Source organism: Natator depressus, chromosome 19 (genome assembly GCF_965152275.1).
Source record: "Natator depressus isolate rNatDep1 chromosome 19, rNatDep2.hap1, whole genome shotgun sequence".
NCBI lineage: Eukaryota > Metazoa > Chordata > Testudines > Cheloniidae > Natator > Natator depressus.
Genome location: NC_134252.1, coordinates 10,186,516 through 10,255,859, shown reverse-complemented (window position 1 = coordinate 10,255,859; position 69,344 = coordinate 10,186,516). Strand labels below are relative to the sequence as shown.

Sequence of the window (69,344 nt, the reverse complement as noted above, 5' to 3'; positions counted from 1 at the left end):
CACCACATCCTTCCCCTTCAGCCGGAAGCTCACCTTGAATGGGATGGCCAGCTGGACAGGACAGAGAGAGAGAGAGAGAAAGGGGGATCAGAGAGATCTCTCACTTCCCCTTGTGTTACTGCTCCAAGACTTTCTACCTTGAGTTCATCTGAGCTACATGGTATATGCCAGAGTAGGACATGCTCTTTGTGCATTAAATATATGGATTCTGTGGGGGCTGAAGCAGACATTTGGCAAGATGATGCCTGACAGGTCTCAAGTGGGTTGCACAGGATGAGCAAACTATGAGTGCTGTCTCACTTCAACAAGGTCAAGATTGAGGCAGAATGACAAAAGGGCCTCAAAGCATCTTGTCTACTAAGCTCTCTCCTTCTATGGGTGTGCTACAGCTGAACACTGTTACTATTATCTTCTTGGACAACCAGAATACAAAGCATATCATTGAGCTAGCTGACCTTGTTACTCATCAACAGCTCCACAGTTCATAGCAGTGCCTGCCCTCAAGTTTCAAGGCTAGAATTCCTCACATCCCCAATCAAAGGCAGCACTTACATCCAGTTCAGAAAGGGTCTGTGTCCACCTATAGTTTGGAAGGTCAGCCCCATTCCCAGAGTTTGGTTTAAGTTTTCCTTTATCCTTCTCATCTTCTTCTTCGTCATCAGTCTCCTAAACAGACAATTTAAGCATCAGTAAAGAGGTTTTCTAGCCTGCATATACATTTCACTAGTAAGAATGGCTCTTTAAATTCATATGGGATTTTCCAGTTAATTATGTTTTTTGATGCCCAAGGCACTCCACATAGATCCAGTCTGGAATTAGAGGGCAGAGATTTCCTTTTAAAGCATCAGATTTTTAAAAAATTAGGGAATGTCTTTGAGAATCTGTTGCACTCTCCAAATGGGCAGGGAGTAGAGATGGCAGAAGCACTGAAGACCTCCAGCGCACGCTCTCACAGAAAGCGGACGCTCCGCACTGTTCAAATGGCATACTCCTCCACATACCGAGAGGCCACCTCAATGTTGTTCAGATGCACACTTCCTCCTCCCCAGAACTGAGAAAGTCTCTGGGAACACATTACCTGTTTGCTGGGCTCTGGAGATTCCGTTTGATTCTCACAGGGTTTCACTGAGACATCTTTGGGCTCATCTTGTTTTCGCTCTTTTTTCTGTTTTAAAAAAAACCCCAAACCCCCAGACTGATTATCTGATGTCTGTGAAACTCTGACAAGTAAAATGTACTAATACAGCACTAGGTGGCCCCATTTCCTTCTATAGATAAAGCTGCAGACCTGTGCATGACTCAGAACTACAGGAAACTTGGGGGGGTTTCCAGCTCTACTGCACCACATAACAGGAAAGCCCCACTCTCCGAGAGGCAGTCTGGCATGGTGTCAGCCCTCCTCTGCTCCTTTCCCCAGTGTAACTGCACAGAGAGTTACTCAGAGACCGTGCCAGAGCGCTCTGTTGCAATAAGAGCACTTGCTGAGGGAACTGGGACAAAGTAACCTGTAAGAGAACCAAGGAAAAGAAAGATTGGACAGGTTTAGATTAATTTGGAAATGCAACAGCTGCTCCAGCCTGGTATTCTGGATATTTGTACAAGCACAAAGCTTCTAACTGAATTATACCAGTCACTGCTGATTGGGCTGCACACAAGCCAACAAAGAAGGCTGGCTCTAGCCCCAGACAGTCTCCTTTGAAAAGGCAGATGTGTGTGTGCACACACGTGCACCATACTGAGCTCTCACCTGGTCAATTTCCTGTTGCAACCTTTCCGCCTCTTCCTCTGTAAGCTCCTTGATCCTTGGCTCATTATCTTCCTGTTTCTTTTCTTTAGCGAGTTTGGCAGCTCGCTCTGCCTTTTCACACCGTTCTGCCTCTTGCCGGGCCTTTTTCTCCTTCCGCTCTTTCTGAGCCAGCTTGTTGTGGTGGTTGAACGTCTCTGTGATTAACTGAAAGAAAGGAGCCCAATGATGGAGGAGTTTTAAGACTTCACCATACTCCCGAACCTGGATGGCAGCAGCTGAAGGGAGACTTCACCTCCCTTATAAGTCTACTGCAGAGCAGACACGTTCCCCAAAAGCACTGACCTAGGGATATTTCCCCCTCTTTTCATTCCAGATTTGAGGTGGTGTCTGACAGAATATCTGGGAAAGTTCAAAATACTTTCCAAGTCCCTGCCCATAGGAGAAAAGTACTCCCTGAGCTGGATTCTCCATTGCCCTGTACCTTGTGTAGTGTAAAATCCTACCATTTGATTTGGCAGTGTTTAACAGCTACTTTGCAGAGGTGAAAGTGCAATGGAGATTCAGGACCCTAGTTTGTATATTCAGCTCTGTGCCAAGGATTTGTAGTCTCACCTTAAACTATTCATGTAGTCTCTGTGCCTCACTCATCTGTAAAATGAGAAGAATACTGTCCTAACTCACAGAGGACCAGGAGGCTCTGATAACTAGTGTTTGTCAATGCTTTGAGATACCCCCCGTGGAAGAAGTTATAGGAGTATAATAACTGGATCCGGATGCTTTCCAGGTGGAGTACACTGAAGACCTTTCCCATCTGAAGCATCCCCATATACTAGATGGATAATTATCCAATTTAATATTTAGATGGTAAGCTATTTAGGGTGGAGAACTTGCATTCATACTATTTTTTGTAAACACCTTGCATTGTTGGCAGAATGGGGAGGGGGGGAATAACAATGAATACTTAAAAACCTAGAAGCATCAATTTTTACCTGAAAGGTATAGTTTGTGGGAGAGAGATTTTAAAAATTTGAAAAAACCAAATTATATTGCTTGGGAACAAGTTACCATATAACCCTGCCCCAGGAGCACCCAAGAAAGGCAGAATATCAAGGTCTGTGATGTAAATGGCTGCACTGCTTGGAGGAAGAGTTGAGTAAACAGGCAGGAAGCCAGAGAAATAACCCAGCTGTTGATAATGCCAGAGGTACTGTGCAAGGCAGCATGTAGTGAAAACATAGTTCTGCTATGGAAGACACACAAGCTCTTCAGACAGGAAGGAGAACATCTGGGGAGAATGTAATGCAGGGCAGGTGGGAGCAATGCTGGGTACCCCTGGTAACCATCACAGATAGGAATCAAGAGGAGGGGAAGAAGAGATTCCTTATATCAAAGGGTATGAGTTTAATCAGAAGAAGTGCCAAGGATGTGATTGGCACTTATCAGGGTGAACTAGCCCAAAGCAGCTCAGAGATTCTGGACCTCAGCAAATTATACAACTGACTGCAAACCAGTACAGGGGGAGAAAGATACAATTATTATTAAATCTTTATGTACACAGCAGGAGTGCAGTACTCTGTTCCCTCTAAGCTGAGGGGCCACCCAGGAGTGAATCACGCACTTGATTAGCAGAGCCACGGCAGCATGTGCTCAGGTGGCCCTCCCCCCACTGCTCTGCAGTCACATTGCTCCTGCCCTCTACCTTGGAACCCCTGGACAGCTGCTCCTGGGACCCTCCTGCTTGCTGTGAGGGGGGGGGACAGAGGGGGTGCCAATATCAGGGTGTCCTGCTTCCCCTGCCTCTCCCCCCGCCAATGTACCCCATCTCCACAGAGGGGGAGGAGAACACAGGGCTCAGGAGCAGGAGAGCTGCTGTGATGAGTGAGTGCCTTAAAGAGATAACGCACGGTCCCTGACTTCCCCAGCGGCCAGCGCATGCACACTCTCTGACACATTCACCTTCCAACACATACTTGTGTTGTTGTTGGTACTTCCTGCAGTGCACATATATTCTATGTAATTTTATTCTTTCAAAGTGCTACTATTTTAGTTTCTGGACTGGTCTATGCATTTCATAATTTTATTTCTTTTATGCTTAAAATTTAATTCTTTGAGTAGTGAGTTCTAAAATGCATAATTATCCCTATGGTAATTAATATATATCTCTCTAGGCTTTTTGTTTCTACTGGTGACACAGATCTGCACATTACCTCAATATTGGTGCACATAACAAAATTTATTCCACACATGGATGGAAAAAATTAGAGGGAACACTGGCCTGTAGCATCTTCTTTGATATGATATTCAAAACACACTCCCTCTGTTGTATACATAGAAGTGGAATTGAGTCTCCAAAAAGCCAAAAGGATGGTACTACTAAAATAGCATTCTAATTCATTTGGGGAAGGGAAGTGAAAAGGAGACAGGTGTGTCACAGGGTAACACTGGCCCTTTAAGAGGGAAGAGGCCAGTGCAACTGCAACTGGTCAGTTGACCCCAAATTAGGCTTAAGAGAGGGCATCTGGGCACTTGAGGGCAGGAGATTGGGAGACTCAGAACAGGTGAATGGTGCCTGAACCTGAGAGCATGCAGCAAGGAAAAGGTGGCAGGAGTTGCTTGGAAGAGAGCTGAATTCATATAAGAACTGGAACAGAACTGCTGGTGAGAACTGATTGAAGTGGGGAATCCTAGATGAGTGGAAGGCTTGGGTAGTGGCTCCTAGGAAAAAGGGGATGATACAGCTTGGTGAGGGGAAGCCAAGCCTGGAAGAAAGAGGGTTGATGCAGAAAGTGGATCCCCTGCCAAGGGGCAGGACTTACAGGAAGGGAGGCCTGGAGGAGAGGAACACTGCAGGAGGGGGAGCTCTTAGGGCAAAGACCTGAGTGAAGGGCTGCAAGAAGACTGGTCACTCTCAGGCAGGAAGGCCTGGAGAGAGGGACTCTAGACTGGTGTAAAAAACTTGGAACAGAGTGCTGTTATTGACTTGGGTCGGTGATTTGGCAGAGCTAAACCTGAAGAGGGGAATTGGGGGGGGGGGGAACCCACTGTATCTTCATATGTTTACTGTGGAAACTGCAGAATGGCTTTATTACAAGGTTTTTGGGGAATTACTGCAATGGTGTGTACCAGTTATGCCCAGGGCAAGTTTTGTATCAGAGACAGACTACATTCCCTTCATGTGTGGATAAGAAGGAGAAACTGAGGCTGGGAGAACCTGTCAGGCCACAGCCTGTTGTGGGGGTGCTGCTTGAGGTGGAGCTGCCCTATGAAAAGATTTTCTCCAGAATCTTTCTCCCTCCACAAAAGAGGATTCAACATTATGGTTTTCCTGCCTCTACAGCTAGTCAAATTCCAAGCTATGATCCCAAAGAGCTGTGTGAAAGAGGCTCAGTGTTCTTTCCCAAACAGAGGTGGGAGAAGCATGCTATTTCTGTCCACCTAACCTACATCTCAGGAGAGTCAGGGGCTGAGATCAGGACACTGATGCATACCCAGCAGCAAGTGGCAGGGTGTTCTGCAACCATTTGACGGTGGAATTGGCTCTATTTCAAATGTTGGAAGACCCTTAAAGTTGCTTCAGCATTTGAATAGCCATGACCAGAAGCACAAAATATGTATTTGCATGTAGTATCGTTTACTGCCTGTATAGTGACTTGTCAAAGACTTGTCCTTACTGAGGAATGAATCCAAAGTGAGGATGATAATTTTAAAAACCAAACCTTCAGTCAAACACAGGAAGGTTCTTTTAAAAAAAAAAAATGGGGAGGGGTGTCAGTCATCTGAAACTATCAGGAGTGCTACTCACATTTTCTTTCTATAACTATATGCCAATCTTTGTGATCTTGAAGATTTCTAACTCGTCTCTCCCCAGACTGAGGGGGGGGAAGAAGAGTTAATCATTTGCATCAGTTTCATCCTAAAGCTTTTTCCATTTCATAGATTATGCAGCATTGACAAAACCATATGGCAGTGGTTCCCAAATCATAGAATCTCAGGGTTGGAAGGGACCTCAGGAGGTCATCTAGTCCAACCCCCTGCTCAAAGCAGGACCGATCCCCAATTAAATCATCCCAGCCAGGGCTTTGTCAAGCCTGACCTTAAAAACTTCTAAGGAAGGAGATTCTACCACCTCCCTAGGTAACACATTCCAGTGTTTCACCACCCTCTTGGTGAAAATTTTTCCTAATATCCAACCTACACCTCCCCCACTGCAACTTGAGACCATTACTCCTTGTCCTGTCCTCTTCTACCACTGAGAATAGTCTAGAACCATCCTCTCTGGAACCACCTCTCAGGTAGTTGAAAGTAGCTATCAAATCCCCCCTCATTCTTCTCTTCTGCAGACTAAACAAACCCAGTTCCCTCAGCCTCTCCTCATAAGTCATGTGTTCCAGACCCCTAATCATAGGCCAAACTCTGGCCTTCAGATCAGCAGTGGTTGGTAGAGCACTTAACTGTGGCACACAGAGAACTTGTTAAACTGCATTAAAGCACCTACAAATATATTAATTTCCCAATACTGATTTTTTTTTCTTCCATGCAAGAATGGCTGTAGTTGCTGGCCACAGATGTTATTCAATAGCCAGTAAAAGGGGATGTGATCTGTATGGAAATTAATGTTTCCATGAGATGTTACTAAGACATAGTCCACAATGTGAAGAAGTTTGGAACTCCTGCTATGTAGCTAACTACAGAAGGCATTCAGAAAGTTTGGGTACTTCATATTTGAGCACTTAGGTCTGTTGTGAGATTAAATATGAAATGTAGTACTCTGCAGTAGGGTCAGGAATGCCAGCCTGCTGAAAACTGAAGGGTCCAGTTCTCCCACACCCACACAGCAACCACCAGCCTCACACCAACACTGTCATATCCTGCAGCTCAGAGACAAAGTGGTAACTGCATATGCAGTGAGACGGACTTTGTGCTTTTTCTGAAATGAACAAACAAGGTAACCTGGGGTTATCAATCCTGCGGTGTCTGTCACAGTTAAATCAGTATGTCTGGCAGGCTTGCTTTCCAAACAAGCCTTTGGCCAGAGCATAGCCAAAAAAACCAACAACCTTTCACCACTGATGCCACTCACACAAGCAAACATGCTCAGCTGTGGATGGGGCAGTTTATTATTACCTTGTTTCCTTAGTATGTTTCAGCAGTTTCACAGAAAGTCAGGCCCACAGAGCAGTAAAAAGAATCTGATGGCAATAGGAGAGCATGTGGAGGCAGAGCGGTAACTGGAGAATATGGAGAACTCAGTCTGCCACAGAAATGAGTGTTTCCAGATAGAGCAAGCTATGCTCTATATATGTAAGAAATCAATCATGAAGATATCAGGGGAGTTACCTTCTCTGCTACTCCCTCTTCTCCTCCTATGAAGAAATCAGTTTTACGTCTGAGGAAACTGAAGAACGTGTTCACAAGCTGAAAGACAAAAGACAGTTTCAGGAGACTTGAAATAAAGATTTCAACTTCCCAAGAGAAAACAAACAAAATAACTTGGCCTGCCAGGACACCAAACTGCCACCAGATCGAGAGATGCTAGTTCCCATCAGTACTTCTCCTCTCAGTAAGGAGAGATGTTTTTTGATGTTCTGTACTGTAATCCCCAGCCAAGTCTACTTGGAGATCTGTTTAAATCTTGACATCAAACTCCCGTACCTATTTGTCAGATAAATAATTAGCATATTCTGCAAAGATATGCCTTCTGGATTCTCTACCTTCAAGAGATTTTCATGAGATTATACAATGGGCAAGGACTGAAATTCCTTTTGAAGTCACCTTCCCTTAGAAGCACCATGACTACTATAGTTACAGTGGGGGCTTCTAGAATTATAACCTTAAAACTATCTGGTGTGTGAGGGTTGTTTTTTTTTTAAAATAACTCTCAAACTTAGGTCTCTTTGCTCATGTAAAAACCCCAGTAGTTCGTTCTCTCTCTCACCCCAAGTCATTCCTCAGCTCTGAGCAATACTGTAGTAGCCATAGGAGACCTTATGTGATCAAATCTTATGTCTTTTTTTTAAGAGAGACTACAGCACACTTATTTAAATATGAAGAATTATAAACTGCAGCTATACTTGTAAGAAGTAAAGCACATGTGAATCAGTATCCTAGACTTCACTAAATAAAGAAAATTAATCTGTAAAATTTTGTAATTAACAACGGCCAACAATGCAAACTAGAACAGGAGTACTTGTGGCACCTTAGACTAACAAATTTATTAGATGGGTTTCAGAGTAGCAGCCGTGTTAGTCTGTATCCGTAAAAAGGAGCACTTTTGGCACCTTAGAGACTAACAAATTTATTAGAGCATAAGCTTTCGTGAGCTACAGCTCACTTTATCGGATGCATAGAATGGAACATACAGTTAGATATACACACAGATAAGTTGGAAGTTACCATACAAACTGTGAGAGGCTAATTAGTTAAGATGAACTATTATCAGCAGGAGGAAAAAAAACATTTGTAGTGAATCAGGATGGCCCACTTAGACAGTTGACAAGAAGGTGTGAGATACTTAACTTAAGGAAATAGATTCAATATGTGTAATGACCCAGCCACTCCCAGTCTCTATTCAAACCCAAGTTAATGGTATCTAGTTTGCATATTAATTCAAGCTCAGCACTTTCTCGCTGGAGTCTGTTTTTGAAGCTTTTCTGTTGCAAAATTGCCACCCTTACATCTTTTACTGAGTGGCAACAATGCAAACTAGGGTCTTAATACCTACTGCACTGGTTTAATAAAGCCAACCTGTTGCACAGCTGCAAGAAAAGTCTGTAGGTCTTGAAATAGTTGTTTCAATCCCTTATCACTTTTTCCTAATCTTATTAGTATCACACTAAACTTTTTTTTTTTTTTTTAAACACAGTCTGGTAAATGAGAACTATTTGTGCAAGTACTCTCATTTCCAGGCCCTAAACCAAGAAAAGTTCTTACTGTCCAAGGAAAGGATACATGGACTCAATAGAAGCAGACAAACAGATGCTCTAATATGGCACAGCTAAAGGATAGCATTGCATAATGGTCCAGATGCATGGGATGCAAAAAGGAATTGCTTCCATCGGACATCTGTAGGGCCATACAAAATTCACAGCCATGAAAAATGCATCAGGGACCATGAAATCTGGCCACCCGCTGTGAAATTTGGTCTTGTGTGCTTTTACCTTATACTATATAGATTTCACAGGGGAGACCAGAGTGTCTCAAATTGGGGGTCCTGATCCAAAAGGGAGTTGGGGAGGAGGGGTCACAAGGTTATTTGGGGGAGGGGGGGTGTCACACTACTGGTCAGCCTTCTGCACTGCCTTCAGATCTGGGCAGATGGATGGTGCTGTTAGCCGGGCGCCCAGCTCTGAAGGCGTGCCCCGCCAGCAGCAGTGCAGAAGTAAGGGTGGCAATACCATCCACCCTTACTTCTGTGCTGCTGCCTTCAAAGCTGGGTGGCCAGAGAATGGCAGTTGCTGACTGAGGGCCCAGTTCTGCAGGCAGCAGTGCAGAAGTAAGGGTGACAATACCATACTACACCATCCTTACTTCTGCGCTGCTGCTGGCGGTGGCTCTGCCTTCAGAGCTAGGCTTCCAGCCAGCAACTGCTGCTCTCCAGCTGCCCAGAAGTAAGGGTAGCAGTACCCTCCCCTCTGCAATAACCTTGCAACCCCCCAACTCCTTTACGGATCAGGACCCCTAAAATCACAACACCATGATTTAAATAGCTGAAATCCTGAAATTTACTAATTTTTAAAATCCTATGAATGTGAAATTGACCAAAATGGACCTTTAATTTGGTAGGGCCCTAGACATCTGACAAGACTAGACTACATAGGTATGTTTCAGCATGGCAATTTCTGCAAGAAATTTAAAATTTCTGGGAGATGGTAGAGGAAAGGAAAATAGTGCTCACTGAGACTAAATCCTACCCACACCTCAGCTAAAAGCTATACAATGTCAGTAGGAAGTGCTGTTGCTGCTATGGTTTCCCTGACTGATGTGGGCAGGGACTTGATCCTGAAACCCATAGTAACCTCACCATCCTATTTATCTTCCTAGGTCATTTGAAACACCATGTAACAGTCATCATAACATTTTGGGATGACTGTCAGAAACGGCTCATGTTTAAACAATTTTGCTTGTATCAGGGTTGCGACGCTAGAAGCTGGGACTGGATGACAGGATGTATCACTTAATAAATTGCCTTATTCTATTCACTCACTCTGAAGTGCCTAGCACCAGTCACTGTTACAAAATAGGATACTGTGCTAGACGAACCATAGGTCTGACTCAATATGGTTTTTCTTAGGGTCACAACTCTCCAGGGATAGGACTCAATGACATGATTGACAAACAAGTAACCTGCCATATAGATACTAATATATGTAATCATAGAATATCATGGTTGGAAGGGACCTCAGGAGGTCATCTAGTCCAACCCCCTGCTCAAAGCAGGACCAATCCCCAATTTTTGCTTCAGATCCCTAAATGGCCCCCTCAAGGATTGAACTCACAAACCTGGGTTTAGCAGGCCAATGCTCAAACCACTTAATGTAGCTGTGTTGGTCCCAGGATATTAGAGACAAAGTGGGTGAGCTAATATATTTTACTGAACTGGGATGATAATTTCCAGACCTGAAGAAGAGGTCTGTGTGGCTCCAGGGCTTTTTTCTCTCGCTAATAGAAGTTGGTCCAATAAGAAAGATTACCTCACCCACCTTGTCTCTCTAATATAGCTACTCATTCAACTTTTTATATTACATCCCTTTGCTTGTATTTTGTCTATTGAAATTGTAACATGGGTGTGGATTTTGTCTTCTTGGCTGTCTCTGAAAGCCCATACATGTCAATAGCACCATCTTAATGAGAAATACATTCAAGTTAATGTCTTCCAGCCATTACCCCAGGCACCCTGAGTCCTGGGGACTCTAGCGGAAGCAATAACAACGTGTGTAGAGGCTGTTGGCAAACAGCAACATGGCAACCTCTGGGTGACCAACAGGAGCATGCCTGCCTCTGAAACGACTACCCCAGCCGCAGACCCAGGACACAAGCACCATACGGACCCCTTCCTCTTTATTAAGAATCACCGTTTCTCTACCAGAGTCGCCAAGCACGAAGGCAGGAGGGGAAAGAACGGGCACATCAGATGGGGGGGGGGGGCAGAGGAGAACCACATGGCTTAATGCAGCCACCAGAGCACGTGCACAGGAGCTTTATTCCAGACTCATCTCCAGGGGGCTCCCAACCAGGGTGGGGTGAGCCCTGCACCCCAGCTCGCCCCGCCCCCGTTCCCATTCCACGCGGCCCCGGAACAGAGTTCGGAGCTCAGGGGGGAGGAATCGAAGGTGGGGGAGGGGCGGCCTGACGAGCGCGTCCATCCGGCCGTTACCTCCCGCACGCCGCCCTGGTGCTGCTGGGCCATGGCCAACAGCATCCCGTCGAAGCGCTCCTCCTGCTCCGCCGCATCCGCCGCGCTCGGCCCCATCATTATCCCGTCCGCCGCCGCTGCTACCGCCGCCGGTGCCTCACACAGGAACCGGAAACCCCGCCACCACTCGGCCGCTGAGCCCGCCAGCCAATCCTCGCGCCCAAATCCCCCCAATCCGCTAGTTGATTGGCTGTCGCCGCGGCCAATCCACGGAGAAGAGGCGGGAGCCTCGGCACAGGTTCTGCGCTTGGCGTTGGTTTCTATGGTTACTGACAACGTCCGGGGCCTTCCAGAAAAATCTGCGCAGGGGCCGCGTAGTCCCAAGGGGGAGGGGTCAAAGGTCAGGGGTTATAGGGGCGTGAGGGGCGTAAAAGGTCCTGGTTCTGGGGTGGGAGCCCTAGGGTGTCCGGGGGGCTCCTGTATTAGGGTCAAAGGCAGAGGCATGGTGGTAGATGCCTCTGATGGGGTCAAAGGGGAGGAGTCATGGGCCTTGGTGATCAAAAGGGAGAGGTTATGGGACTCCATGTTCCTGGGAGGGCATCGTGGGGGTTGAAGGGGGGGGGGTGGGGTGCTACCTACCAAGGGAGGGCTATGTGGGGAGGGGTACCACACTTTCTGCTCATTCCACTTGGGTAGGGACTAGAGGAGATTGTTTCCTTTCCCTCTCCTCACGGGCCCGGCGGCCTTGATGTCTGGGTTGCAAACGCTGTGAGGGAACGTTTAAACCAGGGCTTCTCAAACGCCTCCAAAGGATAGGTCAGCCTCACACGTGGAACCAAGGGCAAAGAAGCAAAACCAAGAAAGACAACTCTCTGTTGCTCGAGGGCAGCCAGATTGCTGATGACAAGCTTGCGTACTGACAGAAGGAAGTAACATGTTCCTGTCTCTAATCACAATGAAAAACACCAGGAGCAGCAAACACATGACCAAGCTGATGCATCCACTTCAATGGTCAAACAGGCTGCTGTCGATAAAGGATGGTATCACTATAGTCACTAGAGGAAATGGCTCCTAACTCTTACCATACTGCTATTAGTAACCCGGACCAATTTCATGACTGAGGCCTGGAAAGACAGATCATTCTCTTAAGCGACATCCGACGTGTCACCCTTTGTATGGACCAGTTTCTCTCTGTTTTTACCCTTTCTGGGCTACTCTGCTCGTTGCTGAGGCACCTACACAATTTAGTGATTAAATTGCTTCGGTCTTTTTGACCACAGTGTGACTGTATCAGGTTCCCCTCTTCTTGTGCACTGGAATGGGAAGGCAAAATATGGGCTCTTTTTAGACCTCTGCAAAACAGTGGGGTGGAACAAGAGATAAATGCCAGGTCCGTTTGTTCTGAGTGCAATATATCTGATCAAAACAAAGCGCCCCATTTTCACTCTGCTCTGCTTCAGAGAGATCTCGGTGCTTTCCAGTGTTAGTGGTACAAAGAGGCTACCTTGGGGAGATGTTTGTTTAATGATCTAAGAATCAGTTTTGAAATATTGGGATTCCTTGGAACTGCAGGTACTAATAATTAGGCTCCCTTCAGCCCTTTGTTCTTCAGAAGAAGTTAAATTTATTTCTATGCAGTTTGCTACATGTGGGTTTTTCAGACAAGATCTTCAAAATCCAATGGGATGATTTTCAGAGGTGGTCAGCATCTGAAGCTCCTCTTGACTTCACTGAGTGCTCAGCCCATCTGAAAATCAGGTCATAAGGCCCTTTCAAGCTGCACTTTCAGTAAGAACTGTGGATTTGTCTCACTGTCCTTAGCCAAAATCTCCGTTCCACTCACTGTTGAATACAATATGTGCTGACTATCCACTGCTGTGAGAGCCTTCAGCATGAAAGCTGCTGTAAAAATGACATCCAATAATATGCTGTAAGTGCAGTTCAAATAGAGGTTAGAAGGAGTTTGGAAATGTGGAGGTACTCCTTTGGGTGAAATTTGTGTTTGTGTTTCCTTATCTTGTTGGTTGCTCAGATTTTGGAGGGGAGAGAAAAGCTGAAATAGTAGTTGGTTAAGTAGGTTCTTATATTTTCACTCACAAATCCATTGCTATTTGATCTTTTAAATCCAGGGCTGAAAAAATTAAGCAACATGTATGTATCATATTGAAGAGAAAATATCTACGTTAGGGTTCCTTGGAGATGATGTGTAGTAATGTGGAATTCGGGATTCTTAGTGGTGATTGTGATTCAGAAGATGGAGCTCTTCCTTCTGAAGCAGTTCTGAGCTAATGCTCCAGTATGGTATTAGGAGGTCTTGTGCTGCTGGAAGTGCCATCTTTAGGAAGAAATGTAAAACTGAGGTCCTGACCATTTGTGATCACTAACAGTTCCATGGCACATTTTGCAAAGGGGGCCCAGTGTCCTGTATTTATTTATTTATTTAGAATCATAGACTATCAGGGTTGGAAGGGACCTCAGGAGGTCATCTAGTCCAACCCCCTGCTCAAAGCAGGACCGATCCCCAATTAAATCATCCCAGCCAGGGCTTTGTCAAGCCTGACCTTAAAAACTTCTAAGGAAGGAGATTCCACCACCTGCCTAGGTAACGCATTCCAGTGTTTCACCACCCTCCTAGTGAAAAAGTTTTTCCTAATATCCAACCTAAATCTCCCCCACTGCAACTTGAGACCATTACTCCTCGTTCTGTCATCTGCTACCACTGAGAACAGTCTAGAGCCATCCTCTTTGGAACCCACTTTCAGGTAGTTGAAAGCAGCTATCAAATCCCCCCTCATTCTTCTCTTCCGCAGACTAAACACCCCCAGTTCCCTCAGCCTCTCCTCATAAGTCATGTGTTCCAGTCCCCTAATCATTTTTGTTGCCCTCCGCTGGACTCTTTCCAATTTTTCCACATCCTTCTTGTAGTGTGGGGCCCAAAACTGGACACAGTACTCCAGATGAGGCCTCACCAGTGTCGAATAGAGGGGAATGATCACGTCCCTCGATCTACTGGCAGTGCCCCTACTTATACATCCCAAAATGCCATTGGCCTTCTTGGCAACAAGGGCACACTGTTGACTCATATCCAGCTTCTCGTCCACTGTAACCCCTAGGTCCTTTTCTGCAGAACTGCTGCCGAGCCATTCGGTCCCTAGTCTGTAGCGGTGCATTGGATTCTTCCGTCCTAAGTGCAGGACTCTGCACTTGTCCTTGTTGAACCTCATCAGATTTCTTTTGGCCCAATCCTCCAATTTGTCTAGGTCCCTCTGTATCCTATTCCCTACCCTCCAGCATATCTACCTCTCCTGCCAGTTTAGTGTCATCTGCAAACTTGCTGAGGGTGCAATCCACACCATCCTCCAGATCATTTATGAAGATATTGAACAAAACCGGCCCCAGGACCGACCCTTGGGGCACTCCACTTGATACCGGCTGCCAACTAGACATGGAGCCATTGATCACTACCCGTTGAGCCCGACAATCTAGCCAACTTTCTATCCACCTTATAGTGCATTCATCCAGCCCATACTTCTTTAACTTGCTGGCAAGAATACTGTGGGAGACCGTGTCAAAAGCTTTGCTAAAGTCAAGGAACAACACGTCCACTGCTTTCCCTTCATCCACAGAACCAGTTATCTGGTCATAGAAGGCAATTAGATTAGTCAGGCATGACTTGCCCTTGGTGAATCCATGCTGACTATTCCTGATCACTTTCCTCTCCTCTAAGTGCTTCAGAATTGATTCCTTGAGGACCTGCTCCATGATTTTTCCAGGGACTGAGGTGAGGCTGACTGGCCTGTAGTTCCCAGGATCCTCCTTCTTCCCTTTTTTTAAAGGTGGGCACTACGTTAGCCTTTTTCCAGTCGTCCGGGACTCCCCCTGATCGCCATGAGTTTTCAGAGATAATGGCCACTGGCTCTGCAATCACATCCGCCAACTCCTTTAGCACTCTCGGATGCAACGCATCCGGCCCCATGGACTTGTGCGCGTCCAGCTTTTCTAAATAGTCCCGAACCACTTCTTTCTCCACAGGGGGCTGGTCACCTCCTCCCCACACTGTGCTGCCCAGTGCAATAGTCTGGGAGCTGACCTTGTTCGTGAAGACAGAGGCAAAAAAAGCATTGAGTACATTAGCTTTTTCCACATCCTCTGTCACTAGGTTGCCTCCCTCATTCAGTAAGGGGCCCACACTTTCCTTGACTTTCTTCTTGTTGCTAACATACCTGAAGAAACCCTTCTTGTTACTCTTAACATCTCTTGCTAGCTGCAACTCCAGGTGTGATTTGGCCTTCCTGATTTCACTCCTGCATGCCCGAGCAATATTTTTATACTCATCCCTGGTCATTTGTCCAATCTTCCACTTGTAAGCTTCTTTTTTGTATTTTAAATCAGCAAGGATTTCACTGTTAAGCCAAGCTGGTCGCCTGCCATATTTACTATTCTTTCTACACATCGGGATGGTTTGTCCCTGTAACCTCAATAAGGATTCTTTAAAATACAGCCAGCTCTCCTGGACTCCTTTCCCCCTCATGTTATTCTTCCAGGGGATCTTGCCCATCAGTTCCCGGAGGGAGTCAAAGTCTGCTTTTCTGAAGTCCAGGGTCCGTATTCTGCTGCTTTCCTTTCTTCCTTGTGTCAGGATCCTGAACTCGACCATCTCATGGTCACTGACTCCCAGGTTCCCATCCACTTTAGCTTCCCCTACTAATTCTTCCTGGTTTGTGAGCAGCAGGTCAAGAAGAGCTCTGCCCCTAGTTGGTTCCTCCAGCACTTGCACCTGGAAATTGTCCCCTACATTTTCCAAGAACTTCCTGGATTGTCTGTGCACCGCTATATTGCTCTCCCAGCAGATATCAGGGTGATTGAAGTCTCCCATGAGAACCAGGGCGTGCGATCTAGTAACTTCTGCGAGTTGCCGGAAGAAAGCCTCGTCCACCTCATCCCCCTGGTCCAGTGGTCTATAGTAGACTCCCATCACCCTTGTTGCTCACACTTCTAAACTTAATCCAGAGACTCTCAGGTTTTTCTGCAGTTTCATACTTGAGCTCTGAGCAGTCATACTGATCTCTTACATCATTACATAAAATACCGCAATCCTAACTCAGACAAACATACTGACTTCAATGGGAATTCTGCATAATTCAAAACAGTGAATCTAACTAACTTCTCTCTGTCCAGGTTCTTATAACGTGCTCACCATCATAGTATCTGAGTCCCACTGCAGGAGAAGGTGAGAGGTTCTGCCATTAAGTTATTTCCTCCTGTGATGCTGGTAGATCAGATGCCAGCTTTTGCCAAGGCTGAAGATGTCAGCTGAGCACTGACAGATAGGTAGACAGCTGGAAGGAAACCAAACTAGCTCACCTGTATGTTAATATTATTCAAGATAGGTGTTAGACTTGTAAAGACATGTTTAGTTTCTGTAAAATGCTTGTAAATTGCTGTATGCATTAATCTTACTTGTAATGTCTGTATCCCATTCTATAATGTAATATGTCAGTTTTACTTTATAGCTGTAAAATGTTGCTCTGAATTTGTGGACCCAGGCAGGAGGAGTGGTTCCCCCGCCCATCAAGAAGGGCTATCAAAACTAAGTGGACCATTGTGAAACATCACGATACAAGGACTGGATTAATGGTCCTCTCACACCTATGAAGGTGCTATGTGCAAGGAAGCTCATCTCATCAACTTGGATTATGAAAGGAAATGTAGATAGCTGGCACAAAAATCTGTCGTCTCTTTGCTGTTTGGACTCTCAAAGGGCTGGAGCTAGGAAACTAGCAGAGATCCTCGGGGTCAACTTGGGTTAGCCCTAAAAGACATTTGGTTCTGACAGATTACTACATCTGTCACCTTTTGAAACCATAGACTGTAACTCATGTATGTATATCTGTTGCCTGCTTTAACCTGCAAATAACTCTCTTTTTTTTTCCTAGTTAATGAATCATTAATTAGTTTACTATAGGATTGGCTACAAGTGTTATCTTTAGTGTAAGATCTGAAATACAAATTGACCTGGGGTAAATGACTGGTCTCTTGGGACTGGAAACAACCTGAATCTTTTTGTGATCTTTGGTGTATGGCGACCAACTATCACTCATCCAGCTTGCCTGGGTGGCAAGATAGACTGGAGTGCCCAAGGGGACTGTCTGGGACTCCATGGTAAGATTGTTATAGTGCTTCAGGAGTTCACATTTGTTACTGAGTTGGTGAAATTTAATTATTGAACATACAACCGGTTTGGGGTGTTTGTCTGCTTTTTGACAGTCTGCCCTGAGGTTGGCACTTATGGTCGTGAACCACTCCAGACAGCATGACACCTCCCCCTCTGATCCTGCTGCTAGAGGTAGAGAGCTATAAAGCTTGCCTGGGATGCAGGACTCCTGAAAGAGCAGTCAATTTTCCTTTCTTTTGCTAAATGCTAACTCTGGTCACAGAGCATCTGATTAGGCAGGTTTGCAGCCCTTTCTCCAATGATATGCCATCTTAGATGGCTTTCTCTTCAGTTCTGCCTAATCTGATCATAATAGCTCATATGTAACCCAGACCTTCCTCTAGCTCTCTTATCCTGGTTTTAATTCCACAGTGAGATTTGTGGATTCTGGCACTGATCATATAGCAAGACATCTGGGGACAGAAGTGCTGATCTTATTTTATTCTAATTTCATGCAGAGAGTAAATCAATGAGAGCTCAAATCAACCCTTTACTACTTACAATGCTGGTCTGGTGGACAGATGCCCGTGACTCAACCTGTCTAAATGAACCTATTAACATTATGAAAATTACACCGTTTACCATTGGGAGAAGGGGGCCAGCAGTCATTATTTTCCTAAGACTTTTCATAGTTTGGTGATCTCCACTGGGCACCTCTAGTGACAAAAAGTTCCCCTCTGCCCTGCACTGGGGAAGTGGATGTCTTCTGCTCCCTTGTAAACATGTCATCTACCTCTTTCTTCACTCCATTAGGTCCCGCTCTGTATTCCCACCTAGCTTTCCCAGCTGCTTCCCTCCCACTCACTAAGGCAAGGAACTAGACAGCATGGCTCTTCCTTCCTTCATGTTCTTTAGGATTGGGCTCCAGGAGCCTGGATGGGATAGGGGTTTCAACTAAGTGACTTCTTCCTGCCCTAGAAATTCATCTGAGTCATGGCACTCAAGTTCAAGTTGCAGTGGGGGAGATTTAGGTTGGATATTAGGAAAAACTTTTTCACTAGGAGGGTGGTGAAACACTGGAATGCGTTACCTAGGGAGGTGGTGGAATCTCCTTCCTTAGAAGTTTTTAAGGTCAGGCTTGACAAAGCCCTGGCTGGGATGATTTAATTGGGGATCGGTCCTGCTTTGAGCAGGGGGTTGGACTAGATGACCTCCTGAGGTCCCTTCCAACCCTGATAGTCTATGATTCACTCCTTGAAATGTGAAGACATATCAATCCATGTATCTAACCTGTGTCTAATGCAATTCCTGTCTATAAACTGATGAAATTTCCAGGGAAATCAAGACAAAAAGTAAAAAGACCCTCAGACTCCCCTGTATTTCCCCCCTCCCTGAAACACGCAAGAATACCTGAGGCTCCAGCCTTCCTCTGAGTACTAGAGATGCCCTTTGTAGTTCGTTGGGTTTCTTTTCTTTATCTGCAACAACGGCAGCCTGTTGTCAACAAGGTTAAACAAACAACCTGCTGATAAAATGACTTCCAGGTTGCTCTTTCCAAGGCCAGAGTTTACAGGCTGTTTTGCTACTGGTCTCTTGCTCCAGACAAGGGGGGGTGGGTGGGTGTGTGTGTGTGTGTGCGAACTCTTTGGCAATGACACCTGTCATATAGCATTGCCTGATTACATACCTGGGGCCTTGGTGCCATGGTACGGGCAAGGTTAATGACTTCATTTATACTGTTTGAGTGGCCTTCTTATCTGGATTACCCAATCTGTCATCCCGATCCTGTTCCATCCTCCTGGCCCCAACTGGCACTTTCATTGAGAAAACTCTTATCGGCACCACGTGGAGGCCCCACTTCCCTAGCCAATTAGTCCAGGGTCGAGTTGTTTTTCAATGAATGCTGCTCGGTCAAAGAGAGGTCAAGGCTGCTAAGGGGGTGTTTCACTGATCAGAGTCTTATAAATAGAGCCAGGAATAACAGCCAAGGAGGTGAGAGGAGCTACTGAGCTGGGAGAAGCAGGCTGCAGTCAGAGAGCTTTGATTGATACAGCAGCATTTGCAAGGGACTAGTCGTGCTCACAGATCCATCCGGCCAGGTGCACAAGAGTTTCATCCTCCTTGGGACCTGACAGGATCCGCTTGCCAGGCTCAGCAATGACTACAAGCAACATGGACCTGGACTATGAGAGGTGCCGGTGCCTCAGTGAGGAGAACCAAAACGCCATCCTCTATACTCTCCTGAGCCAGAACCTGAACCACAACTGGGGCAGCCATAACCCATCCCAGCAGCGCTGCCTGTGCCAGAAACGTCGCACCGTCTGCCTCCAAACACCCCAGGTCACCTGCCAGGCAGCCTCTGATGTCCTTGTGAAAACAGTCAGCTTCATGAAGAACCTGCCCTCCTTCCAGCTGCTTCCTTGGGGAGACCAGTTGCTGCTTCTGGACAGCTGCTGGGCTCCCCTCTTCATTCTGGGGCTGGTTCAGGAGATGGTGACATTCGAGGTGATAGAAACCCCAGCCCCTAGCATGCTCAAGAGGATTCTCCTTGATGGCCAGAGTAAGAGACAGGAGCCTGAGAGGACACAGCCCACCCTAGCCGGGGTGCAGCGGCTGCAGTGCTGCCTGAACACATTCTGGAGCCTGGACCTGAGCCCTAAGGAGTATGCTTACCTGAAAGGAGCCATTCTCTTTAACCCTGGTGAGTGCCTAATCCTCACACACCTTTCCATCGGCAGGGAGAGAAGGCATGGCACACAATAGCATCTAGCAATGACTATCTATCTATCTGTCTATCCACTCATCCAGGGAGCGCAAATCACTTTACAAGCTGGAAGGAGTATCCCCATTTTACAGACAGGAAAACTGAGGCACAGAGCATTTTAGGGGCTAATTTTCAGAGGTGCTGAGCATTTCCAGCTCCCATTGACTTCTGGAATTCAGGCTGTAAGTGACTTTCCCCACTCAGTCACCTGCTTTAATTCATAGATCTCGGAGTCAACTATGCTGATAGGGATGGCTCATTAGGTTTGCAGTCTCTCAAATCCTAACAGGGTTGATTCAGTTCTTCATCTTTCTAAGGCAGATAAACTGAGTCCTATGCAGTTTACTGTGTGTGAAGAGGGAAGGGGATATTTTAAATAAGACTTTAAAATGGAGTTCTTGCATATCCTTCAGGGACAATAGGATGTTAAGGCATGTTTTGCTAGAGCTGGGGTTTGCCCTGGCTTCATTGATCAATATTTCGCCTCCCTTGTTGTGTTACACGCTATTAAAGAACTGGTGCTCTCCACCCCAGAAGTGGCTGCATTTTAGTGGTGCTCCATGTATGAGTTAGTGAAGTACTTTAGGGTCCCTTGGAAGGCATGTAAACATGCTAAGGAGGCGTGTATACTTCTCTGCCTGTGCCTGTGTGCAGTCAGTAGAAATTGATTGTGACTCACTAGCAATAGTGCCTAGCCAGCCTTCAGCAGAGGCACATGCACAGTAAGAGTCTGGGACTGAGGCTCTGCTTCCCAAGCTAAGTCCAACTTTAATTTGTATTTCCTGTTGTTTCTCTCTCCATAGATGTCCCAGGTCTCAGGGCCTCTTTGTACATTGAGAGCCTCCAACGGGAAGCACAGAGAGCGCTCCGAGAAGTCCTAGTGCCCCTCCACCCAGAGGACAAGGGCCGCTTTGCCCGCATCTTGCTGATTGCCTCCACCTTGAGGTCCATTCCTCCTGCACTTATCACCAATCTCTTCTTTCGACCAATCATTGGCAATGCAGACGTTATTGAGGTGATCACTGAAATGCTGTATGAAATAACCAGCAGGCGACTGACTCTTTCATCACACACAGTCTCCTAAGAGATCAGATTCAGCGGCCACTCTCACATGCACCTCCTGAGGATTGAGTTGCGTTTCAAGGGACGGTAATGTTAATCTGGGAGTGGGGATTTAGTGGGAAAGATACTGTGGACTTGCAGACACCTGGATTTGTGTTTATATTTCACTTGGGCTCAGGCAACAGCTTGAGAGGTTGAAAATCTCAGCTAAGGCACAAAACATTTAAGAATGTAACTCTTATTTAGCATTTGTTTACAGCAGACATCAGCCCCTGTACATACTGAACTCATAAAGCCAAGTCGTTTCTGAAGTGTATGTGATGTTACTATTTCACTGCACAGTAACGTGAAAAAAGCACGACCAATGTCCTTAAAACATTCCATACAAAATAATACTCTGGGCTGACATTTTCCCTGGGAAATATTCAGGTCAGAGAAGCACTTATCTGAGAAAGGAGGGGATTGAAACAAGGGCTTTGAACTAAATGGAGTCTTACCGTTTTAAAGGATAAAATTGCCGTAGAATTGCCTCTGTTACACACACATAACCTGATTTTTAGATGTGCTCAGCACTCACTCTGCCTGCCATGCTCAGTGGATTCTGTGGGTACTCAGCACCTTTGAAAACAGGCCTGCAATACACAACACATTGGATTAGAGCATGATCCAAATTTTGTGATTCAGGGTCAAATCTCAGCCTGTTCTGCCATTGATTTCAATGAGGCCAGGATTTCACCCTCACAGTCTATGCATACATACGGGCCTAATTCTGCAAACTGTAGTCACGCTGAGCAGTACTGAGAGTGAATGGAATCACTGATATGAGTGCTACCAGGTATTGTGGAATCAGGCCCTTATATAGTACCCGTGTGTGTATTGTGTGACTGGTTAACTAAGTGCCTTGGAATCTTAGAGAAGTAGCCATAAAACATCTATCCGTTTCAAACAGACGGTATTAAAGCTAAAAGGATTCACAGAGAGCCACATTTTGCCACCCTTACTCAAAGTGAGTAGTCATGTAGAAGAAAATGGGACTACTCTGAGTAATGTACCACTTAATGTTTGTACCACTAATGTTAGGGTGGCAGAATCTAATACCTTTTTGTTAATGCATCAGCTCAAGTGGCTAAGGGCTCCATTTTAGATAAATGTTATGAAGGTGTTTGCAGTGATATTAAGAACAGGTAGGGCTGGTGATCTTATGTCCATTTGTGTAACAGTGAGTGATATTCCGTAGATGGTACACACTATAGAGGAGGAGCTGTAGTGGCTGCACAGACCATTCTGCAGCTGAGCGTCTGCTTCCTAGACTACTGACTGGTTGCTCCCACTCCCCCATACTAGGTGCTGATCTACACAAAGAAAACAGCCTTTGCACAGAGTTCAGACATCAGTATTTTGTGAGTGGATGTTAGTCTGTGATTTGTATATAAAATTCAGTAAATTATTTTTTTTTTAAATAAAATGTATTACATTTTGGAAAGTGGTGGTTCTGTTTTGGAAACATTGGTGCATGTTGCATTTTACTGAAACTTAGAAAAGCCTGCCACAGGTTTGAGAACCCAAAGATGATTCACATGGGATGAGGCACAGTCTCCAGAAAATGCCCTCAGAAATGCATCCTATCTTGACAGCATTTGTCATCTTAAACTGCAAAACAAAATTAATGTTGTACATAAACATTGCTGAGGAAAGGTGTCTGATTAATAGTGATGGAGACTGAACAGGAAAATCACAGGAAGCAGAATTGCAACTTTTCCCCTATGATCCTTCCCTTCACCAACCATACCTCAGTCCCACCCTGAAGGCATTGGGCCAGGTTCTGAAGTGATACGTAAACGAGACTCCCTGACACTCACTTAGAAAAGCTAGAGTGGTGCAGCGGCAACACTAGACTCCCTTAGGCCTGGTCTACACATAAAACTTCGATCAACCTGGTTACGTTGCACAGGACTTGAAAAATGTTGTGCCCTAAGCACTATAGTTAGGTAGACCTAACCCCTGGTGTAGGCACGGCTATGTTGACAGAAGGATTCTTCTCTTGACCTAGCTACTGCCTCTCAGAAAGATGGGTTACCTACATTGACTGAAAAAACCTTTCCCTCTATGTGGGAAGCATCTACACTACGGCGCTACAGACACACAGCTCCAGTGCCCTAACTGTGCTGCTGTAGCATAGACATGGCCTGTATAATCTGTATACCGTGGGCCAGATTCAGAACTGATGTGGAAGAGTTGGGTGTAAGTGGGTGTTAGTCTCAGGGAGCCTTAGTTGGTGTAACATAATGTGGGTGGTCCCTACCCCTGCCCCCAGCATAGACACACCTCAAAATTTAGCCCCCGGGCGCTAGCGGTGAAAATAAAGTTCAGGATCCATGTCCATTCAGTCTTTGGCCTCTCTGCAGAGCCTGCTGATTAACTGGGCCAATTTGTGCCGGTGGCTTAGTGTTGTGGCCACGTTCCACGGGGAACCGAGCTGAGACCCATTAATCCCGATGAGTCGAAAGAATAGTAAATATGGCAGGCGACCAGCTTGGCTTAATGGTGAAATCCTAGCGGATCTTAAACATAAAAAAGAAGCTTACAAGAAGTGGAAGGTTGGACATATGACCAGGGAAGAGTATAAAAATATTGCTCGGGCATGTAGGAAAGATATCAGGAGGGCCAAATCGCACCTGGAGCTGCAGCTAGCAAGAGATGTCAAGAGTAACAAGAAGGGTTTCTTCAGGTATGTTGGCAACAAGAAGAAAGCCAAGGAAAGTGTGGGCCCCTTACTGAATGAGGGAGGCAACCTAGTGACAGAGGATGTGGAAAAAGCTAATGTACTCAATGCTTTTTTTGCCTCTGTTTTCACTAACAAGGTCAGCTCCCAGACTGCTGCGCTGGGCATCACAGAATGGGGAAGAGATGGCCAGCCCTCTGTGGAGATAGAGGTGGTTAGGGACTATTTAGAAAAGCTGGACGTGCACAAGTCCATGGGGCCGGACGAGTTACATCCGAGAGTGCTGAAGGAATTGGCGGCTGTGATTGCAGAGCCCTTGGCCATTATCTTTGAAAACTCGTGGCGAACGGGGGAAGTCCCGGATGACTGGAAAAAGGCTAATGTAGTGCCAATCTTTAAAAAAGGGAAGAAGGAGGATCCTGGGAACTACAGGCCAGTCAGCCTCACCTCAGTCCCTGGAAAAATCATGGAGCAGGTCCTCAAAGAATCAATCCTGAAGCACTTACATGAGAGGAAAGTGATCAGGAACAGTCAGCATGGATTCACCAAGGGAAGGTCATGCCTGACTAATCTAATCGCCTTTTATGATGAGACTACTGGTTCCGTGGATGAAGGGAAAGCAGTGGATGTATTGTTTCTTGACTTTAGCAAAGCTTTTGACACGGTCTCCCACAGTATTCTTGTCAGCAAGTTAAGGAAGTATGGGCTGGATGAATGCACTATAAGGTGGGTAGAAAGCTGGCTAGATTGTCGGGCTCAACGGGTAGTGATCAATGGCTCCATGTCTAGTTGGCAGCCGGTGTCAAGTGGAGTGCCCCAGGGGTCGGTCCTGGGGCCGGTTTTGTTCAATATCTTCATAAATGATCTGGAGGATGGTGTGGATTGCACTCTCAGCAAATTTGCAGATGATACTAAACTGGGAGGAGTGGTAGATACGCTGGAGGGGAGGGATAGGATACAGAAGGACCTAGACAAATTGGAGGATTGGGCCAAAAGAAATCTGATGAGGTTCAATAAGGATAAGTGCAGGGTCCTGCACTTAGGATGGAAGAATCCAATGCACCGCTACAGACTAGGGACCGAATGGCTAGGCAGCAGTTCTGCGGAAAAGGACCTAGGGGTGACAGTGGACGAGAAGCTGGATATGAGTCAACAGTGTGCCCTTGTTGCCAAGAAGGCCAATGGCATTTTGGGATGTATAAGTAGGGGCATAGCGAGCAGATCGAGGGACGTGATCGTTCCCCTCTATTCGACACTAGTGAGGCCTCATCTGGAGTACTGTGTCCAGTTTTGGGCCCCACACTACAAGAAGGATGTGGATAAATTGGAGAGAGTCCAGCGAAGGGCAACAAAAATGATTAGGGGTCTAGAGCACATGACTTATGAAGAGAGGCTGAGGGAGCTGGGATTGTTTAGTCTGCAGAAGAGAAGAATGAGGGGGGATTTGATAGCTGCTTTCAACTACCTGAAAGGGGGTTCCAAAGAGGATGGCCCTAGACTGTTCTCAATGGTAGCAGATGACAGAACGAGGAGTAATGGTCTCAAGTTGCAATGGGGGAGGTTTAGATTGGATATTAGGAAAAACTTTTTCACTAAGAGGGTGGTGAAACACTGGAATGCGTTACCTAGGGAGGTGGTAGAATCTCCTTCCTTAGAGGTTTTTAAGGTCAGGCTTGACAAAGCCCTGGCTGGGATGATTTAACTGGGAATTGGTCCTGCTTCAAGCAGGGGGTTGGACTAGATGACCTTCTGGGGTCCCTTCCAACCCTGATATTCTATGATTCTATGAATTGATTTCACACAGTCCACACCAGTTGCCAGATGGTTGTTTTATTCTTATTTTATTGAGCATGTAAGGAAGTGATGAATGCGTGAGTTATAGCATAGGTCAGTGGTTTTCAAGCTTTTTTCATTTGCAGACCCCTAAAAAATTTCAAAAGGAGGTGCAGACCGCTTTGGAAATTGTAGACACAGTCTGCAGACGCCCAGGGGTCCATGTACCACAGGTGGAAAGCCACTGTTCTATGGTAATGACACCCTTTCACGGACTCCTTAGACATGGTCTGCAGACCCCTGAGAGTCTGCAGACCACAGGTTGAAAACCACTAGCATAGGATGTAATAAACAATGTCATTACCACAGATACACCTGCTAATACAGAGCCCATTTTGTCAAAGGTCTAAAAAAGCATCAGCACCCTCTGCTGTCTGTTCACAACAGGGGTTGCCACAAGGCTCTGCTTATAGTTTCTGGGTTGCTCCCTGTTTTGTCTGGTCATTTTTTCTTTGATTTCAGCTCCCAGTACTGCCAACCCCAAGCGTTCAAAAAAAGGAGTCATGACCCCGGAATCATGAGATCACCTTAAATACAAGACTTTAAAATAATCCATTTGGGTTCTTTTTATTTACCTGTTGTGTTTTTAAGCTTTAGGTTGCACCCAGGTCACGCTGCCAAGCTTTTTTCTGCAACCACTAGGGAGGTGGTGGAATCTCCTTCCTTAGATATTTTTAAGGTCAGGCTTGACAAAGCCCTGGCTGGGCTGATTTAGTTGGGGATTGGTCCTGCTTTGAGCAGGGGGTTGGACTAGACGACCTCCTGAGGTCCCCTCCAACCCTGATATTCTATGAAGGGCTAGTTGCTTTGCTTTTTGTTTCAAGAAAGCTGACAGCCTCACATGACTCCAGGAGCTGGGGCTTTAAGAAAAAACACCAATTACCATGAGTCTTGCGATAAAAATCACGGGAGTTGGAAACACTGAGGCACACGCACAGATCCTAAAATCACGATGTTCCAGGCCCCCGGTGCTCCCATGACGATATGATGTTCATGTGCTGGGCCATGCTGGGGCACATTCCTAAAGGGAGGCTGAGGTCATACCGCTGCGCCATAGGGTCACCCAGCTGTGCCACTGTTGTGACATCATCAATGTGCGCCAGGGGAATGAACCCCTATCCCTGCCCCCTTGCAATAGGATGACGTCGCCCCTTCTAGTGACGTAATCACTTAATCTCGCGAGAGGCGTGTCTGCGTCGGCCCGCCCCCTCCCCCGCGGCGCTGCTCACGTGACCTCGGCCCAGGGGGTTGAAGATGGCGTCGCCCGGGAGCTCTGAGCCCGGCTGGGGCCCTGCCCGCTACTGCCTGGTGAGCCGCATCCCGGCCGAGCTCCGCTCCGCCCAGCTCCGCTCCTACTTCAGCCAGTTCGCCGAGGCCGGCGGCTTCCTCTGCTTCCACTACCGGCACCGGCCCGAGCGCAGCGACCCCCCGGGCCCGGCCACTTGCTGCTGCCTGGTCGCGGTGCAGCCCGGCCAGGCCCGGCGGCTGCTCCGCATGTACTCGGGCAAGCGCTGGCTGGATGCCCAGGGCGACGGGCTGCCCGGCCGCTGTGTGATCCGCAGGGTCCGAGTCTCCCCGGGCGCAGGTACGGGGCGGGCGGGGAGATGGCTTAAAAGGGTAATAGGGGCGGGGGCGTTTGGGGCGAGGAGGGGTTGCTGACCATAGCAGGGGTGTCTGTGAAGCAGTGGCCCCTACTGATGGGAGAGGAAGCAGGTACAAGTCCCCTCTCTACCTTCTTTCATTCCCACCACTCCCAGATGCATCCGATGAAGCGAGCTGTAGCTCACGAAAGCTTATGCTCAAACAAATTTGTTAGTCTCTAAGGTGCCCCAAGTCCTCTCTTTCTTTTTCCCAGAAAGTAGTTTACTTCCTAGGCTTGCAGGAGCCTCGGTGGCCTAGAGGTGGTGGGTTCAACCCCTGGGGGAAATTGTTTATGTAGCCCCCTGTTTCTCGCCTCCAAATGGCCAGTGATCTCTCTTGTGAAGCTCAAGGGGTTCCACCCAGTTCTTTGTGGGTTGGAAGGATGGCGTTCACAACAAAGATATCAGTGGGCGGTAAAATGGGTAGAAGTAGGACAGAGGGGTTGCTGAACTGGAGCTGCAAAATTCACTCACCCACCCACCAGGGGGAAAAAGTAGTCTCTCTATATACTTTGTTGGGTTACGTGTCTTTCTGGGAGGAAGCACTTCAGGTTTGTTATGTGCAAGTACAGCTAGCGTGTGTTCTGGCCGCAAAGTATGAAGGCTCATCTGGCAGACGAGAGCTCTGAACTGTAGATACCTGGTTGGCGGTTCCAGTAGTAGAATGCTTCACAAAAGCAATTGCGCATGTCAGAGAATGATATATTGCCTATGACTTGAGTAACTGAAGACCAGAAACAACTGTCTTGCCTGCTGCATAAAGCAATGCTACCTTGCTATTGGTATGGACTTATAAAGGCTTGAAACAAATGGCTGATGAAATTCTCAGTCAACATATTTTCATAGCTTGATTCTTAAACAAAAACAGCCCTCTGACTTATCCTCTTCTGCAACTCTTTGTTAAAATCTGTATCACAGGCTCCCTTTCTTAGTCTGCCTTCTATTTCTAGCTTGGTGAAATTGCGCTCTTTGAGACGGAATCACAGATTTGATAATCTGCTATTTATTTCTCTTAGGTTTGGGTGTGTTCCCATATAAAACTAAAAAGGAGCTTCATAATAAGACCCAGAGTGAAACATTTACCCAGGCAGACTTAAAGTGGCTGCCTGAACTGAATCCTCCTGTGTTTATGCCCCATGGGAATGTGGGAACACCTCTGAGAGTCTTCCTGGAGCTGATCAAGGCCTGCAGGCTGCCTCCCCGAGTTATTAAGAAACTGCAGCTACGATTCCCCAAGACAGGATCCTCTCGCAGGTACGGGAATGTGCCCTTTAAATATCGGGACACTGAGACTGTTGAACGAGAAGACCTGGTTTATACAGACATGGGGGAGGAGATCACAATGGAAAAGGGACCCCTGGCAAGAACTGGGATGACTCAAACTAGTGATGAGGAAGACTGGGAAGGACCAGGAAAGGAGGAAGCAGAAGAGTCTCATTCAGATGATGTAAGTGGCTTTCTCCTGTCAAATTGCAAGACTAACCATAGACACCTCTACCCCAATATAATGTGACCCGATATAACGGGGGTTCGCATACAGCACGGTAAAGCTCCGACACACTGCTCTGAGCAGTGTGTAAAAGGGGTGGGGCCAGGCCAGGGCCGAGGGGTTGGATAAGGGGCAGAGGGTCTTGGGGCTAGTCAGGGGCTCCCCCCCACACACCAGGGTCTGGGAGGCAGGAGCTGTGGGGGGGCACTTTTGGGGGCCCTGCAGTCCCAGAGTGGCCCAGGGGATTAGCAGGGGGCTGGGAGCAGCCCGCTTTGCTTTTCTTGCCCCAGCCCCAGCTGTGTCGCTCGGAGGAGGGGGCTTGGGGAAAGGGATCCTCCTCTCTTCCTCCCCCCCCCCCCCCCCGCACTCACCGGCAGCGGTGGAAGCGGAGCAGCCTGCTCCGCTCCACCAGTTGCCAGCTGTGGCACTCCGCTTCCCGTTGCCAGTGCGTGCGGGACCTTTCTCTCCCCGCCCTCCCCACCCCCCAGCGACATGGCTGGGGCCAGGGCAAGGAAAGCGGAGCAGGCTGGGGCCGTGTCACTCCGCTTCCCGCTGCCGCTGAGTGCAAAGGACATCCTTTCCCAAACCTTCCCACACTCACGGGTGGCGGGAAGTGGAAAGCCGTGGCTGGGAGGTGGTGGAGTGGAGCGGGCTGGGGCCACATTGCTCCGCTTCCCGTCGCTGCCGGTGAGTGCCTGTCGGGGTGGGGTGTGTGGATAGGGGTCTGAGTGCCTGTCGGGGTGGGGTGTGTGGATAGGGGTCTGAGCAGACAGGGGACAGGGAGCGGGGGGTTGGGTGGGGTCCTGGGGGTGATTAGGGATGGGGGTCTCTGGAGGGGGTGGTCAGGGGACAAGGAACGGGGGGGGGGAAGCAAGTTAGATAAAACAATCTCACCTATAGTGTGGTGAGATTTTTTTGTCTCCCAAGGACTGCGTTATATTGGGGTAGAGGTGTACCTGTAAACAGCAGGGAGGGAATGCTGCTGCTTCCTGGGGTGCTGATATCTAACTATGTAACAGTACCATACAGATAGTATCTTGTATCTGAGAATTGTATTATAAAGCATGAATATACACTAATCTGTATATGCTAAGCTCTGGCTATGAGGCTTTTGGTGCTATTTCATGTTCTCTTAGATAGCAAAGCTTATTTTATCGTAACCAAGTGGTTCTCCATGGTAAGCTGATTACAGGGTGGCAGTGCACTCCTTCTGATGGGCTTGGCATAGAGTTGTGAGCACAGGATCAGGAGGCTGGAACTTTTAAACACCCACCTCCACTTTGACGCACTTGCCATGTGGCAAGTCCTCTAGCTGCGTTCCTTAACCATAAAATGGTGTATGAATGGGGTTAGGGTAGAAAGAGGGAATTAAGCTCTTTCACCAGCTCTCCCAGGTAATTGACTCTGAAAAGCCTTGCTCAGTGGAGGAGTGAGGGGACTAGCACTGATAATGCCAGTGATTGGAAATTGCAGGTGATGTGCTCACAATAGAGTGCATTGACCAAAATGCCTCTGTTCTATAGAGAACATATTCAGCAGGGCAACTGGAGAGTGGGTGATATGATGGGAGCTGGGGGAGACTGGGTCTGGGCAAGTGCCCTTGCTTTATTGGTATCAACCTTCTTCCTTGTTCCTTTGCAGGATGATGATAGGTGTGAGGAGTGGGAACGACATGAGGCTCTGCATGAGGATGTAACCAATCAGGAACGCACGGAGGAGCGACTGTTTGAAGAGGAGATTGAGCTGAAGTGGGAGAAGGGAGGCTCTGGGCTGGTCTTCTACACAGATGCTCAGTACTGGCAGGAAGAGCAAGGAGGTACTATTGCTCATGGCCTCCTGGGAGGGGCATTTTGTGCACAGTAGTTATCCAACTATGAACACCTTTTACCAAGGGCTCAGTTGTATGAACCTTTGCAAGTTGTCCGATAATCAAGTGTTCTGCAAAAGGATTTGATTACAAATTACAGCAATAAATCTGGAGAAGCTCTGGGTATGTTTTATAGGAATCAAGTTAGACAAACTTTTAAACAGATTGGAGATAAGTTGTAATTTGTAGGAAGGACTCCTTCCTTTTATCTGGTTGGTCATCCACATGGTCAGCAACTGGTCCACAGTACCTCACATGGAAGAGGTTGTATTTATAAAGAGTTTATACAAGCCAGGCAGTCAAAGTACCCTTCAAAAGTCCCGAGTCTTTCAAGTACTCAGTAAACTTAGCGTTGGTGTGTTGATGCCATGTTGGCAGCCCTGGAGATAGTCTCCAGCATGGACAAAAGCAATGCAGGTTTCCTCCCATTCGAATGTTCTGCTAATGGTCATCCTCCCTGAGCTGGAGGGTGACTGCTAGGGATGAGAGGGCGGCTTGTTTTCAGTGTCCATTCAGAATTCTTGGTCTGAGATAACTAGCACTCTTGCTGGCAGTGGTGGGTATTTTTTTTGGATGTAAACGTGTGTCCCCTAGGACTAGGACTGATTGCTAACTCTGATTACATAAGCCACAGACTCAGCACTGGGGGTAACGAGACTTGGAGCTGAATTTTCAGAAGTGGGCCCAACAGGTATAACCACAAATAGTGATCGGTGAGCACTGAACCATCCCTGAGTGAACTCCTCTGTGGCTATAAGCACTGCAACCCTTTTCGGAAAACTTTCCCCTCAGACACCACAAATCTGGGCTGGATTTGATCCAGTGACTGGAGACAAGGCTCATTATGCTATCGCCAATCCCCCTGGCAGGTCTTTCTGTAGACCCAACAAATGTTGTATATTAACACAGACAAGGTGGGGGAGGGAGTATCTTTTATTGGACCCGCCTCTGTTGGTGAGAGACAAGCTTTGGTGCTTACACAGAGCTCTTGTTCAGGTCACAAGAGCTTCTTCATACCCGATTTGAGGAAGAGCTCCAAAGCTTGTCTCTCACCAGCAGAGGTGGGTCCAATAAAAGATACTCCTTCCCCGACCTTGTGTCTCTAATCCTCAGATCAACAGGGCTACAACAACACTGCATACGGATATTAACACACTTCTTCTACTGTGCTGGATGGAGGGCTATGCCCCTGACAGAAAAGCTGCTCCCGTGACCCGGATCCTTTATCTAATTTCCACAAACTGTTTTTCTCTTGACAGACTTTGACGAACAGACGGCAGATGACTGGGATGTGGACATGAGTATCTACTACGACAAAGGTATCTGAGCTGACATGCGCGGTCTCCCATATGTACAGGTGGTGGTGGCAGCCCAACAGCAAGACTCATTGCACTCCCACTGGGGCTGCAGTTAAACCGAGACGTGCTCAAATGTCTAGCATCTCCAGAACCAGGAACGCGGAGAAGCATGGCTGCCTCCCCACCAGGCTCCTGTGGGGCCGAAGGGATCTGAACGTTAAGTGGAGTTGGGAGCCACAGCAAGTTCAAATAGGCAGGGACCTTTGAACAGAAGTCTGTGTAGTGAGGCTCTAGTTTGGTAAGAGGGAGATATTTAATGCTTTGTATAAAGCCTCCTGTTTTACCCTCTCTGGTACAGGGATGCAGACGTTAAATCTCATAATGACTTTTCCTCATGCCACTGCCAACTATAATATTCCAAGGCCTTGGCTCTGAAGATGACGGTTATAAAGGGACATAGTTAGTCAACAGTTCAGAACTGAAAAGTCTAATACTGTGTCTTATTGAGTGTCCCTAGAAGACAGGATGCTAAACCTTCCCAGATTAGCACCTGAGAATATTGAAATAGGAAACTTTAAAACTCTGAGCATAATTGGCTACTTAGCAAGGCATTGTGCTTGGGACAGCCAAACTAGTGAACTGTTTTCACTCCTGTTCTCGTCAGTTTTGGTTTCTGCACTATAGAACAGTGGCTCTCAACCTTTTTAGACTACTGTACCCCTTTCAGGAGTCTGATTCGTCTTGCATACCCCCAAGTTTCCCCTCACTTAAAAATGACTTGCTTACAAAATCGGACCTAAAAAGACAAAAAGTGTCACAGCACATTATTACTGGAAAATTGCAGACTTCCATTTTTACCATATAATAAAATCGATTGGAATATAAATATTGTACTTACATTTGGTGTATAGCAGCAGTTCTCAAACTTTTGTACTCATGACCCTTTTCACATAGCAAGCCTCTGAGTGTGACAACCCCCACTTATAAATTAAAAACACTTTTTTTTAAAATATATATTTAACACCATTATAAATGCTGGAGGCAAAGTAGGGTTTAGGGTGGAGGCTGACAGCTCGCCACCCCCCATGTAATAACCTGGTGACCCCCTGAGGGGTCTTGACCCCCAGTTTGAGAACCCCTGGGTGTATAATATATAGAGCAGTGTAAACAAGTCATAGTATGAAATTTTAGCTTGTACTGACTTGCTTGTGCTCTTTATGTAGCCTGTTGTAAAACTTGGCAAATACCTAGATGAGTTGATGTACCACTTGGAAGACCTATGTGTATCCCCAGGGGTACACGTACCCCTGGCCACTGCTATAGAATGAAGCTGTTGAGTTTCCAGCATTGCAGGTGAATGCGCCAACTTAAAACAAATCGTCTCTGAAACGCTTTAATGAAATTCTCTTGTTCAAATCTGACTTCCTGTAAAACCTGCATTTGGAGCCAGGTGCCTTCCTCTCAAGATGCTGCTGTGTAGCTTGTTATTTAAAGCTAGTTTAAATGAGAAATAAGAGGTCAACATAGTTGGAACAACAACATTCCTGACTTGGCAAAGGAAGCTGCCAGAAGCTCCCCTGCTGACTGGTCTCTGGAGAAAGGACTGTAATATCATATTTTTTTCCCTTATAAGTTCTGCTGTGTCTCATGTTTGTCCTCAGATGGAGGTGATAAGGATGCCCGTGATGCAATACAAATGCGCTTGGAACAGAGACTCCGGGATGGTTTGGAGGATGGCTCTGTTTCAGGGCAACAGATTGGAACCTTTGAGAAATATACCAAGGTAACACTAGAATATGTGCTGCTCATGGTGTCTGGGCCAGAGGCAAATGATAGTTGGCCAGAGGAGGCTTGAAATGATGGAGAATTACAGGACTTGGACTAACTAGCAAACTGTTTTTTCTCTTAGGGTTGCTTTTCAAAGTTATTTATAAATCTTTGTAAAAGTGCAGGTGTCATGGAGCTGGGTTTTAGTTAGTGGCATATTGGGAAGGTTGGGGGCTTTAGAAATGCATGTAACAGTTGCAGAAGACACTTGGCCAGGATTGACTAGCCTTCTCATTAAGGCTCTGCAACAGAGGCTGTTCATGAAGCCTGATCCCTTGGTGTGTCACTGACCTCAGTGTAATAGCTTGGCCCACTCACTCCCAGAATTGATGCTGGTTTACGTGGAGTGGTTTCTTATCTTCCAGGGTATTGGTAGGAAGGTGTTGGAGAGGCAGGGCTGGATGGAGGGACGGGGTCTGGGGAGCAGCAACTCTGGAATGGCTGAAGCATTGGACAATGAGGGTCAACATCCCAAGTGCAAGAGAGGATTGGGGTAAGTGCTACAAACTTCTGGTGGTCTTTGCTTGTGCACAGTGCCACTCAATGGCCCCATACCAAGAAGTAACATGTAGTAGGTAATTGACAACTAAAAGGAATGTCCCTGGGGTTCTGCGGCAGTCTCTATAGGCAGCATTGATGTATTGATACAACTCATGCCATCTAGAGGTGAATGGAATATGCTTCTGTCCTTATGGCTGTGCAGCTCAAGTGAGATCAAGTCCTGAATCTTGGACCCTTGTTTTTGCTACTCAGCAGTCCTCCAGCAATACCTGGATTGTCTGTAATGGTCCCTTCAAAGCTTGAGAATCTGTTCTGGCTCTTGCTTTGTGAACGGTTTCTTTGCTCCCTTATAGGGGAGATTGAAACACATGTGGCGCGTGACCTCAATGATGCTGGTGATGGGGTGTGCACACTTTTGGAAACTAAAGTGCTGTGGCAGAGCCTACGGGGGTGGTACGTACAGTACTCGTTTGGCAGATCCAGCGAGTGTGGAAACAATTGATCTAGGTACAGATGCTATGTGCAGACCTAGTAAACATTATTAATTGTTCTGTCTCAGCTTTGAGTTGGCCAGCTCAGGTTTTATGCCTAAACTAATTCAGATTCTCTGCACCTTCAGAGCTCTTCATCTATATATGATACAGATACTTTACAAACATGCCTCTTAACGGCCTGCAAAACGGGTATTCACTCATTTTGGAGCCATGTTAATGAAACTATACCTAGAGGTTGGTGCCAGTCAGGAACAGGACCTAGGAACTATGATTCCTAGTCCTCATGCTCTAACAATGGGCCTGGCCCTTTTATTAGTATTTGGTAAATATGGGCTAGTGTAGAGCAGTTTCTCATGTCCTAAACAATGATGCACTGACACACTGCTCACTGCCCACTCCTCTCTAGGTACCATGGAGAGAAACTGCAGACTTTCAGCAAGCCGAAAAAGCCTCGCCGGGATGGCCCCATCCTCATCTCCACAGTCTACGATGAGCCCCAGCCTGTAGACCATGGGGACCAGCTACTCCGGCGCCAGCTGCCCACTGCCATGAAGTACAGACAGGACATGGCATTTGTCCGAGCGACTCAGAGTGCTCACCAGAGCCCCAGTGCCTCATGAGAGTTGCTGCTGAACAGAGACTTTGGGACTCCTTCACTAGAGCAACAGCAGAACCTTTGTATTAGAACAGCCTCTTCCATGCTGCTTTTCACCTGGAGGCTGACTTCTCCTGCTGTCTGACCCTAAGCAAAACGTTAATATATTTTCTGGAAGAAATACCAGACTCTTCTGTAGCATATGCAAGTCTTTCTGTTTTAACAATTGCTTTATTAGGAGGGGGTCTCAGTATCCCTGCCACCAGCTGAGGTATTTGATCCTATTTGTTTGGCAGTGGGAAGGTTAACACTAATACTGTAAGCAAGGCTGTTGTGTGAAGCAGCCAGCGTTTTGTTTAGGCTCCTGCAGTGAGATGTTTTCAGATGAACTGTCTGCAAGCAGGAAAAAATCTAACTTTTCTAGAAAACTTACTACTGGTCCAGAGCATCATTCAGTCTATGGTATCTATACTGCACTCAAATGAAAACTTACTGGGGCAAGATGACCTTTTTGGTGGCCTTCACTGTACTAAGTGCCAAAGATAAAATGAAGACTTCTATAGTAGTAGTGAGACTAGCTGTGCTTCCTCTCTGTACAGCACCTGACACTAAGTGGGTAAAAGCTAGGCTAGGATGTGCACATTAAGCTCCCTTCTCCAGTGACTAGCACTTGTGCTCTTTTTACCCACATGTATTTAACTACACACTTATCCACTGAGAGATGCCCTACCTTCTCCCTCTGGCTTTGCACTGCAGCAAGAAGAACTAATTAGCAGCAGCATCTGCCCAGGAAGGCTGTAGCCTGTACCTGTTGACATAGCCACAGTCTATGGCTGTGGCTAAACTGGCCATGTGGTGAGAGGAATGCGGAGTTCAGGTTTCCGTTCTTCCTTACGTAGCATCGGCTCTATATTTAGGAATCTCATTACTGGCCTCTCCTGCATTGAACTAACCTAGCTGTCACATCTTAATTAGTTTAGCACAGGCTCTAACTCTAGTTTCTCTTCCTTCACTCAGACATGCCTGTTAAAACAACACATGCTAAACCTTGTACCTTCTTCCCTTGTCTTGACAATCTGCTTTACCCCTAGACTACCATGGCAGAGGAGCGGCTTATGGCTTTTTCTTGTAGTATGAGCTGTGGGCTGAGTCCTTAGTAAACAAGGTTTAGAAACCACCTGCTGGAAAGAGTTTGATCTAATTATCCACTCCCACTATGGCACTGTTGCCGGTACCCAGTGCTGAGAGGCAAAACAGCAGCAGGGTTTGGTTTGCTACCAGGTGTGCTTCACCCAATAATCACAACGGGGTGGAGAAGCGGAAAAGTTTATCTGAAGCTTCAAAAAGACTACAGGGAGAATAGAATCTCAAATCCTGCACGCAGAGCAGGAAGTTACACAGGCTTTTATACATCCTTTCTTCAGCATACTTATCCAATAGCAAGCTGCCCTAAGTATCCATATAGCCAGCCAATCCAGTTACCAGCTAGTTCCCTTGTTTTTTGTATCATTTGTTAAACTATACATAAAGCTGCTTTATTCAGCATTTTTCTTCCACATCTGCCCTGTTTGGCCTTGTTTAGTTTCAGGCAGTCTGACTCTGCAACATATTGTTGCAGAGCCTCAGCCTAACTGCTGCGAGTGCCTCCAGGCGGGGGGGCCAAGGACACTTGGGCCTAGTATGTAGAGCTGCTCCGAGTGCCTCCAGGCGGGAGTGGGGGCCAAGGATGCTTGGGCCTAGTGTGAGGGGGGCTTCATAGACACTTGTGGTCTTCCATCCCCTCGAGTAACCTAGTGGCCATGCCCCAGTGTCCCCAACAGCACTAAAACTAGTTTAAGGATGTAGAGTAACTCCCTTTCCTCACAAACCTCTGAGAGCCTCCTCTGCTAGTAGGCCTGGTCTGCATCCTCCACAGCCTGGCTCTGGGGGATCATCCACTGAGAATAGATGGCTAGTTTCACACACAGAATGAACACACTGAAACTGATGCCTATTTATTTTTAACAATAGCTGGGCAAATTCATTTTGGGCTATACTGATCAAGGCCTGACCAAGAAGTTTAACTCTATTTTCCAGCTTTTTAAAATCTATCTGTACAGCACTTAACCCAGTGGGGTCTGGGCCATGAGTGCTACTCCTAGGCCCGCTCATACAAAAACTTTAAACATGTCACACACAACTACTTATGAGGGGAGGGGCAGAGCTCCTTTCTCAAGTAAATCTCTGTCATTAAAGAAGCTTCTTACAACCCTTTTATTTCTACCGGAGGGCATCTGTAAATAAAAGCTTAGTCTCTGTGTGACGTGCCCCTGGCCAGCAGTGCCTGGGTGCTGTGTGAATGCTCTCCTCGTTTCAGCTGGACCAACCTGTGAAGAGGGCCACCTGGGTACCTCTTGCTCACTACTCTAGCTGTTACTTACAGGCTTAGCCCCTGTGGGGGCAAGGGCGCAGCTTCCCTGCATGAGGGGGGCTGAGGCTGGCCTTAAGGCTGCGGGTGCATGATTGTTAATGGTGTTCCATGCAAGTGGGCTGGCTCTGCCCTAATGTTAAATTAATTAGCTCAGAATGAGGGCTGTGGGCTGGGAATGGAGCCCCCCCCCCCCCGCCGCAGCATTTAGGGTCCTGGATAAATAATTTTCGGGGGTCTCTGTCTTGCACGTGAGCCATGGCCAGGCCTGGAAGCTAATCAACAGCGAAACCAATGCAGTGCTTGAGCAGCGTCCGAGCAGGCTGCCTCTCACCCCCAAGGCTGTAGGGGGCGCTCTGCTGTGCTAGCTCCTACGGCGCCAGAGCCCCTGGGCTTTCCCGCTCCGCTTCCTTTCCCTGCCTTGCCGCCAGGGGGCGCCAATCTCCTAGCTCAGCCCTGCCTGGCGGGGGCAGCGCCTCATGAATATTCATCAGCTTAGTACAACGAGGACGTAGCGGGCTCCCGGAACCTTCCCGCTCGCTCCCGCCCCGCCCGCCGGACCCGAGCAGCTGGGACACGCGCCGGAAGCGGCGTGACGGGCACGAGGGGGGGCCCTCGGCAGAGCCGCGGAGGTGAGGCTGCTCGCGGGGCGTCGCCCGCCCGTCGCTCCCACGGGGCCTGGCGGGGCGGAGGCCGCGCTGCCCCCGCTCCCCGCCGGCCCCCCCAGCGCCTGAGGGGCGGGCCGCTCCCCCGGGACGGGCCCCGGCCCCTCAGCGACCCCCCGCCCCGCTGACGGCCACTGCACCCCCCAATCCCAGAGAGACCCCCCCCCCCGAGCCTCACTCAGCCCCCAGACCGCGCGGTCGCAGGGTGTCTTTAACGTGGATGGCGCGTGCGAGGCTTTGTCGCTCCGGTGTAACGGCAGCAGGGATCAGTAGCTTCGTGAGCTCAGCGTTGCGTGTGATCATGTCCTAGATGCAAAGGAGAAAGGGTGACTTGTCCGTTTCAAACGCATGAACTTTTACTTGGCCAGGGGTTATGAGAGACACCCCCCCCCCCACACACACACACAGAGTCTCTCTCACGCTTTTTTCAGACTGTTTTATGAACTGGCTTTAACCCTGTTGGACCCCTGGGCGCCTGCTCCGTTAGACCCTCCAACCCCCTGCCCAGCCTTCCCCAGACCCTCCTCCTCTCGCTAAGCTTCTCCACATCTCCTAGGCATCTGCTAATATCCCTCACTCTCTGCCCCCAGTGGTCTAACCTCCCTCAGGTTCCCTCCCCAAACCTCCCTTACCCCATCTGCTCCCCCCTGACCACCACCCTAGCCTCTCATCCCTCTCCGTTATCCCCCAGGCCGCCTCCCCAGCCATGCTCCCATCAGTGACCCCACAAAGCTGAGCCTGGCAGTGAGGAGGTGTTACAGGCTTCAGGGCCTTAAATAAATGTGCTTCCTATTGTTTCTAAGCTCTCTGCCCAGGGATTTTTCTCCTGGGTTTGATATTAATATTTTTACTAGTTTGAGAACCCGTTACAATGACTTGACTTTGTGTCCCAAAATGAGACTGACCCCTGAATTATAACGTCAACCAAAAGCCATCTTCATCCAGTGGAAAATAAAATCCTCTGACTATCCAGGTACAGGAATCCCTGTCGGATAGCAAAGGTAACCGTAACAGGTGTGTCTGAAAGTAACAGTTCTAGACAGGCTGAAAGAACTTCAAGGGCACTCAACATCTTGTCAGCAAGAATCTGAATCTGCTCCCCTTAGCGGCGTAGCCCTTTATATCGTGGTTATTTTCTGCAGCTGGTTTGGGCCAGTGGACAGACTGAGATATTGCCTACTCCACTGCCTGGAAGGGACTGGAGACTGTCCAGACAGGAAGGATAAAATGAGGCTTACTCTCCTGTCTTGGCATGGTCCCTCCATCTTGCTCAAGAGGTGAAAGGGGGGTGTTACATGATAGGCCCCCCTAGGTCTGAGAATTACTTGGCAACTTCAGTTTTCAATGCATAATATTCCTATAAACACAAATAAAGGGCACTGTCTTAACCTTTTCCTTTTCTCTTTCTAGGAGGAGAAAGAAATGAGCTGACATGTCAGAAAACCAAATGTCTTGCCTGGCCTTTGGCCAGGCAGTGATTGGGCCACCTGGCTCGGGGAAGACCACTTACTGCTTTGGCATGCAGGAATTCATGTCCAGGATTGGGCGGAAGGTGGCTGTGGTGAATTTGGACCCAGCGAATGAAGGGACTCCTTATCAGTGTGCTGTGGACATCTCAGAGCTTATCACCCTGGCTGATGTGATGGATAATCTGAAACTGGGCCCCAATGGTGGTTTGATCTATTGCATGGAGTACCTGGAAGCCAACTTTGACTGGCTGCAGGAAAAGCTGGCTAAACTCAAGGGTCATTACTTTTTGTTTGACTGCCCAGGGCAGGTAGAACTCTGCACCCACCATGGCGCATTGAAAAATGTCTTTGCACAGTTAGCTAAGTGGAACTTCAGGGTATGTTTTGGGTTTTATGTATAGTAATAAGATGGTTCAGCACCCGTAGCTGTCGCATGTTTGCTGAACCATGTTTAAAAGTGTTATGTCTTGCAGATAGGCCTTATGAATCTGTGGAGTGTATGTAATAATTAATAACATGCTCTTGCTGTGTATTGGTCCATTCAGCCAAGTATATAAAAGCACTTTACAGAGGTAGGAAAGTATTTTGTGGGGAATGAGGCACAAAGAGGACTTGCCCAAGGCTACCCAGCAAGTCAAAAGAATAGAATCCAGGGCTCTTCCTTTGCTCTACTCCTAGTGTCTTTCTACAAAGCTTTCACATTTTAACCCAGTGAACGTTGTAGCTTGGGATAGGGAGGAATGTTTGTATGCCAGATTACTCTGGACCTGAAGGATTCTATCCCAAGAAATTCAAATAATCTTTCAAGATGTGTAACCCAGATCTCATTCAGTTAACAAAAATTATGGGGCAAATTATATTTTAATGTGCTTGATGCAAACATTTATTTTAATGCAACATTCTTGTACATTGAAACACACAAGCCAGCAAATGCACAAGTGAAGGTTTCCATAATAAAACTGTCTTGCTTACATTACATATATCTCATACTTTGAATTACTGGCTAGACCATTAATGTATAACCGGTATACTGGACAATCAAGGGGGGTAAGGTAATTTTACTTTCAGAGTAACAGCCATGTTAGTCTGTATTCGCAAAAAGAAAAAGGAGTACTTGTGGCACCTTAGAGACTAACCAGTTTATTTGAGCATAAGCTTTTGTGAGCTACAGCTCGGATGCATCGGATGAAGTGAGCTGTAGCTCACGAAAGCTTATGCTCAAATAAATTGGTTAGTCTCTAAGGTGCCACAAGTACTCCTTTTTCTTTTTGCGTAATTTTACTTGAGAATCTTATTTAGAATCTTAACTTTTGCATTTGTGTGTGTGTTCGAATAAACATGGTGTTGCATTCACACAGTTCTTTGCATCTAATTTTTATCCTTTCTGAAAAAAGAAAAATCACTATAGAGTTGTAGAGATGAGTTCTTATCCATGTCTGTAAGCTTCAGTACACTATAGATACAGGAAAAAAAATCTATCTGTTGACACAATTGAACTCTGTAATATGGAGTTATACATTTTGTGCAATTTCATAGTATGACAGGTAGTAACGGAACTAAAATCCTAAACCAATCTGTTCCATATGTATGAAAAATAATTAATCAAATTGTTTATAAATTTATTAATTCTTTCACAAACCACACTGCGACTGTTCGTCCCAGAGAAGTTCGATGTTATAAAATTACTCTGTTATTGAATTATTTTGGGGTGAATATTTGTATGGGAAAGGTGGAAAAATTGTATGTAGTCCAGTAATTCAAAACTGGTTTTAACATGGACTTCCATCGCCTTTGGGCTGAGACCAAGCATGGAAAGTTTCACCCCCAAAGGAAAGAAATTCCAAGCAAGTGAATAGAGGGGGCTGAAGTGGAAGAAGAGTTGCAACTTTAACAATCTCTCTTGTTGTTGGTGAAAGTTTGGCACGTCTGTAATCTTTTTTCATCCATTGATACCAAAGTACTTTATAAAAGTGGGTCAGTATCATTATCCCCGTTGTACAGATGAGGAAACTGAGTCATAGCAAAGTGATTTTCACAAGGTCATTCAGCAAATCAGTGACACAGGTGGGAAAACAATCCAGGTCTCCGGACTCTTTGTTTGGTCAATATCCTATACAGTGGATCATGCTTATTGGTCAGAGGTATACAAATAAGTATATCAAACCTCTAGGGAGAAGTTGGCTGATGTTTTTTTTCTGATTAGAACCACATGAGTCTGGAGTCTTTATCTTTCTCCTGTGTCACAGATTTGCTTTAGTGACTTCTGCATATTTGCATAGGCAGATTCTGCCCTGCCTCTGATTTTGCACTATTTCTCGTTTTCCATTTTGCAGTTGGCTGCAGTTCATTTGGTGGATTCCCACTACTGCACAGACCCTGGAAAGTTCATCTCAGTTCTCTGCACCTCCCTCTCAACCATGCTGCATGTGGAATTGCCCCACGTCAATGTCCTCTCTAAGATGGACCTGATAGAACAGTATGGCAAGCTGGGTAAGAGCCTTTGGGAAGGAGGCCTGCGTGGAAGGAAAATGAGTGGACCCTGCAAAGGAGCAGAGGGTAGAAGGGAAGTGCTGTGGAGCTGACTCTTATCAGAGAGAAACTAACCTCCTGATAATCGGCAACTTGGGGATGATGGACAGGAAAAGTATATAACATCTCCCGGAGTTCTTGGTGAAATATTCTGGCCTGTGCAGTTAGCTGTGTGCATGAGTACTCTCGTAGGCGCTTTCAAAGCCATTCAGTAAGAAAAAGGAGATCTTGAAGTGGCCACAGGGTCCACTGGTAGCACCGTAGACCTGTCTGTTCTTTCTTCTGCCTTTTCTGTTCCAGCCAATCATCAGCCTCCTCTCTCTGACATTTCACACAGCCTCGCCACTCTTGGGGCCAAATTCAGTAAGTCTCAGGTGGTATAGCTTGCACCTTTAACATATATTTTAAACCAACTTAAACTCAGTGGGCCAAATTCAGGGGTGATGTGTAAGGTGGGGGTATTAGTTGTACATTGGTGGGTGGGTGCGAATCTGAAGGAGTCCCTGTTGCAGTAACTTATTTGCTGAGGAATCTGGAAGTAGTTGCACCTGCCACCGTTCTAGATGTGATTTGATTCACCTGCTCTCCCCTCTCCAGCCCCTGCCATGTGGAACAGCCTCACTCCATCTCTCCACCTCTCTAAATGTCCTCTGAAGATGTATCTTCTCGCTTGTCTTCACATCTCATTCCTTCCCTGCTCCTTGTCACTCTGTATTTGACTCTAAAAGCAGATGGGACATAGTCTGTGTGAGACGCTACACGAAATAGTCGTCTTGTACCTGTTGGGGAAACTCTCTGGAGCCTCTTGTGCTAATGGGATTGCTGGGGAGCTGTCTGACTCACCCCTCTATGGGGAGACTCGCTGTTCACTGGGCTTTGTTGCATATTCTCATTTGATGGTAGGATGGCATTGGAGCCTTTGAAGAGGGAGCGTGCCCTGCTAGCCACACAGAGGAGTTAATGTTGTCACAGAGCATGTTCAGAGGGCAAAGAAAGGGGTGGGCCAGGACCCCCCCACCTCCAAACCCATAGGAAAAATGCAGACCCTGGAAGCTGGTCCTGAAGCTGCTTCTCTTGTCTTTCCTTGCAGCCTTCAACCTGGATTATTACACCGAGGTTCTAGATCTCTCTTATCTGGTAGACCATTTAGCCACCGATCCATTCTTCAAGAACTACCGTCGCCTCAATGAGAAGTTGGTGGAGGTGATTGAGGACTACAGCCTGGTCTCCTTTGTTCCACTCAACGTCCAGGTAACCCAGCTTGAGGTGCGGGTGGGTTGGAAATGACAAGGAACGTTTTGCACGTAGCTTTCTGATTCGTGAACTGCCTAGAGTAAGTTTGTGGGCTTCAAAAGGGAGCTCCGTTCTACCAGTGAGCACCTGACAGTAAAATCTTGTGTCACTGCCCATGTTTGTTTTTTTCCAGACTTCAGCTGTGTCAAGTAGAACTGTAATTTCACAGCTTGATTTCTGTAGCCTTGAATAAGCATACTTATATTAAAAAAAAAAAAAAAACCAAAAACCCTGTATTACCCGTGCGGTATTAAGTCCAAGTTTACTTAGTGCCTTTGATAATGGTCTAGAAGTGGGCTTTGGGAGACTAATGAAACTCAAATGGTACTAAACTTGGAGAAATTGCAAACTCTGGTCAGGACAGAGAACTACAGAAGGGAGGTACAGAGAGTGAAAACTTGAGCAGAAAATAAAAAGAGTCTCCTCCTAGAAAAATACAGCTAATATATCAGGGTGGGGAGGGAATCCAAAATATGAGATACTCAATAGTATGGAGAAAGCCAGGAGGCTATAATATTGAGAGACACACGGTGGTGAGAATGGAGAGCGAGAATGGAGAGCAAATCAGGCCTGAATTTATAAATGCAGTGTGGCAGCAAAAGTAAAGCTAATGCAGTTTAGGGATGCATAGGCATTGCATCATGGAGCAGGGAATTAAGGATCCCCACTCTACACAGGTTTCAGAGTAACAGCTGTGTTAGTCTGTATTCACAAAAAGAAAAGGAGTACTTGTGGCACCTTAGAGACTAACCAATTTATTTGAGCATAAGCTTTCGTGAGCTACATCCGATGAAGTGAGCTGTAGCTCACGAAAGCTTATGCTCAAATAAATTGGTTAGTCTCTAAGGTGCCACAAGTCCTCCTTTTCTTCTTTCCACTCTACACAGTTGTCTTGTAACTGTATCTGGAGTTCTGCATTCATTGCTGGGCACTGTGTCACCTGAAATATGCCGATAAATTTGCAGCAAGAGAAGAGCAACAAAAATAAGCTGACAGGCAGAATAATGTTAGAAGGAAGGATTAAAAGGAGTTAATATATACTAGTAATGTATACTAGAGTTGTGTAAGTGGCAATAGGGGAAGATACAAATATTTGAATGGAGCAGGAGGGAGAAGAATTATTTATATAGCACTTCACCTGTTGAAGCACTGTGCTGGCATTGGTATCACCCAGCACCACTTATAGGTTAAGTTTGTAAGTATCGGTATCCCTGTTTTATGGACAGATTAGGAAATTGAAGCACCGAGGGCCTGATCCAACTCTCATTGAAGCCAATAGAAAAACTCCTATTGACTTCTTTGGGCATAGTGTTGAACCTGGAGTGGGGAAGTAACTTGCCCAAGGCCACGCAGCAAGTCAGTGGCAAAGCCCAGTTTGCATCTCGGGACCTCCTGACTCTCAATCCTGCACTCGTTCCTCCAGATCATACTACTTTGCCGCAAAACCCTCCTGACAGTGGGGTGTGGAATGCTGTGGAGGACGCTTCCTGTGACACTGGTGGAAGCCTCATTACCTGGACTTTTAAAACTAGACTGAACAAATCCCTAATTATAGAGAATAATTTTGTACTGGAAGGGAGACAGTTCTTCAGGTCCCAATATTGGCACATCTTTTTTTTTCCCCTCTGATGTCTACGATACAGCATGTTACTTTCTTTAAAGTGTTTTCCGCACATTAATCCTCCTACACGCTCTGTGATGTAGGTCAGGGTAAGTGTCGTTCACTGCGTTTTAGAGATAGGGATGCTGCGGCAAAGTTAGGTTACTTGCACAGGAGGGAGTCATTATTAGAGTTCTGACTGTAATTCAGGACTTGCTGACATATAGTGCCCTGCACTAGCCACTAAACCACTTCCTGTAGATCACTGAATTTCTTCAGGGGAAATGGAAATTTCATTTCAAGAGTAGGCTGCAGAGCATCCTCAATGTAGGTTCAGAGCAACTGCCTTATTTAGACCATGTTATCTTAAAAGATGGCCAAGTCCATCCATTATATTGTAAGCCCTTTGCTACAGAGATCTGTCTGTTATGTTTTTCCTTTGGCATTTTGGCTGTTATAGGAGTAGAGCCAGTACCCAATGGCTGGAATTCTGCACTCTCGAGTGAAAGAATACACAATATAGCTGCTGCAATTTTCCCCCATCTCTCTCTCTCTTCTCCCCCATGACCCCCCCCCCCCCAAAAAAAAAAAAAAAAGCCCTGAACCTCACATTCGCTGGTGTTGGGAGCTGCACACACATCTCATTTCTTCATAAGGAAGAAATCACTTTCCAGGGAGAATTGTGAGGCTTTCCCTTTTCTCTACCCAGGCTGAGCGTGCGGCTGTGGCATTGCACCCATCCCTGCTAGTTCAGACTGCTTGAGTGTTTTTTCTTCTTAATGCTTCTGTTAAAGCTGCTGCTTCTCATTTTCACCCCCACTGTGTGTCTCTCTTCCCAGGACAAGGAGAGTATGCGACGGGTGATGCAGGCAGTGGACAAAGCCAATGGCTACTCCTTCGGAGACTTGGAGCAGAGAAGCCTTGAAGCCCTGATGTCTGCAGCAGTGGGAGCTGATTTCCACTTCACATCGTATCCTTTGGCTGCGCTTCTCTCCTGTGTGGAGTCTTGAACTCGGATTTGTGGCTCTGGGGATTTCATATAGGCCTGTTATCTCAAGGTCTGAATTCAGGCCATGTTGTTATTACCTTTTATCTGATGCTGTTTAATGGCATGTGTACAATGAGTTGTTAGGTCTCAACTCAGATCCAATTGGACAAGGGTCCACATCAAACCCACCACAACCACATTTGGCACTAATTGGGATCTTAATTGGGGGGGGTGTCATTGACTGCATCTCTGTAATTCATGCTCACTGGGCTTGTTCCTTCCACAGAGCGTAATTAATCATTTGAATTAATGCCACTTTGTTTGGAGCTTGTTTGGACCAGCAAGAACTACAAATGCATTTGAATGTTGCATCTTCTTACCAGTGCTACTAGTTCCCATGTTAGCTTTCAGGCTAATGTTGAAGTCTATTCTCGGATGAGAAGGTTAGAGCTCCTTTGTCTCATAGGGTGCTTTGAACCCCAGCCCTTCTTGCTGCCTTGTTTTCCTTGATTCCTGGATGATCAGCACACTTGCAGTCCAGGAGAAGTATGTGCAGCCTCAGGAGAAAACCGTGGAACAGGAAGCAATGGAAATATAGTGCTCCTGTATCTTTCAGCAGGCTTGTAGTGGAAGGAGCTCCCTTCCTGTTTTAAGTGTGTCCCACCTCTTCCCATCAGGAGCATGAGGGGCCCTCTGTGTAGTGTGACTTGGACCTGGTACTTCCTGGGCGGAAGTCCAGCTGTTAAGCTCCCTCTTTGTATGAATGCAGTCCTGCATCTGGATCCTGCTGCTTATGAGCTATGTTTTTCTGGGTGAAATGAGATCAGGACCTCCATAGCTGAGTGCAGGGCAAATTCAAGATCTCCTTACAAGAACAAGAGAGAATTTTCACCTGATCTAGGACATCAGCAGCAGCAGAAGAAAACAACTTCTCTGTAGAGCAGGCAAGATGTAGGAGCCCACTATTGCCAAGTCTCATCCCTCACCACCATGACCAAGGCCACGTCTCAAGTGAAAGACAAATCAGCATTTACTGCAGTGAATGGAGCTCCTTCTTGTGGAATGAGTTCTCCATGTATTGAATGGGACCTCTGTGCATCCTCACAGTGAGGAGTATTCTCTCCTTAGAGAGCCAGCCACCTGTCCATTCATCCCTGGGAGGGAGGAGAGGTGTGAGTTTTGTTGTTGTTGTTTTTTTTATCATCAGCTCTTTCTTAACAAAAACACTTCTCCACCCCTTAGTTTCACCCTGTACTTTTGAGTTTGCTATGAACTCCCCTGAAATGGAGAAAATGCAACAGTGCTGCAAAGCGTGGGGGACAAGAAGAGCCATGAACAGGTTCCTTATTGCAGATGCAGCCACGCGTTTCTATTAAAAGCACTCTATTCTCTGTGGTTTCCTTCTGTGACCTACCTGGAAGCAGGGCAAGTATCTGCTTGGGAGGGGGTGGAGGAAAGGAGGTCACTTCTTGTGCACTCTGTTCCAGTGGACAAATTCTGTCTCTCTGCCCTGCACGACGAAACCCTGCCAATGTCCTGTTGTGAGCTCCTGAAAGCTTTGCCCAAACTGTACTAACAGGAGTGTTCATAGGCTTATGACTGGGGAAGAGCCTGTGTGGTTCAGCAGAAGAATGTTGCTGGCTCCGCAAAGGTTGTAGCAAACCATAGAAGTTAGGTCTTTCTTTGTCTCTACTAGGTCCTTTACTATAACCTTCCTTTGCTATATCCCTCCGTCTTTGTGGGATTGTTCTCTACAATTGATTGTCCAGTGCTTTACCCACTTGAGTTTTAAACATCCCAAGCAATGGTGTGTCCACTACTTCCCTGGGGGAACGCTGAATAATTCTGCTCCTACTTGCTGTAGAGACAGTTATCAGGCTAGTTAACTGCTGGTGTAAACGCACCTATCTCTGCTAGAATGGCATCTAATGATCTGAATCTGCCCTGAAGGAGGCTGCTTGAGACAGGTACATGTTGTGTTTTTTAAACTGATCATGCCTGGCAATTAGCTTATAATGTTCAAAGCCATTTACAAATGGATTAATCCAAACAGCACCCCGGTGAGGCTCGTGAATAAGTTGTTACAGTTTCATAATGTTTTACAGATGGCAAAACTGAGACACTGAAAGGTTAAGAGACTTCAGCAGCAGAGCCGACATTTTAATGGTCAGCAGTTCCTGGCTCCCAGTCCTGCGCTCAGGCCAAGTTTTCCATCCCTTTTCGACTGAAATATTGTAAAGAATAATCTAGTTGCTTCGTGCTGTAGAACTTAGCAGGAGAGTTTCCCTCTCTTCCCCTGTACCCTCCCCTGGGCAAACAAAAGAATTGTAGGCTAACAGCTGGTAGGAATATAAGCATGGGTGGTACTAAAGACTCATGGTAGAAGAATGAGATCTGGATTTTCCTACATCTCACGGTATTGTGGCCGGGGCTCAGAGTAGGAAACTTTCTACTCTGTTGCTTGTTGGTGACGAAATGGGGATGCACGTGACACATACACAGGCTTGGGTTGCCTCATATCAGTCATGTCATGAAGACCACTCTGGAGTTTAGAATTGAAAAAACAAAGTTCTGTCTGCTCTGCATGTTCAAAGTTTTTGGGGCACTTTTTAGAAGAGTAGGGTCTTGCCTGCATTGTTAAGTTTTGTGTCTGCTGGTGGTATTCTCTGCCACAGTGGTAACTACATTGCAGTGATTATGCATATAGATTGAAGTGCCGTCTCATCATGTATTTAGATTGAAACTCCCTCCTTGACTCACCCTGTTGCATGTTGGTACTGTAGTCCACATGGGACATAAACTTACCTGCTTTCTGTTAGCCGTACTGTCGCTTGAGTGTGTGTTTGGAATGTATTCAATCTTAAATGTGAATTTTATGACTCAGAGAAATGTGGTGCTTTAAGAGGGCATTGTTAGGTCAAATTCGATAGAAATGTTTCTATTGGTCTTCAGTTTTATATGATGTTTGGCTTTTTTTAATTTCCAAGGCAGAAGTAAAATTCTTAAAATTCACCTGTAGTGTTTGCCACTGGAGCACTATGCTAGTGCAGGAGAATTGAAAGTCCCTTTTCTTTTTCCAGGCAGAGAGAAATGCAAAAAAACAAACAATATCAGTAGTGAAAAGTAAATGTTCAGAGTTCCGGCATTAAGGTGTTCTTAGTGATAGGTCAAGAAATCCATTTCTAGGTCCCATCTAAATTTTAACCTTTTCAGCTTCTCTAATTAGAAGACATCTTGATAGCTGGAAGTATCTTTCTTTATTATTTTACTTTCTCTCCGTTCTGGCTAATGGTAGAAGTTGCTCTCTGTGCTATCTTGTCACTTAGGAACCTTAAAACCAAGTGTAATGTTGACATTCTGTCCGTGCCCTTGGAGGGTTTAGGACCCAGGGAGGTGGGGGAGATGGAAGGAGCATAACCAGATGAAAGCAATGTCTCACTTGGGTATTAGAATTTCCTCATTATGCGAATCCACAGAGATCATAGAGGAGAGAAGATAGCAATTGCCTGATCAGCAAACACAAGGCAGCAGACCACCACGTATGGTAACAGACCCCTACGAAAGTAATAACGAGGCCTCTCCTGTTCGTGAACTAGGTGAGTCAGAGTAATTAAATTGTACCTCTCTATGAATTATTGCTGCTTAGGCATAGCTGAAAGTGTTGATATTACAACTGGATGGACGTAATGGGATGATTGCTCCAGTGGGAAAACCCACAGGGAAATGTTGCTGTCTCCACCTCTCAGTGCAAGTCTCGCCTATTGGACACTCAGGCCCCAGTGTACCTGCTGATACCCGCATGTTAGAAGACAGACTCAACATGGGTGAAGAAGAAAAATGAAATGCAGGGTGTATAAATACAGTGGGACCAATTCCATTCCTGTTGATAACTCTTTCTGCTAAGTGCCCTTGAAAGTGAGCTGGAACTGGAGAGCCTTAAATCTGAGGTGGTAGAAAAGTTGCTGATATAAGTGAGTTTGCACCCACTGAATTATACAGCCATGCAGGATGTATAATCTGGGAGTTCCCCGAAGCAGGGAATGGTTATGTTTTGGATCATGTCTCTAGTTAACAAAGACATCATGTGGGGTAAAGGACAATAGTTATTTCTGAAATGTGAGTTAAATGCAGGGCAAGCTTATGTGGCTCTGAAAGTCTCATCTTATGGAGCAGGAACTCTACAGAGCTGATCTATCAGCAGGAGTCCCCAGCTCCCAATTGTAAGTCACTGCTTGTATCAGAAGCAGCAAATTCCTTCTGGTCTTCCCTCTTTCCCGCAACCTCGCATTGCCACATACCTCCAAGTTAGATATTTGTCGACAAATGACTCGGGCTAACCTTCTGCTGACACTCATGTGTGAAATAGCCTCACTCCTGGAACACCCAAGAGCCAAAGCCTCATTCCCACTTCCCTGATTCATTTTCATTTAGGAGGGATCACCAAAGCGGAGCTGGGCTGGGTATGTTTACAAGTTAGTTATTTTAGAGAGCTTTCAATCTTGAAATGTTCCAATGACCTGAAGTGAGAATCTGGAATCCAGCTGGGATTTTTAATCCATTCTCCAGGAAGTGATTAAATACACTGACGGGTTTTTCTTTTTTTAAAATTTTTTATTTTTTTTATTATAATATTTGTTGGATGACATCTCACTGAAGCACAGTGTGTTCTCTCTCTTCCCTTTTCCTAAGGGGCATAGTAAAGTTTGACCCATGCTAAAATGGAGAATAGTATTTCTTACTATTAATGAATATATATTTTTATTCCAGTCACTTTGTTACCTGTAGCTTTGGGTCTTTGACCGTAGGGGAAGAGGCAGGGAGTGGAGGGTGACGTGAGTACAGAGGCACAGGATCACACTGATTAGAGGTGGCAAAGCCCTGTTGATTCATGGAGCTTATGATCCCCCAATAAGGACAGGACCGAGTCCCCTGGATGGATACTGGATGAACTCTTAAGCACTCTAAGCACTGCATTTTATGACATATATTGTTTTGTTGGGTGTTTGGTTGTGTGCCCCCCCCTCTCTCCGGGTTGGTTTTCCAGTATGATCTGGGAAGGATTTGAATAACAGGTTCATACACACATTTTGAGGAGCTTTGAGAGCAGAGGTAGAGGAATCTGTAGAGGAAGGGGCTGTAATGATCGGTCACAATAGGCCAATGGCTTATTATGTGTGTGGATGAGTCTCTCTATTAAAGTTTGAGGTTTGCCCTATAGTTAGTCTTAGTAGAGGGTTTGCCAAACTTCTGGGAACACATGCGGTCGGCTGCTTAATTTGGAGGAAGCACAGTCTTGGTATCTGAGATCAACTTCCATAAGGGAGGAGCAGGAAGATGGTAAATTGAGAGGGTGATTCTTACAGCCAGGATGCCTTATTCCAAAAATTTTTATACCTGCTCCAAACCCCCTTATCAGCACTTACATCTGTAAGAACTCTTGGAGGGTTTCAATCTTCAGCAAAAGGCAAACAACACTTAGTTTTCAGAAAGGTTTATTTACAAGTGAAGTTCTTCAAATGTATGAGCCAAGATCTTGAAAAGCTGTGTATTATTTATAGATCTTATTTCCTTTATTTGAGTCTCCTATGTGTAAGTGATAACATGCTGACTGGCTGGACGTTGTTATGCTGGGACATGCGCTCTACAAGACAGCATTCATTTGCTCCACCATGCTGAGAGTCAGACAGGTTGCATCTTTCTTCTTAGCTTTACCCCCATAGTTTGGAAAGCTAAATCTCTCCTTGGAGATATGCCCTAGTGCTGCTGAGCACAGATTACCACCTGTATCATCCTCTGGTTGCTCTATAAGAGTCTGTCTTCCATATTATGCCACAGCCTTTAAACAGTGGAGGTTCTGAGACATGTTCTCATCTTGTAGGACTATGCAATCAGCTATGTGCTGTGAGAGTAGAGAGGTTCACACCATTGTTCAGCTGCCCCTTTCTTTGCCCTCTGCCAACTTCTTTCCAGTTGTTTTTGAAGATGGAAGAGGGCAGCTTCTCAGTGTCAGTAAGTCTGAGTGACTGTTGCCCAAGTGGATGCCAGACGGGGAATGGCGGAGTCGCACTGACCATCACTCGAGGGCACCTCTGCCAGAGCATTGTCATAGACTGGGGATGTGGAGGGGGCTGATATAGCAGAGGCCAAGCTGCTATAAGAGACCGAAGATCCTCTCAGGAACTGGGGGTTGGAGCTGGACTGAGGAGCAGGACTGATAGAGTTGCTGGTGACGGACCACAGGCTGGGATATTGACTGTAAGGTGAAAAGAGAGTTACCATCATGGCTTATCTCACTCACTTCCAGTAGTGCAGCTGGTCTTTCCTCTCCTTGGCGTCCTTATTCTGATACACTCCTCCATGCTCAAAGTCATTCAGCTGTGAGGAAACGGGATGAGACTATAAGGCTTATGAATGCACTTACAGCCCATCTGTAACTGCATCACAGTCTTGTCAGGAGACTGGTTAAAATTTGCAATGTGGGCAGAACATAACTGTGTTGTAACTAGGTCATGTAACCCCTCTGGAGACATGCCCAAGGCTTATGGCATAACTATAACGTGGGTAGGGTCCCTCCCCGCTACACATTTTCACTAGGCCCTTGATGAGGTAGCTCTTGTAGAGGAGACAAGCCCCCTTCAGGGTGAGGGGTGCCACTCCTGCAAAACTCCCTCCTCACATCTTTGGCAGCGGAGAGTAGGGAGCTTCACCTCTTGCCTTTGTCCTTCCCTACAAAGCAAATTCTAGGTGGGGAGAAAAAAAATTGTACCTCTTTAGCAACAGGCTAAGAGTTTAGCTTGCAGCCTACCTGCTTTCTCGATTCTCCATTCACCTGGTGTTCACTCCCCTAAATGCTGCGCAAATCTACCCCTGCAGACACAGCTGTGCTTGATTTACACCCTCAATTTCTGCATTGCTGCCCCCTCTACCTGCACCAGTCCATGCTACTCCAGTCGTGAGCCCTCTTACACCTATCAGTAAACCTCAGCCGATATCTCCTGAATACCTGCCTTCCTCAGTCATTGCCATCCCCCGGGCACTGCCAAAGCTCCTCCACTCTGAGCTGTCAGGCTCGTTCTAACCCTAAACATATAGAGAGGACAATGTGCTCAGTGTCCTGAGGCAGGTAAAGTTCAACTAAGGACTAAACTGAGACACCATGTTCCGACACCATGTTCCCTCTCCATGTGGTTAAAATCAGGGTGTGAAACCAGCTACCGCTGGACATTAACCCCACTTAGCTTCCTTAATTCTTTAGTCTAGGAATAAAAGCGCTCTCCCTCTTTGAAGAAAGGATCCAAGTCTGTGCCATACCTTGTGGTAGAGGCAGTGCCGGGTAGAACCCCCATAGAGCTGGAGAGACTCCGGCCAGGCCAGCTGTCAGGGGCAGGTACCATGGAGAGGCCAGTGGAGTTATCTACATAATTAGCTAAAGCAAAAATAGATTATTTGGATGTAGAGCAAATGGTGACACATAATAATAAAGAGAGGAAGGATCTCCTGGTGCAGTGGTTCTCAAACTTTTGTATTGGTGACTCCTTTCACACAGCAAGCCTATGAATGCGACCCCCCCCACCCCCATAAATTAAAAAGTGTTTTTAATTTAACACTATTATAAATGCTGGAGGCAAAGTGGGGTTTGGGGGTGGAAGCTGACAGCTTGCAAACCCCCACATAACCTAGTGACCCTCTGAGGGGTCACAATCCCCATTTTAAGAACCCCTGGACTAGTGATTAGAGCACTAGCCAGGGAATCAGGAGACTTGGGTTAAATTCCCTGCTCTGCCACAGACTTCCTGTGAGACCTTTGGCAAGTCACTTAGCAGCTCTACCTCAGTTCCCTATCTGTGCTCAAATGCTACAGTAATAGATGCCAGATCAGTACCACAGACTGAGATTAAATGAGATATTTTTGTCTATGCCCTTTACAAATGCTATATAGAAAGACTTCCCCCAATACTGAAATCCAGCTGTCTCTGGGTGGAGCATAGAAGTGATTGTCAAGTAGCGGCCCGATTCTGTTTTGCATTGTTTGGCAGCAAGCTCTCGTTGTGCACCCGCACTGGACAGGACTCCATGCAGCAGGCCCCACCTTACCCAGAGAGGAGCAGGCCTGGGTGCTCACTCTCACAAGTGGAGATGGGCCTTTCTACCGTGAGGGTATCCAAGGGTGAAGGCAGCTGTGGTAATGCCTCTGCTGGGCAATGAGGGTCTGATTTCCAGCGGGTGCTCAGCACCCACAACTCCAGCTGAAGTCAGTTAGAGCTGTTCTGGCTCAGCACCTCTGAAAAGCCACCCCTAAGGGAACAATTTAATAATGTGCTCCATCTGTTTAAAGGACAGTTCTCTTTCCCCTGCCCCGCTTTCTGCATTGAGTCGCTGCAGTTAACTTCACAGGCAGCCCAAGTCTTGGGCCAGTCCAGAGTAGGGAAGATGAATGTGGTTGGGGTGTCCTTACTCGGTGAGGCGTTGATCTGGCTGTATGGGCTCGGATAAGGGGAGGCCCTCCGGTTCCGCAGGCTGGAGTGTGTCTCGCAGTATGAGCTGTGGCCAGACGAGAGGCCAGGACTGCCTGAGAACGCAGACTGGGCAGGAGAGGAACAGAAAGAGCTGGTGCCTGGCAGAAACCAACCCCCAACTGCGAAAGGAAAACAGTCAAAGGTAACTCAAAGCTCTTTAGGCAGCTAGCATCCCTGTCGGAGATCTGTCCAAAGGCATGGCATAGAGCTGGGCTGGAAATGAGCAATATCAGAAATACAAAACCATGGAAACAAGGGGCGCATTTTCAGAAGTTCCTAAGTCATGTAGTAGCCAGAGTCTAATTGGTTTTCAATTGGACTTGGGAGCCGAGGTCACTTCGCTGCTTCTGAAAATGCTACCCATAGTCTCTAGAATGTCCAGGAACGACGCTGGCGGTATTTTAAATGGTGGGTCTCTAACTTTTAGGCTTGTTGCAAGAGACGGACACCAAATCAGATACCTGTTATAGGTCAGCATTGGGAATCTGAGCCTGAGAGAATTTCACATCTCAACAATGCGAGGTCCTGTTGGCTCCATTTGGAGATCATACAAACCATGGACTCTTCATCCCCCACCTGAACCTGTTTCCAGTGCAGCAGTGAGGGGCTAAGGAACCTGAGACTCCAGTTTGAAAGTGTTGTAAACACTGGTAAGGTCTGGTTCTGTGAATGTCCTGAGCACTCACTGACTCCAGGGGGAGTTGAGGCACTCAGGCCCTGCTCCTCAAAGGTTTTTAGACTCCTAACATCTATTTAAATGAGTTAGGAACCTAAATACCCTTGGGGGGATCTAGGCCTCAGTGCTCTTCAGGATTGGACCTTTCGTGTGTTCATGTCCTAGTGTCCCAGAGATCAGTCAGAAAAGAGGAAGTCTCACGCTGTGAATAGCCAGACTGATGAGCTTCGTTGCTGGGGTCCAGAACGTCTTTGGACTCGCACCTACATGGAGAATATAGAGAGAGAATAAAGTCTCCAGTTAACCAACGTCAGGTATTCATTAAATAGAGTTCATTTACAGGATCCCTTTACAGCAGTGCCATACAGCCAGTTGCCATCCTGACTCCCAGCTGCTTTAGGGGGAGCAGATTGGTTAGAGCGGGGAAGTGAGGTGGGATCTCTGGGCTCTGCCACTGAGGTACTGGTGTGGTTTTGAGTGAGTTTTTTCCTGGGCTTCAGTTTTCCTATCTGTAAAATGGAGACAGTTGCTCACAAGGGTGTTGTGAAGATTAATTCATTCCCTTTTATAAACACACTTAGATGAAAGGAGCACAGGAGGGGCAAAGCACTGCTAATGATTCATGCAAGCTGACCTCAGTCTCCCTCAGCCACCACTCACCTCTCCTTGGCATCCAGGAACGCTTTTGCAAAGGGATTATGTTTAATTTTCAAGGCAGTGATCTGAAATGACAGAAGACGGTTGCAGTTCAGCTTTTTTAAATAGAAACCTTCAGCCACTCCTGACCCTTCTTCATGTCTCCAACACCCCTCCCCACCCCGCCAAATCTTACTCTGGCACACTGGTATCAAATTGCAATTAACTCTACTGACATTAAGCAAGTTACAATGGCTCTACATTTGTATAACAATAGAATTTGGCCCTTTTGTTGTTTCTATGTTGGATTATATCAAGGAGCTTCTCATGAATTCCTAAAATCCACTTGTCTTCACTCCTTGGAAGCATGAAATGGGAATCGTTCTAACTTTCCTCCCTTTTATTTACATGTTCATTTATAGGATTGCTCATGAGTGGTGCATGCCTGCTAGTGGTTTTTATTTTTTAATAAGCACTTGTCTGACAGCTTCTCATATTGAAGCTGCTAACAAAATAGTGTCGCGCCCCCCCCCCCCCCGAGATTCAGAGCTGTTCTGTTTTCTACAAGTGGCGATGCTGAAACGCATAGAGGAGGGGACTTGCCAAGTGTCAGAGCCAGGATTAGAACTCTCAGATTCCTTGCCCCAGGCTCTACCTTAGACAACACTTCCTCACTAGCCATTTTAAACTAAAAACAGAAGAGAAGCAGCATTTTTCCCCCAGGGAAGGCAGAGCAGGGTATTGCATTAAGAGCCAAATTCCACCCAGCCTTACATCCCAGGGAATACCATTGAAATCAGGGCTGGATTTGGCTCTAATTCTTATGTGGACTTCAGCTGTGACTGCAAAAGGTGTGAACTTTCCAGAGATACAGAAGTTGTTTCCAGAGCTGGCTTTCGCTAGCCGAGACCTAAAGTTCCTTTGTTTCCAGCAGCGTCCAGGCCTAGGGTTAGCACTTCACTTTCCCCGATCAGCCAGGTCTGAGGGATTGTTCTCTGTGCTGCAGGCTTGACCCTGTTGCCATGGCCATCAGTGCGAGTGCTCCTGTTGGCTTGGGGAGCAGCACGTAAGCGTAAGAAACAGAAGTTTGATTTCTCCCAGGCCCTGCTCTGTGAATCAGGTTTCTGCGTGGTGGGGGGAGAGGCTTTATGATATACACACCATAAAGGAAAGTGGATTCCAAGTGACGTACAGTGTATTTGATCTACCCAAGGGAGGGGGGTATGCCCTCGGAGACAGGTGATGGTGGGAACAGAACGGGGACATTGAAATGAAACAGTTCATTGTGCTGGAAAGTACTGGAAGGGTTCCAGTTGGATACGTTCTTCACTTTGTCTTGAAATGTTGTGCTGTTAAAAAGCTGCCTCGTTCCATCTCAGAGGTGACCACAGCACAGTTGCAGGGGGAGTGATCCACGTGCCTCTGGTCTATAGTGCTGTGCCTTTCATGATAAAACCCCCTAGCGCACTCTTATCTGCAGGAAATAATTATTCGACTTACCTCCTCGTTCTGATAGGCGGTGACGGCAATAAACTGGGTCTCCGGGAAAGCAAAGCTGCTGATTGCTTTCTGAGGCCCCCCGACCTTCACGATGTGGACGCGGGGCTCGTACTTGTGGAGGGAGTTCAGCATGATCTGAGGGACAGAACAAACACACTAAACAGTGCCCTTCAGGCTCAGCTTCATCATCTGAGGACCTGATCTTTCAGTGTGCCAGAAAAGCAGTCAGTATGCAGGCCAGAGACATGCATCCCATGCCTGCAGTATCTCCTTCACTTTGTCCTGCAGGTGCATGGATAATGTAATATGATAGGGCCTGGTGTAACCACATGGCTATTTGCTCAGTAAGTTTTCTCTAATCTAGGCTCCTGCACTGTGCTCGGTGAGCTATTTGAGTATGTATTTGCTCAGGGCAAACTAGTGACATCTTTGGGCCACTAACTGAAAGTCCAACTTGTCCACTGGAAGCCCTAGAGAATGACTGCACAAGCTAATGCTGCTGCTCCAATACTTTCCTGAGATAAGGGAAATAGAAACTTAACTTGCTGTCTTGGGCAAGTATCTTAGAGCTCTCCAGAGGGCTGTAAGATTGGCTATCCCCCTTGCCCTCCTGTGAGCCCCTTCCAGAGTTACCTGCCCCCCTCCATTCATCTTGTTGGAGAGTTTGACTTTGCTGAAGGTGACGGTGGCTTTCATCCAGTGAGCCCCAAAATTGGGGGATTTGGGATGGATGTAGACGCAGCTCGGGCTCTGGGGCTCAGGCTTGCCGCTAGGAATCCACTCCCCGTTGACATACTTCCAGCGGTTCCCATCTGCAGCCACAAAGTCCAGGAGGATAGAGTACATGGAATTGGGGTCCAGGCCCGAGATGCCGACCTTCAGCACTGGGAACATTCTCCTACGCAGGGGATAGGAGGAGGAGACGTTTAGTTGTTTGCTTCTCCTTTATTGGCTGCTTTGCTCCTCTCAGCTGTCATTGCAAACCCACTTCTGCCACAGGTTTAATTATAGCACTGGTCTCTCTCCTGCCACCTTAACAAGTGTATCTCTTAACCCTTCACCTGTATCACAGAATTTCTCCCCACAGTGGCATTTCAGGTTTCAGAGTAGCAGCCGTGTTAGTCTATATTCACAAAAAGAAAAGGAGTACTTGTGGCACCTTAGAGACTAACCAATTTATTTGAGCATGAGCTTTCGTGAATGCTTAAATAAATTGGTTAGTCTCTAAGGTGCCACAAGTACTCCTTTTCTAGTGGCATGTCCGTGGTTCCTAAGCACTGTCATACCGTAGGCATCCCTACTGTCCTGGTCCCTGGAATGTGGCTGCTGGTCACTTTCCTAGGCATGGAGCATAGGCTGCTCCTTGTGACCCTGTGCTGTGCCCAAGCTTCTCGGTGTGAATGAGAGGCAGGGGCCTCTGGAGCTGGAGACTTTGAACTGTCTCCCCAGTAACTCGTGAGCCACGTCAGTGTTCCAACAGGCCTGCCTGGCTGTGCTACAATGTGATTGTCTCGTCTTGCCTATGTGGACAGGGCTACAGCACAATACCATAACGTGGGGGTGACAAAGGTCAGGCCCATGTCCACAGGAAAGAGTAAACCTTGTCTCGACCCCTGGCATCATGAACCTTGCTATGTAGCTAGGGCCAGAGTCTGGGTGAATTGGTACAAATGGCCTGGAAAGGCCGGGAGATGCCAAAAGTAACAGCAGTTACCAGGAAGGTTTAAGTAGGGGCAGTACCTTCATTTTCATTTTAATATAAACTGATCTGTTGGCCATCAGTTTTCTTCCTTTTCAAACCAGACAGACTAGTCTCTCCCATTCCCGTAACTGGGAGGGGAAACTACTGACCATTTTTAATTCACCTCCCATCAGATCAAAGTGATCAGCCTGTTACCGTTTTCCTTGATCATTCTTGGATGGTGGGGCGGGGGGGAACACCCCAGTTTATAAATTCTGAGTCCTCGCCACCTGCCTACATAACTGTCCCAGCAACGGAATCTATCAGAGCCATCTTCTCTGCAGCAGCTCTCGGCCTCCGTATCGCCCAGGTGAAATTCATCCTTGTGCAGAGGGCCAGCACAAAGACTCTGTGCTCTTTACAGCCCAGGTAAAGCAAAGCCCCTGAGGGGGAATTTGTACGAATCAGACAAATGTAGCTATGCAACTCCGCTAAAACCCTACGGATTTAAAATAAGGGTGCTTCCTAGACCTGGGCCCCTACCCCCAATGGTGGGGGGGAGATGCCTCCCCCCCAGCCCCCCATGTCTGGTGATCATGCCACAAGGAGCTCAGAGCCAGAAAACAACCAGTGGCACCTTCCTGGAGACAAGAGCAGCATAAAGGGGGGCTCGGAGGAGAACAGGGTCCTGGTGGAGCAGTTGGGTAAATGTATGTATCTGGTGCCTGGAGCCACTGGTGATGGGCATCTTAAAGATACTTAAGGGAGGTAGATAGAGGGGTGGAAGGAGAGGCTACCTCCAGACAGCTCAGAGGAGGGGTAGGGAAAATTCTTTGCACTCACCGGCCAGTTTTGGTGACTATCATCTCATTGGTGAGCTCCTTAAAGTTCATCCACAGCTCTTTCTCCTCCAGCACCACCTTGATCTCCCTCTCCGAGACATGCTCTTTCTCAGGGCCCATTTCCAACTCACTCTCCACCGCGCTGAAGACATGGTCCAGCCACTGGTGGCTGGGGACCGAGCTCATGGTGTCTGGCTTCCTCTCTGCCTCCCTCTGGGAATCCCACAGCAAAGCCCTGGAGCCCAGCACCTAGCATCAGGCCCAGACCTGCTTGTCATTGGGACTCACTGGGGAGGGGATGGAGATACTTCTGGGATTTTAAACCTCTCCTCCCCGCCCCCCTCAGCAGGACTCGTGGAGGCTTGGGGGGGGAGGATTCCTTTCTCATTGGCTAAAAAGAGCTAGCTGGTGCCCCCTCCCAGAGAGATGAGGAGGTGATTGGCCAGCCTGGGGAGGGAGCGGGAGGTATGGCTGGTCACTATGCTCTCCTCCCATCTGGAGGGGGAGAAGCTTTGATGTCTATGTGAAACTCAGTGGGAAACCCAATCTGTCTCCTTCTCTGGAGATGGGTTCTGTCAAATCCATCCTGTCCCTGGACCCACTGCTTCCCCGGCTTCAGGGGTCAGGGGAAGAGATTGCACTGCCATTGACCACTGAGCACCTTTCGTCCAGGAAAAGGCAGTCCCTCTAACAAACCATCCGAGGGAGTCGTCAAGCGAGGAAACTATTAGCTTTGAGGGGTGGGGAGTGCTGTAGCCCCTTCCACCCCTCCCTCACCTGCCCCCCTCTGCCCCGGCATCTCCCTTTCCGCTATGAAATCCCTGGAGGGTGGGGAGGGAGGACAAAACTGTGCAAAAGTCTCAATAGCACATTGGCAAATATTTGTAGCAAATTGCCACAGAAAAATATAGCAAGGGGCGAAATGCTGCTTGCCCCAGCCAGGCAGTGACTGAGTGCTTAGAGCAAGTTAAGGGGGGGGAAATCACTGCCTTTCCCTGCTCCGGTGGCAGTAACAATCCTGTTTAAGGCCCGATTCAGCAGAGCACATGCTTCAATCCCAGTGCACACCCACACAAAGGCTAGGCTCAGGTCTAGTTGCTTGACTAAACGCACAAGGGGCCCGACATTAGTGCTGAGTAAAAGCGTTAAAATCCCACTTTGCATGTGTGGCTACTCTGGACAAGGCCTTGCCTGGAGGTATAAAGTTGTTGCTAGACACCAGTGACCAGCTAGGGCCCTGGTACTTGTAACCCAAACACCCCAGGTGCACCCCACCTCCTTATTGCAGTGGGGCTGAGGCCCTGGTGCCTGGATTGCTCTGCAGAGAAAAGGATACTACTACTTCTGTAGCCCTTTGTGTTTTCAAAGTAACGAAGCTCACAACTTAGATGGTCAGCTCTCGGGGCAGGGTCTGTCTTGTTGTTCGGTGTCTGTGCAGCACTCAGGACAATGGAGCTTTGGTCCGTGAGTGGGGCTCCTAGGCACTGCCACAATAAGAATAATAAATAATACTTGTAGAAATATTAACCTAACGAAGCGTCACAACCCCACTGTGAGATCGGTAAATACCCTCTGCCTAGGCACTTAGATGGCCCCCATCTCTGGAGTACCTGAGCATCTCACAAACAATGTATGTATCCTCACAGTATCCCTGTGGGGGATAGTATATGATAAATATAGTATCATCCAGATGGGGAAACTAAGGCACAGAACAGCGCTGTGACTTGCCCAAGGTCACACAGCATGTTAGGAACAGAATTCAGCTCTCTTGGCTCCCACCCTCTGGCTCTAACCACTAGACCACACCTGTTGGGATGTAAAATGTTCTCCCTATCAAGTCTGTCTGGAGCACCAGCAGGCGCAGACATGGGGAACTCAGCTGCCTGCTGGCATTGTAACTCGAACGCAGTTGATTTTATAGGGCCTGCTGTTGAGCAATGTTCCCTGAGCCCTCACTGCCTCCAAGGGCTCTGCAAAGTGAATTGCAGAGATGGGCCAGAGCAGCCGAGTTTGGATCCAAAGCAGAGTTGGAGAGTGTTTGAATTTGGGTTTCCCTTTATAGAGACGCCCAAGTTATGAAGCTTGGATGTGACTGGTCTTGCCCAAAGCTCCAGAATGTGGGATCAGGCCCATGTCTGACTGAGACATGGTTAGTGAGTAGGAATGAGATGGGATTGCTCTCCTGGGATGGCCCTATTCTAATCTTTTTGAGGACTCTGAGGGATTTTTCCTCTGTCTGCTCTGTTTGCAGGCACAGAGCTGGCATGCTGGCTTTTCTGCAGGCCAGTGAAATGTGTGTGTGTTTGCCCTTGGGCTGGGGAGCTGGGATTTTTAACACTTAAGTAGCTTGAGCCTCTGGAGAAGTGAGATGATGACGCAGGGTCCATACTGTGGAGGGTTAGATGGATGGATTCTGTTTCAGGATATTGGCAGCCATTTAGTTTTGCTTTGTGCCTAACATTTCTTCCCTCAGAGTGTGAAGTTTTTGTAATACGTGGTGGGTCCTGTCAGGAGAACCAGGCAGTGAGGAAATGCCAGCTTCCTTCCAAACTTTGCTTTGCAGCCTGCAGGGCCAGGGTAAAGAGATAGCAAGCAGGGAAATTGCCTGGAAACCACACATGATTGTTACCCCATTTTTACAGATGGGCAACTGAAGCCAAGAGAGATTAAGGCTGACATTTAAAAACCTGCCTAGAGGATTTGGATACCTGAGTGTCCAAATCCCTTAAAGCATCGTTGAAAATCTGAGCATAAGTGACTTGTTCAGCATCACACAGGGAGTATGTGGCAAAGACAAGAATTGAACTCTCATCTCCTGGCTCCCAGCCTAGTGCCTTTACAATTTTAGTTTCCTCTGTTGTGTTTTGCTTGGCCTCGCCTTGTGCTCTCACTGGCTGCAATGACATCCGAGGAGTTAAAGAGGTGCCTGAACAGCGGCAGTGATCCATCATCACCCATGTGTGAAATATTGCAGGGTACTGGACATGGGGGCCGGGACGTTGGCTCATGTGTCATGGAGTCTTAGCAAATATTCGGCTTGGGATGGTGGCTGGAGAGGGAGGGCAGCACGTATGAAAACAATGAATCAGGAGCCCATGTCTTGGTCACGCTGAATTTATTAAGTCCGTCTCAAAGTTCATAACGAAAATGCACTTAGCACGCAGCTAAATGGAGCCCTGTCGGAAGTAGATTCTAATTCCTTTCCCCTCAATCAGTGACCTGGTGAGTCTTTTCCATCTGATCTCTGTTCTTTACACTGCAGATGACTTTATTCATTCATTTGTCCCGCCCACCTTTTAAGCTCTTCTGCATTTCCCCTTAGCAGCCTCAAGCCTCATGTCCCCACCCCCTGTACTGTGGAGCATGGAGGAAGGGGGTTGCAAATCCAGATTGAAAGCATCTGGCTTGAGTCCGTCTCTAGTATGTTCAAACATGGGGCTCGCAAGAGAGGATCTAGCCAATGGCCCATCGAGTTGGGTGTCTTGCCTCCAACAGTGGCCACTACTTGATGCTTTGGAAGTAGGTGGGAGAAAGAATGATGCACCTGATCAGCTGCGTGATGCCATGTGGCAGAGATGTTTCCCTTGGCCTCAGGCCTGGATGACATCCAGTGCCACCCAGAGGAGCAATCAGTGAGACGCAGCAGCATGGGGTGGTGCAGAACTTCCCATCCATTGCTTCTGCTTGTGTGCCCGCAGCACCTGCCTGATTTCTCACTGCCGGTCAGCCTGCTGGCTCCCCGTCTGCTGTGCATTATGGATACAGAAACTGCTTGAAAGGCATCTCAGCCTTCCCACCCACAGGGCTGAATGGGGGCTGGGGATGTTTCCTGCCTCTCTTCTTCTCCCCACCATTTCCATGTGGGACCCAGGAAACCTGGATCTCTCTGCCTAATCACCCCCCACCTTTCAGAGGATGAAGAGAATTAACAACAGATCAGATTCTCACAGGACAAACAACCTCTGCTGGGGCTCATCTGGAGACAACGGACGATGCTCTGGCATGCAGATTAACAAGCCACTGGGAGCTGGTACAGGGCAAGGAGTGAGATTTTCTGCCTGGAGTGACTCAAAGTCACTGAGGGCCGGGTGAGAATAGCCTAATCTCCAGCACGCTGGTGCTGAGAATTGCACTAGAGAGCTGAGAAATCTCTCACACCATTCACAGTGCGAGCTGATCAAAGCCACCAGCTCAGCTGAGCTCAGGCTTCCATACGGGGTGGGAGAACAGTGGGGCAAGGATCGGTGGGGTTCTGGATGAGCTGCGGTGGAGACCTCTCATTGTGAGTGGCCACTCAATCATGTCCCCCCACCAGGGGTATTTGTGAGAGATCTGGACCCAATGAGATATCTCCCACTGTGGGAGGGGGAGGTTTCTCTTGAATGATCAAGTCTATGCATGACAGTGGGGCCCCAGATGGTCATTTCTGTTTCAGCTGCACCCTGGCAAATCAGGTTTCAGAGTAACAGCCATGTTAGTCTGTATTCGCAAAAAGAAAAGGAGTACTTGTGGCACCTTAGAGACTAACCAATTTATTTGAGCATAAGCTTTCGTGAGCTGCAGCTCACTTCATCGGATGCATACTGTGGAAAATACAGAAGATGTTTTTATACACACAAACCATGAAAAAATGGGTGTTTATCACTACAAAAGGTTTTCTCTTCCCCCCCACCCTACTCTCCTGCTGGTAATAGCTTCTCTAAAGTGATCTAAGGTGCCACAAGTACTCCTTTTCCTGGCAAATCAGTTGGGATAAAATGAGATCTGACCCAAACCTGAACCTTCAGCCTGTCTGAGGATTGATCAAGTTTGCAGATCTTTCTCCATCCCCGCAACTCCTTTTCCTTTACACTTCATGGTCCCAAATCTCACAAGAAAGTGACTGAGAACATGCAAGTCCACAGGACAGGGGGCGGGTGTGTGTGTGTGTGTGTGTGTGTGTGTGTGTGACACACACACAAATATCCAGAGCCAGTTCCCAGTGGGAATAGAAGTGTGTCCATGAAATTAACTTTTATGTTTAAATTGAGATCAATTTTCTGTTTGAATGTAAACATGCCCCTGCAAGTTTGGCTGCCCAAACACAACAGCACTGGCCTAGTGCAAGCAGGTAGTGAAAGTGACTGGAAATAATGGTGACCCTGAGCAGGGTAGATCACAGCTTCTTAACCTGAAGGCTGCAGGGATGTCCCACAATTCCCTCTGTGTTCAGTTCCCCAAGAGCCTCTAAACATGGCAGCCAGCTCTGTGCTGGGAAGGAGCTAGGCTGACTGCCAGCTGCAGCTGCTCGGCATTAAAAGGACATGGGGGTGGGGAGTGGAACTGGATCTAGATCCTAGGACCACACCTTCCCCTTGTCCTTCTAATGAGGAGCAGCTGCAGCAGACCCAGCAGACATGTGTAGCGGTTTCTGGGGTTTGGGCTGAGCTCCACCTCAGCAGTGATGTCTGTACCCCCTTAGGGCAGGTCTACTCAGGAAATGCTCTCTCCTGTAGACATGCAGCTCCTTAGTGTTCGGGGTGCTCATACAGCAGGCAGCATCGCTGGCCCAAGCATTCAAAAATCATGAGGGTTTTTTTAAAATTGGTTCTTTTTCTTTGCCTTCTGGTCTCTGAGCCTTGGCCAGTGGTTTTCAAACTGCGGGTCGCGACCCAGTATGGGGTCTCAGAATGTAAGACACTGGGTCGCGGCGGCTCTGGTCAGCACTGCCGACCGGACCATTAAAAGTCCGGCTAAGGCAGGCTAATCCCTACCTGTTCCGACACCGTGCTGCGCCCCGGAAGCAGCCAGCAGCAGGTCCGGCTCCTAGGCCGGGGGGGACCATGGGGCTCTGCGCACTGCCCCTGCCCCGAGCAACAGCTCTGCAATCCCATTGGCCACACAGCCAATGGGAGCTGGGGGTGGTGGTGCCTGCAGGTGAGAGCCGCGCAGAGCCGCTTGCGTGCCTCCACCTAGGAGCCGGACCTGCTGCTGGCTACTTCTGGGGTGCAGCGCGGTCCGCGGTGCCAGGACAGGCACGAAGCCTGCCTTAGCAACCCTGCGGCCCAATCCCTTGCCCCAAACCCGGAGCCCCTTCCAACACCCCAAACCCCTCATCCCCAGCCCCACCCCAGATCCTGCATCCCCAGCCCAAAGCCCTGACCCCCTCCAGCACCCCAATCCCCTGCCCCAGCCCAAAGCCCCCTCTCACATTCTGAACCGCTCATTCCTGGCCCCACCCTGCAGCCCTCACCCCTGCACCCCAACCCTCTGTCCCAGCCCTGAGCCCCTCTCACACCCCAAACCTCTCATCCCCCGCCCCACTGGGTTGTGAGCATCAACAATTTTCTTCAGCTGGGTCACCAGAAAAAAAGTTTGAAAACCACTGCTTTAGGCTGCACCCAGGCCATGGTCACAGCCTTTCTCCACAGCCATGAGGGCAAGAGACTTCTGTTGTTAATGAAAGCTTGAGAGTCTCACAGAATCACCTGACTCCAGGAGCTGGGGCTTTCTGCAAAACACCAAGTATCATAGAACCCCTTGATTAAAATCACGAGAGAACTGGGCAATCTTTACAGCAAAAGAAAAAGTGAGGACCCCATGCCTCACTCATCTACAGGCTGCTGCTTGTATTCAGCCCAACTGGTTCCCTTATAATAGGAGAGTGAGGGCAGGCTGTGTATGTTAAAGCACCAGGGCACAGTGCACAAGGAGATGTTGTCTTTAGGGTACCAAAGTGGACTGGTTGATTAGTATAACAGGGGTCATGAGTCGACAAAGCAGGTTGTGTGTAGGAGATGGCTTGTGTTTAAAATCTCTAGTGCAACCTCCAATGGGAAAGAAGTGGCAGCCTCCCTCCCTCCGGATGGGTTTGCTTCTGGGAGGGGAGGAAGAGAGGCTTGGAGGGCTTTGTGACAGCTACCAGTCCAGCTGAGCTCCAAACCCCGTCCCCTGGCCTTCCACCTTCCTGTTCCCCAGTCACCCGCTCAGAAGACCCCATGGGTAATTTCCTTCCGCCTTCCACCCTCAGGCACAATGACAGCTGAGCATCCTGGACCTATGAGAATGAGTCATGGCCTTTTGCTGTGCCAGAGCCTGGGTTAGAGGAGGGATGGGAAACATTCCCAGCATTGAAGGGGGAAGGGCAGAAAGAGATAACACCCTCCCTTTCCTGTAGTGTTAACAGGTGGAGACAATAGGCCTCCTGCAGCTGGCCCTGGGGCTGCTTCCTGCCAGGACCATCCAGAGCTGCCTTTTACTGACCCACAATCAGCCACCTTGACATCAGCCACACAAAGGCCACCTTCAAAGACTGCTCAGGCTAGAGGCTCTGCCCTGCATGCAGTCTGGCCTTCCAGAAGCTCCAGATCCCATTCCTGCTGCATAGCACCCTCCAGCTATTTACGGTAGGGTGACCAGATGTCCTGGTTTTATAGGAACAGTCCCAATTTTGGGGGCTTTTTCTTATATAGGCACCTATTACCCCAAATCCCCTGTCCTGATTTTTTACACTTGCTATTTGGTCACCTTAATTTACGGTTTAATACTAAGATCCCTCTTTCCGGGCTGGTGATTTCTGCTGTTGTGGAGAAGGCAAGGAAACAAGATCTGATTTGGAACAAAGATGATGTAATTAATTTAGAGAGACAAGTGACATCAAATAAAAGATATTCCCTCAGACCGACATGGCTGCAACACTGCAAACAATAATTAATTCAGAACAGTTTGCTTACAGGGAGCAGAGCTGACTAAATTACATGTTTTTTGCAGTGTTGTAGCCATGTTGGTCCCAGGATATGAGAGAAAGATGGGTGAGGCAGTATCTTTGGTTGGGCCAACTTCTGTTGATGAAAGAGACGAGCTTTCGAGCTACACAGAGCTCTTCTTCAGCTCAGAAACCTGAAGAAGAGCTCTGTGTAGCTCAAAAGCTTGTCTCTTTCATTAACAGAAGTTGGTCCAATCAAAGATATTCCCTCACCCACCTCGTCTCTCTAAATTACATGCTGTCTTTCATTCTTTGCTAGGGAGCTTTCCTATATGTAGAAGTTGCTTCTATCTGCCAATGAAAGGCAGCTGCCTCTGGGGCAGAACATAGCAGCTGTGTAAGAGCAGGCAGCAACACTGCTTATCAGTTTAGGGCAGGATGTGGAGAAGCTGATCCCAGCCAGTAGCGAGGCAGTCTAAGCAATTGGTGTCTGAATGGAGTGAAGGTGGAAGGTGAGCAGAAGAAAGGGGCTGGGACTTATTCTATAGTCTGTTTTGCAGGGGTATTTTTAGTCAAAATGGGGACAGCGGCCCAGTGATTAGCCTGCTATTCTGGCACTCGGGAGACCCTGCTCCACCACAGACTCCTTGGGCAAGTCACGTAGGCCTGGTCTATACTTAAAAGTTAGATCGACATAACTATAGTGCTGAGGGGTGTGAAAATTCACCTCCCCGAGCACTGTAGCTATGCTGACCCAGTGGAGATGTGGCTACGTCAGCAGCAGAATTCTTCCGGCAGTATAGTTACTGCCACTCAGGGAGGAGGATTTACTACTGCAGAAGAAAAACCCCTGCCATTGCTGTAGGCAGTGTCTCCACTCCAGCAGTGCAGCTGAAAAACTCGAGCCAGGCTGCTGGCACACCCGTAGTGTGAACCTGCCCTGAGTCTCTCTGTGCCTCATCCCCACGTTGCAGATGGGGAACTAATAGCAGTGCCCTGCCTCACAGGGATGCTGTGAGGATAAATACATCAGACAGTGGGGTGCTCAGTCAGATACAGTGGAAATGGGGGCCAAGTACGTCCCAAAGATAAAGAGAATGGGGGTAGTCTGGGGAATAAGACACTGGAGATTTTGTGAATAAGACACTGAAAATCTTGGGAATAAGACACTGGAACATTGGAGATCTTGAGTCAGTCCCAATTCTGCCGCACACCTTGGGGCAAGTCACTCTACCCTGTCTTTGCCTCAGTTTCCCCATCTGGAAAAAAGGGGCTAATTGTCCTTCCCTTTCTCCCCGGGGGATTGTGAGGATAGATTCATGGCTGCGTCTGAAGCCCATGCAAACCGGTGATGGGGTCAGAGAAGAATCTAGACGTCTAGTATCGAAGCTGTTCTTTGGGATTGTGACTCTGCCTGGTCTGAAATAAAACCCACTGGGCTTTTTATCAGTCAGAGCCAGGCATTCGCAGTGACTCCCACCAGAGCCAGGCTTCCCCTTCCACAACGGCTGTC

General features: G+C 47.4%; 5 protein-coding genes across 7 annotated transcripts in view; 3 read left to right on the top strand and 2 right to left on the bottom strand.

Moving 5' to 3' along the window:
- The window catches only part of NUDC (nuclear distribution C, dynein complex regulator), a 17,168-nt gene extending 5,877 nt beyond the window's left edge, over positions 1–11,291 (bottom strand). The window contains exons 1-6 of the mRNA XM_074934200.1: positions 11,121–11,291; positions 7,085–7,162; positions 1,748–1,951; positions 1,079–1,165; positions 553–666; positions 1–51 (exon numbers count right to left, since the gene is read on the bottom strand). The exon at positions 1–51 is cut by the window's left edge and continues 144 nt beyond it. Coding sequence (XP_074790301.1) covers positions 1–51; positions 553–666; positions 1,079–1,165; positions 1,748–1,951; positions 7,085–7,162; positions 11,121–11,219 — 633 coding nt within the window. The 5' untranslated portion in view covers positions 11,220–11,291. The remainder of the gene's footprint in view (positions 52–552; positions 667–1,078; positions 1,166–1,747; positions 1,952–7,084; positions 7,163–11,120) is intronic.
- Positions 11,292–19,410: 8,119 nt separating this feature from the next.
- On the top strand, positions 19,411–21,101 carry NR0B2 (nuclear receptor subfamily 0 group B member 2). The gene is made up of 2 exons (XM_074934489.1): positions 19,411–19,954; positions 20,821–21,101. The coding sequence occupies exons 1-2, from the start codon at positions 19,411–19,413 to the stop codon at positions 21,099–21,101; spliced, it is 825 nt and encodes a 274-aa protein (XP_074790590.1).
- A 5,785-nt stretch (positions 21,102–26,886) lies between these two features.
- Positions 26,887–35,818, top strand: GPATCH3 (G-patch domain containing 3). Its single transcript, XM_074934256.1, has 7 exons — positions 26,887–27,219; positions 28,291–28,721; positions 30,405–30,579; positions 31,890–31,949; positions 33,590–33,711; positions 34,121–34,248; positions 35,157–35,818. The coding sequence occupies exons 1-7, from the start codon at positions 26,889–26,891 to the stop codon at positions 35,368–35,370; spliced, it is 1,461 nt and encodes a 486-aa protein (XP_074790357.1). The 5' UTR covers positions 26,887–26,888; the 3' UTR covers positions 35,371–35,818.
- Positions 35,819–38,245: 2,427 nt separating this feature from the next.
- Positions 38,246–50,858, top strand: GPN2 (GPN-loop GTPase 2). 3 transcript variants are annotated; one of them, XM_074934458.1, is made up of 7 exons: positions 38,246–38,384; positions 39,828–40,263; positions 42,220–42,376; positions 43,506–43,666; positions 46,148–46,278; positions 46,822–46,901; positions 47,539–50,858. In XM_074934458.1, exons 2-6 carry the CDS (start codon positions 39,850–39,852, stop codon positions 46,892–46,894), a joined length of 936 nt encoding a protein of 311 aa, XP_074790559.1. In that variant the 5' UTR covers positions 38,246–38,384; positions 39,828–39,849; the 3' UTR covers positions 46,895–46,901; positions 47,539–50,858. The 3 variants fall into 3 exon arrangements, with proteins under 3 accessions (XP_074790559.1, XP_074790557.1, XP_074790558.1); XM_074934456.1 differs by having other exon boundaries at positions 46,822–50,853; XM_074934457.1 differs by lacking the exon at positions 38,246–38,384 and adding an exon at positions 38,601–38,743 and having other exon boundaries at positions 46,822–50,853.
- On the bottom strand, positions 50,777–60,803 carry LOC141974615 (T-box transcription factor T-A-like). The gene is made up of 8 exons (XM_074934453.1): positions 60,149–60,803; positions 58,258–58,522; positions 57,625–57,759; positions 56,149–56,210; positions 55,690–55,751; positions 54,752–54,931; positions 53,608–53,722; positions 50,777–52,549 (listed from the first exon to the last, which is right to left on the bottom strand). Exons 1-8 carry the CDS (start codon positions 60,331–60,333, stop codon positions 52,303–52,305), a joined length of 1,251 nt encoding a protein of 416 aa, XP_074790554.1. The 5' UTR covers positions 60,334–60,803; the 3' UTR covers positions 50,777–52,302.
- Positions 60,804–69,344: the final 8,541 nt, after the last annotated feature.

Coding starts and splice junctions, on each gene's coding strand:
- NR0B2 (XM_074934489.1), top strand. CDS start 19,411: ATGACTACAAGCAACATGGACCTGGACTATGAGAGGTGCCGGTGCCTC. Junction 19,955..20,820: donor AGCCATTCTCTTTAACCCTG/GTGAGTGCCTAA, acceptor CTCTCTCCATAG/ATGTCCCAGGTCTCAGGGCC.
- GPATCH3 (XM_074934256.1), top strand. CDS start 26,889: ATGGCGTCGCCCGGGAGCTCTGAGCCCGGCTGGGGCCCTGCCCGCTAC. Junction 27,220..28,290: donor CCGAGTCTCCCCGGGCGCAG/GTACGGGGCGGG, acceptor TATTTCTCTTAG/GTTTGGGTGTGTTCCCATAT. Junction 30,580..31,889: donor CTGGCAGGAAGAGCAAGGAG/GTACTATTGCTC, acceptor TTCTCTTGACAG/ACTTTGACGAACAGACGGCA.
- GPN2 (XM_074934458.1), top strand. CDS start 39,850: ATGTCAGAAAACCAAATGTCTTGCCTGGCCTTTGGCCAGGCAGTGATT. Junction 40,264..42,219: donor TAGCTAAGTGGAACTTCAGG/GTATGTTTTGGG, acceptor TCCATTTTGCAG/TTGGCTGCAGTTCATTTGGT. Junction 46,279..46,821: donor GCTGATTTCCACTTCACATC/GTATCCTTTGGC, acceptor CTGGATGATCAG/CACACTTGCAGTCCAGGAGA.
- LOC141974615 (XM_074934453.1), bottom strand. CDS start 60,333: ATGAGCTCGGTCCCCAGCCACCAGTGGCTGGACCATGTCTTCAGCGCG. Junction 56,211..57,624: donor CCGCCTATCAGAACGAGGAG/GTAAGTCGAATA, acceptor CTGTCATTTCAG/ATCACTGCCTTGAAAATTAA. Junction 52,550..53,607: donor GGCACTGCCTCTACCACAAG/GTATGGCACAGA, acceptor TTCACCTTACAG/TCAATATCCCAGCCTGTGGT.